Here is a 59,498-nt window from a genome sequence, read left to right as displayed (position 1 = left end):
CTCGTTCTGATAGACCACCGACATGTCTCGGAGTGTTAATCCTAAACAACTCAGGTGGACGAAGATCAATTTTTACATGTTGTAAATTTGTTTTTTAATGCTGTCATGGAATGGAAATTTTCTTCGATAAAGTAATTTTTATTTTCTAAAAATAATGCTGGATCAAGACTCTTTTTATAATCTGTGGCTTGTCATTGGTTTATTTTCTTTTGCTTTGCTAGATTGTGCAATATTAGGTACCTAATTTTATACAGGATGCGAAAATTCCGCGCCAACAACTAAATTATGCGCAAATAGCATAATTATACGCCGATTGGAACACTGCTGTAGCGCCAATGTGTGGTCAGCATCAACAGCAACACCAGTATTAGCGCCAATCCCTTTGATGTGTATCCAAAAACCGACAGTCCACGGAAAACTCCCAACGTTGGAGCAAGTCATAAAAACGTCGGCTCCAACACAGTTTTGTCGGTATACACATTGCACCAACGCTGTTGGGGCCAACGTTGGCCCCCATATGTGGAGCCGACGTAAGGAGGCAGTATTCGTCATAAGCTAAATTACCTGATTAGAGGAATCATTAGAGTATAATAAGCCAGCGCTTCTATATCTCATTAACTTGAAGAAAGCATTCGATGAAGTACGAATTAATGATGTAATCCATATTTTGTATAATAGAGAAATTCCCTTGGATTTACCAAAACATTTACCAAAACAGCAAGATGGAAGTAGGAATAGATAAACAACTTAAGAAATCTGTAGACATAAGCAACATAAAGATTCATTGAGCTCTATAGCACCGGCTTAACACAAAAGCTATTTTAAAGGGCGGGGACAAGGATACTGAGCATAATTACAGGACATACGCTGAGGGACTAAAAGAGGGGTGAAGATATCAGAGGTAAATGTGACATACAGAGCCCTAGTAGATACTAAACAGAAAAAATGGAATAATCACATATTAGAATGGATGGGGAAAAAATGGTCGAAGTAACAGAAGATACATCTCTTACCGGTGAAGTATCGGTGAACATCGTAAAAATGGAGTGACAACCATCCAAAGAGATATCAACTCGTCAATTAACAAGAAAAAGTGCTTCTAGATAGGATGAAGATGAAAAAAAAAATACCGGTAAATTGAAATTAACAAAGTTATTTATATTTATGTTAAAACAAGAAATCATAGAGGTACCGTAGTCTAAAGTGATAAGAAATATTACCTGAGCCTGCTAATCCTTCGAGAACTATTAAAGGATGGTTCTTTTTATAGTTTCTTCGTTGAAACTCCGCCTTCTTTTCCTTTCCTTTTTCATATAACCTTAAGAGTCCTTGTACACCTTCATGGTCACTGAACTGGAAACATAATGAAATATTAATAGATTTTTAAAAAAGGTGAGTAACATAAGTGAAATATACTGACGTAAAAAAAGATGTAGATGTATCTAGTAATTATCTGTGAAATACACTCTTCAACAATATATTGTAGTGAAAATTGCCGGGTTTTTACATTATAGGCCGCAGAAGTTTCAGAAGAAAATCCTGTTAAAATTATTGGATTATTTTGATTTTTTTTATTAGAAAGTGTAGATTTCATGAAAGATAAGAAATGGAAAATAAAATCAAATTCAACATAAACCCTTTTATTTTGTATCAAGTTTAGTATCAAGTCTGTATAGCTCTGCGTAGCACTCTTATTCCAAATAGAGATTTGAAATGCTTATTATTGTTTCATATCTGGCAAACAGGGCGGCTACTTCACTCTGCTATATTTATTCTTTCTTGGATGTGAAAGGGATGGTTTGTTAAAGAGATATCCTTGTTTTATTCTATTTGAAGAACTTCAAGGAATGGGATCTTTAATTAGATTAGGTTGGGTGAAACGATTTGTAATGACGGAGGTGACAAGGCGGAAGAGATTCCGGATATGACGGCAAACCATTTTGTTTTGGTTTAACTCCGGGATATTGTGCTGGAGAGCTCCTTCTGGGATGGTTCAGATGTTAATTAAATCAAAATTTGAGTTCAGTGTATTGGAAACGGACCGGGCTCCTCTGCACCGTCCAAGTAAGCCGAATAAATACTTCGGTTGGGCACAAGTAATTATAAGGTATAATTACTTCGGATTATTCTTTCGACTTGATATATTTCCATTAAGCGGTGGTTCTTTTGTTATGTGGATTTAAATAAACTACTCTTACTCAGTAGAAATGCATTTCAATTATAAATAGTATACCTTTAAATTGGTTGATAGACAATATAATAATTACTATTTATTTGCTCGTTGCTTGTATAAGAAATATTATCACTTACAGTTGTTATTGTTAACACGTGATCGGATGATTCACCATGCGGCAGTTGAACTTAAGAGCGATGTGTCTTCTCGGACAGTTGAACTTAAAAGAGAGCGAGATCTCTACAATCTTTCGCATAGTCAAATTTTGGTCTGTGCCAAAGGGGGGTCAGGGGTAGGACGCGGGAGCGCTGTTGCCAGTTTGGATCAAATCCGAACAGTGTATACTACAACGAAAAAGTCATTTTCCAAATTTTTGGACTTTTCTATTAAACGCGTGGAGAGTGGCTGTGGTTATAACCTATCCTATGTCATGTATCATTGTGCAATGAAAGTTGAAAACCACAACGAATCAATCACTTCCTGTCCTTTGTTTTATTGATAGTAGTACTATTAAGGAACATTTTCGAGGTCAGTGACACTTCACGTAGCTTGTTGCCGACAGAGGTTGGCAAAGTTGTATGGGAGAAAGAAAGTTTAAGCACCTGAAAAGTAGATGTCTTCTAGGTATCAGCAATAAAACATAAATCTCTTATTTATTGCCTCAAAAAATACACGATTCGATTTTTGGAATCAGCTCAGATACCTAACATAATTATAAGTTGTGTCAGAATACATTTCCATCATGCGTTTCAGCTTGTTTTTGTTCTTTTGTTTTTCTCTAGACATATAGGTTGTAATTTCCTTTATAATAAACCAATTCCAAGCTAGATTTACGACACTGTGATGCATTTAGCTGTCGACAAAACATTTGGGACAAAACTTCCTGGATGACACGCAATAATTGCTGGATTTGCATGGTTTCTGTTCTAGTGGACTAATTCTTAATAATCAGATAAAAAAAAACTATTAAGATTAAAAAGGAAAAGACGGTTAAGATTTGATTTCAGTATAGTGCGTCTGTGTATCCGCTTATACGTATTTCGGCCTAATAGGCCTCTTCAGAACGGCTTTCACAGTCGCTCTGAATGTGAAAATAAATCTATTCTGTCTTAGGAAGCAACTCTAACATGGCTTCGAATGGACGCAAATAGCGACATCTGATATAAAATCCGTAAACTAATTTTTGAAACCAAATTCAGATTTTTGCTTTAATCTGTGCCTTCTAAGAATTACAAATCAAAACAGACGTTGATAAAGATGTAAATAGAGACATAGGGAATCTAAAATTTGCATTCCACAACATATCTCCTCAACTAAGCAAAAATCCTTAGCGAATTCGTTTCTAGTACTCGTACAGAGTAAATCGGAATAAAAAGGAAAAGACAGTTAAGATTTGATTTCACGTATAGTGCGTTTGTGTATCCGCTTATACGTATTTCGGCCTAATAGGCCTCTTCAGAACGGCTTTCACAGTCGCTCTGAACGTGAAAATAAATCTATTCTGTCTTAGGAAGCAACTCTAACATAGCTTCGAATGGACGCAAATAGCTTCTTTATAAGCAAATTACTTCTTTATAACTGAACTGCTACCATCTCGAACCTCATGCCTGCATCTTTTTGTCAACAGAAAAAGAAATAAGAATAAAAAAACCAAAATATTTACGACAAGAGTGTACTTAACATCAGGGCGTACTTTTAAGTTAAATGATCTAACACTCCTGTAATTCATTTGATTTTTTCCTACAAATAAATATAAATTGAATTGCTTCAACACATAAAATTACTACTTACCTGAGGTAGACGCAATATAGTTAACATGGAATCTGCATCTGGATAGATGAGAGGAAAAGGTGTTTTAATGGAATCTAAAATATAAAATATAAGTCAACCTAACTTAAAAAACGAAAAATTGTTCTACTTAACTATCGTTGGCCCAAAGTAGCTTGAAAAATTAAGTATATATATATATATATATATATATATATATATATATATATATATATATATATATATATATATATATATATATATGAAAATTACTTAGTTCTCGGGAAGAACCGCGTTGAGAATTTATTACTCGACGTTTCGGCACCCATTTTGGAGCCATTATCAAGAGTGATACGGTTCGGTTCGAGTTCGGGGTCTCAATCTGCCTACTCCCCTCACTCGAGACGTACCAGTATCGTGTTCTGTATTACAAGAACTGTCTCTCGGCACTGAGGTCTCAATCTGCCTACTCCTCAGTGTAGAGTGACTCGACACAAGTACTAAAACAACTTCGTAGCAAGACCAATACAATATTTAACCGCATGCTAAGCTTATCATACTTTCCAAAAATATGGAAATTTGCTGAAGTCATTATGATCCTTAAGCCAGGAAAAGAGCCCAATGAAGTAACATCTTATCGACCCATCAGCCTACTTTCAACCGTAAGCAAAGTTTTTGAAAGATTGCTGCTACAAAGGATATAAGCAGATCATGAATTCCTAACATTACTTCCAAAACATCAGTTTGGTTTTCGTTAAAATCACTGTACTACCCAACAAATTCATCGAATAATAAATGAAATATCAAAAAGTCTTGAAGAAAAGAAATAGTGCAATGCTGTATTTCTAGACATTTCACAAGTGTTTGACAAAGTCTGGCACATAGGTCTGCTTTACAAAGTAAAAATAGCACGATCCAGTAACTATTTCCTCCTACTTAAATCCTACATATCAAATAGATATTTCTCTATAAAATTCAAAGACCAACAATCCAACCTCTGTCCTATCAACTCCGGAATCTCCCAGGGTATTGTTCTAGGGCCGCTGCTTTTCTCACTCTGCACAGCCGATATACCAGAGACTAATAATACTACAATCGCTTCCTTTGCTGACGACGTAGCAATACTAGCTGTAAATGAAGATACCATACAAGCCTCACAAAATCTGCAACATCATCTGAACATAATCAGTGATTGGTATACGAAATGGAGAACAAAAGTAAATAAAACAAAATCAACTCAAATAACATTTACCAACCATCACAAAATATGCCCACCTATAAGGATGGAAAATGTAAGAATACCAATAGTAACAGACGCTAGATACCTTGGCCTCCATCTTGACCAACGTTTCACTTGGAAGAAACATATCCAGACTAAAAGAAGACAGCTCGACTTAAAATTTCGACAAATGTATTGGCTTCTTGGACGTAAATCAAAACTTAACATCCAAAACAAAATTCTTCTATACAAAGCCATATTCAAATCTATCTGGCTCTACGGACTACACCTATGGGGCTGTGCAAAGCCAACGTCGCTGAATATTATCCAAAGATTCCAGTCTAAAGTGCTAAGATCGATAGTGGATGCACCATGGTACGTAAGTAATCAATCACTTCACTACGACTTAAAGATTCCTTTCATCAGATCAGAAATCCATTGAGTAAATGAGTCACAAAATGAACGTACCATTCACCATGACAATGAGCTAGTAAGGAAATTATTCAACAATGGTGCAGCCACAAGAAGATTAGATAGAATCTGGCCCCAAGACCTACTTCAAAACTAAACCAAAATAGAATAAGGTGAGACATCATTGGATGTCTTTCCTTCACGCGCAAAACCTGTAATACATTTACTTAATACTCTGTAATGATTTATATTGTAAGTAAACATATAATTATAAAAAAAAATAGTATGTCCTGGAAATTTGAATAAACATTTTAAATTATGCTTCAATGTAGATCTTTTATTACATTATATTTACATTTCAAGCAAAATTGGTTAAAATCTGTCAACAACGTTTACAACAAATTTTATTGAAATCCACAAGGAAACTAAGTTCCTGTAGCTGGCTGTATACCCTGTATCACAAAAAAATTATTTAGAAATACCTTTATAAAAGGTATATATTAAAAATGAATACATACCTAATTAAAATCAGTCCCTGGCCAAATTATTAGACGCACTATAAGATTTTATAAAAAATGTTAATTATGAGCTGATACTAAATAGGTTTTTTCTATATACCAGAAACAATGTATGTGATTTGGTTGTCCATTTAATTGTCTATATTTTATTACCAATACAACATCATTATTAATGAACACATATGTATTTATTGGCTCTTGAACGAAAACAGAAATAACGACAATTAAGTGTTAATATTTTGTTGAGCCACCTTTAGCCGCTATTAGAGCTTTAATTCTGCGCGGCATAGTATCAATGCAAGCCTGTACTGTCTCTTGCATTTGAGGATGATGATTCCACACGTAAATTATTCTTTCTAAGAGCTGCTTTTTGTTTGTAATAATGTCTTTAGCCACTTCTCTTTTCATCAACTCCCAAACGTTTTCTATGGGGTTCATATCGGGGCTATTACCCGGCCAATCCAACAAAGAGATATTTTGTTCTGCCAAAAAAGCTTTGACAGACCGTGCTGTATGGCAGGAAGCTCCATCTTGCATACAAATGAGTGGTTTCCCATTTGGAAACCAGTCTTGGAGCTGCGGAATCAACCGCCTTTGCAAGACATCCTTGTACTGGTCTTACCGCATCATTCCTTTTACCACGTACAGACGTCCAGTAACATTGCCGCTAATGACTGACCAAATCATCACTTTTGTAGGGTGCTTCACAGTCTGAACAACACAGTCAGGATGAAACTTTTCTCCATGACGATGACGCACAAACTGAGCTTTGTTTTGCAAAATTGCAAATGTGCTTTCATCACTGAAGCAGACCTGTCAACAATAGAAAAAAAATTATGTGCTGGTCTTTATGTTGGTTAAATAGTTAAATGCATTATTTGTGAAAGAAATATGAAATATTATGCAAGAAATTATGAACTTACCGACCTCCAGAAGTCCACACCTTTATCACGCAACTGTTTGGCCCAATTCAGACGCTTTGGTTTCATTGCAGGTGTTAACTTGGGCTTCCTAGCAGGACGGCAGGCCATAAAACCCAAATCTTTTAATTTTCTTCGCTCAGTACGTTCAGAAGCATTCACATTGACATCTTGGAGTTGCGATTGTATCAATTTTGTGGTAGCAAATCTATTTTCCAGGCAAATTTTCTTTAAAGATCTTTCTGACCTTGGCGTGAAAATAGGCTTTCTGCCGCATTTTTTCTTTTGGTTTGGGCTCAATTCTTTCCCTAATTCAATCTTCTTCTTTATGCGTCGTACACTAGCTTCAGAAACCTTTAACCTTCGTGGTATTTCGCGGTTTGAAAATATTTTAGTATTCACTAGGGCCTTTATCTCAGCTTTTTTAGGTGGTGAAAGATCGCGTTTTTTACCCATGATGAAAGCGTACAAACAGATTATTTAAACTCTGCAAACGAAATAAACAAATAACTGCGTAGTGCGTAATATAAAACTGTTTAATAAACAAACACAGCACATAAAGCCACAGAGATACGTTCGCAACTGAAGCACCAGTGAACGCGATGGGAGCAAGTTTAGACTTGTTTACGTTCCGGCAAGAATTGATTAAGACAGTGTTGCCATTTATGACAAATACGAAATATATAATATATTTCCTGAATAAAAATCCATTTCATGTATGTTTGTATGTGAAAGAACTGCATATAAACTCGAATAAAACATCACATTATTAAAAAACAGGAGTGCGTCTAATAATTTGGCCAGGGTTTATACCTTTTATAATGGAATTTTTAAATAATTTTTTTAAAATTTTATTAAGGTGTTTCCAATCTAAATTGATCACACTGTATATATAAAAAGCAAATACTTACCATTGTTTTGTGCTTCAACTTTGGGCGCAGGACATCCTCTATCTGTTACAAAACCTTTCGTCTGTACCAGCGTTAAACTTAACGCAACAAATATCACACTTACACTCATTTTTGAGGAACTTAACTGTTTCAGTTTTATTATCACCATAACACAACTAAAGGTTAAATCAGAAAATGAATGAACAAACATTGAATAAAATCTTGGATAAAGATTTAGTTTTGAAATCGTACATTATCAAAATTATTGTTAGGTTGTGTTTGATAAAGCTCTGTATGTTAAGACATAGTAAATTATTTTGTGATAAAATCAGCTTGTTGGAATTTATGTCATGGGTGACGATTTATCAGTCTATCGTTAATAAAACCATAAATATCTTCATTAGTTTAACAAAAACTGTTAATAATGGGTTTTTAATCAAGTGATACTCCATAGGCGGAGATGTTTTGTTTAAAATTCTTCGATAACGGTGATCACTTAGAATAAATTATTTGTAATTGAGTCGCCTAGTTGCAAAACTTGTTATGTGCATTTTTCAAAATTTTCAGAAACATAAAAAAACTGTAAAATATAATATTGAAATTAAAAGAAAACGAGAAATCAGATAATCTAAAGAAATAGAAAAAAATCCCAACAGACAAAACAAAGAGATGATGCTCAAAGTCTTCCAACAACATGGAAAACGGTATTAAAGAAAAAGTCAAAAATACATCAGGCCACAAAACCGACGAGTAGGACTCCTCCTACCTACACACGTGCTGGACCAATCACAAGAAGCCTTGTCAAGGACCGTTCAAGAGAAGCGCGCCTCGATCAGCTATATATAAGTAACATGTCGCCAAGATAACCAATCACGACAAAGATTGTTACTTTGGCCGGCCAACCACAGCGTTCGTTATTAACTGCGCTGTCATTGGCCTCTCGGCGGAAGTGGTGTATAAAAGAGCAGCACATCTTCCGAACGGGATCCAGTCGTCATACACTACTAGCCCCGTAAGACCTTGTTGGTTCGGTGCGCTACTAAGCTACCTTTGAGTTTTATTAATTAACCAATATCCTGCTATCGACGAAGACGTCCAAAATTGAAGAATAATACCTAATAATGGTTATCCAATTTAGAAGTTAAATCATCAAGTGTACGAGATCCGGCGTGTCGACTACAAAACGCTTCCTGACAGTAGAACACGACTTATTAAAATCGTGTCGAACTGACCACAGCGATATTTGGGCCTGTCACGGTAAAGAGCGAATAAAAGCCCCGACGGGGACTTGTAATTGCTTTTCCGATCAGGTTGATCTGCAATACCACTTCGTCTCCAAGACCTTATGTAAATCGTAACTATATGAATTACTGTTAACAAAAAGCGACTGGCAGCAGGAAGAGTCGACATTGCCGGTATTCTTGTACCTCTCTCGAGGAGAGGGAACGCGGCTACACGAAACGAGAAGGCCGACATCTTTGTGAAACTTGAGTTATACACCACGCAACAGAATTCTAATACATATTAATTCAGTGTAAGAATATTTTGTCTGTAAGAAAGCTCGAACTGTTAGAGAATTCTGATTGCCGGTGTCTCCTCAGCTACCACAAAGGCTCGGCGGAACTTCTTGCCCGTAGCGGCCGGTATCTCAATCAACTCCTTAAATACGAAGATGGACTCTCGAAATTTGAGATCCTCTTCGAGAGCGGCGGTTGTAGATCGTCCAGAAACCCCTGAAAACCAGGAGGACGCTACGGTCGTACGACAAACAGCATCGACCATGAGAGTCAGTCTACTTCAAATCAGCAGGAAGCGTTACTACCTGACTTGACAATGGCAGGTATGACTTTGCCGAAACTTCGTTAAAATAATGGTTTTTCTCAAAACAAAAATTATTATATATATATATATATATATATATATATATATATATATATATATATATATATATATATATATATATATATATATATATATATATATATATATATATATATATATATATATATATGTTTGTTTTGAGGTTTCCGCGGGAGCTATATGTGCTGTCACTATTTTTCCGGGTTTGACTCCGCGTTGTAAAATGCTGGTTTTCTTGAAAACCATTGTTTTGGCGACGTTTCGGCAAGGTCTCACTTGCCATTCTCAAGCCTGGTGGAACTACTTCTCGTCGTTACTCGACGTTACTGACCAGTACTAATCGAGTAACGACGAGAAGTAGTTCCACCAGGCTTGAGAATGGCAAGTGAGACCTTGCCGAAACGTCGCCAAAACAATGGTTTTCAAGAAAACCAGCATTTTACAACGCGGAGTCAAACCCGGAAAAATAGTGACAGCATATATATATATATATATATATATATATATATATATATATATATATATATATATATTATTTATGAAGGGTACAGGGGAAAAAGGAAGAATGTCAGAAATTTTCATTTTTTGGTTTAATAATTCATTAGATAGTTTATATTCTGTATTTTACTGTACGTAAATAACACTGGTTAAAATTGGGTTTTGTCATGAGATAACACGAATAATAAAATACCTATACAGAAGAAGGAAGGGGAACGTCAGGATGTTACCGGTTAAGAAGGGGGAATGTCAGTTGTGAATCAAGCAGAAACATGTTAAGATACTCATTGTTATCGTGTGTTGCTTTAAGGCGTAATATTTGAGGTTAGTTACTTCAAGTTACTGATACAAAATCATTTTACTATGTAAAATGATGAAGAAAAATAATGCAAGTGGTTCAGCAAATGTTAAGTTAAGTAAGAAAAGAAAATCATTTGGCTGCATGGCTGATGTAAGTATACAACTTAGATTACAAAGACATGTTCCAGGACCTGACTGTCACTGTAAAAGATTGCAATGTTTTCTCAAAAGGTTTCTGCAGGCTGTAGGAACAGTATTTTGAAGCAATTTAATGTGTTCTGTTGATGAACAAAACTCATATTTATGTGGTCTAATTACCATACAACAAATTCAAAACCGCCGTTCACGTCAAATGGAAGAGAACGCTAAATTTAAAGATGCCGTATATAGTTATAGAGTAAGGTCTATAAATGATGAGAATACAATAAAAGAAGTTCAGTTTTGCTTTAAAGCTTTTATGGCCATCCATGGTATAACCAAGAAAAAGATGGAGGTTTCTTCAAAAATCTTTAAAAGAATTTGGCATGTTTCCAAGATATCAAAGAGGAAAGCATTCTTCAAGACCTAGGAAACTGTTCGTTTGGAAGTTGTCTTTGATTGATCGGACAAGAGATGAAAGTTTTTGTTGGGGGGTAAATATTGTCTTTATTCCTTTTGATTTTAGAACTTTGTTGATTTTGTTAGTGACACCTTTGATGTAAGGAAGAAAAGCTTCCGTATGATGAGGGTCTGAGTCTTTGGGTTGAGATTGATGTCTGTGGATGCTACTATTGATGTGATTTCGCGATAATCATTTTGGATGAGGGCCTGTTTTAAACTAGAGAACTCAGCGGGTCTACTGTCATCATCGCAAAGGCGTATTGATCTGGAGACAAGCTTATTAATGACTGAATTAATTTGTGAAGGGGGATGATGAAAGTTGGCATGCAGTAACGATTGGTATGGGTAAATTTTCGATAAATAGAGTGATGCAAATTTTGCGATTGGTTTTTCTTTATGATAACGTCAAGAAACGGTAGGGATGAATAAGTTTCCACCTCCATCGTGAACTGGTTACTAGGATGTATACCATTCAGATGGGTTTGAAAAGACACCAGAGCATCCCTGCCATGGAGCCAAATGACGAATGTATCGTCAATATATCGTATCAGGAGAGTTTCAAGATCTAGTTTTTCTCTCCTTTCCCTATGTACTTTATTTATTCAGTGCATATATCACCTATACCTGCAGTTTTCCCATTTTTAATCTGTTCATACCATCGCTGAGTTCTTTATTAGCGATTTGTGTTTCCTTTCAGTTTCTGGGTTCAAACATCGGTCCTTGATTCTTTCATATTTCAGCAGTTCGGTGGCAGTGGTACTCATTTAAAAGAGGGGGTTGTAGCAGTTTATGGAAGATGAAAATTTTATGAGATTGTAGTTTTCGGCTTTAATGAGGAATTTACGGATTTTAGTCTAGCAATTATTTTCCGGTCTTAAAAGTTTTAGACCAGTAGTTTCCTCTGCATATGCCTCCAGACTATCTTTATGATTCATTCTTTACGAAGAAATAAACTACAAGTAGAAGTTTTCAACTTCTTACTTTGCTTTTAGTGTATTATTCGGACTCTTTTTGGTCTTTTCTTTTTAAAACCATTTTAGGGATTTTTTATTAACATAAAAACACGTTATTTTCTATTTTTTATTTAAACTATTCATATAAAAGCATAACATATTATTCTAAAATTAACACATAACTATAATAAAATTTGTTTAAATTTTATTAAAAAACTGAAAACTAATCTGTTAAAAACGGTTTAACAACGGCATAGAGTTCTTCACATTCTGTTTCAAATGAATTATTTCCATCGACAAAGATTACCTCCGGATTGGTCATATTTTTATAAGCAGAAATAACACTGAAACAAATTTACATATTAATATTAATATATAAACAAAATTAATAACAATTATTAAACTTTATTTGGTATTGGGAGAAAGAATAATAAATCACTATCACGAGGTTATTTCTTATGAGTAATTTCTTATATTCTTTTTTATGTCTAATTTACACTATAATTGTAGAACTAAACAATCAAGTAGCTGTTTAGGGATAAAAGCGCCGAAATTCAATATTTCTTAAAAAAAAATGATCAAAATATCTTGTGTCTAATCCTGCCTTAACTTGTTGCCAGATTTACAAAGGTAATTGTTTTTCTTCGAAGCCGTTAATGTGTTGGCTACTAGTACGACCTTCCTTGTTGTGGGACGAGGTGTTTCTTTTTTTTTTTCAAATTTTTTTTTCTATTCTAGACATATTCTAGTCTCTCGTATGGATTGAAAAGTAGGGACACGGGCAGGCGCGGATAAAGAAGGGCTTTAGAAGAAGAATAACTGGGCTTTAAATATTACTTTTTTTACAGTTTTACAATTGTCCCGACTTCAGAAAATAAACATCACTGCTATAAAGTATCATTTTGTGTAATTATTTAAAGTTACGCAGAATGCTTGATTTGAATTATTAATTTATGCAACAATATGTTTTCTACATTTTAAACAATGAACAGTATGTCAAAAAACAGAATCGGGACAGTCAAGACAATTTCAGCATATACGGTTAAATAAATTCCTGTGGCTATCTTACAGCAAGAAAGATCAAGGTGCTTACTTCCGTGTGTATGTTTTGTTCGGGTCTAAAGATGCCAAATCAAAATCGCGCGACACTTAGTTACGAAGCTCTTTCGGAAATTCAAGAAAGCTTGTGAAATATTGGGGGGCCATTTTGATAATAATTATGATAAAACAGCTCATTAAAATGTACTAACTTTAAAAAGTATCTGAAGGGAAGGCAGAAAACGTTATGGTTCAACAATGAAGTGGCAAAAACAGTGAACGAAAATAGAATGAAACTTGCTACGATTGTAAAAACAATAATTATTTTGTGTGGTCGACAAAACATTCCTTTAAGACAACACAGAGATGATGGTACTATTGATTTGGAAATGGAATCGTCTGAATCAATCAATAATTCAAACGAATGGAATGTGTTGGGGAACTTCAGGGGAGTACTTAAATATAGAGTTAATGCAAGTGATCAGATTCTGGAAAACCATCTTAAAAATGCTACCCGGAATTCAACGCAAAATGACCTCATATACTGTTGTGGCACTGTTATTGAGAAAAAAGTTGTTGAAGTGGTTAAACGAAGAAAATATTTTTCGATTTTTTTTTTAGATGAAACAGCTAACATCAGCCCCAATAAACAATTAACACTATGTGTGCGATTTGTATACAAAGAGAAGTACTGTTTAAAGAGGATTTTTTAAGATTAGTACTGATGCAGGATTTAAGTAGAAATATTTTAGATTGTCAAGCCTTGAATTCAGATCCTTAGAACTAGATATTTCAAATCTTTGTGGAAAAAGTTACGACGGCGGAGCTAATACGTCAGGAAAGTTACGTGTTGTGTAAGCGCGAATTTTGAAACAATAACCTCTAGTATTGTATATGCTCTGTACATCACATTGTTTGAGTCTGTCAATTTTAAAATTATGCTCTGTTTACAGTATTAGACAAACACGACACATTAGCTGAAGTAGCAAAATTTGTTAAGTAATCCAGCAAGAGGTCAAACCTTCTGAGAGAAAAAATTAAATACGTATGTCCCCAAAACAAGAAAACTAAACTTCAGACTTTGATTGAAACTTGGTGGATTGAGAGACAAGACGCATTCATTGCTACAGTTCTTGGATATTTATCCAGAAATTTTATCATTTCTTGAAGAAGCTGAATCTCTCAGTTCAAATGCACATCTCATGCTTAACTCCAGTTCAAAATTCGAGTTTATAATTTCGCTTCTGATTTTGGCAGAAATATTTGGAATAACCCAAATACATAGCCCAAATCTCAACTTATGTCAATGATAGAAGATGAATAAATATGTAATGAACACTATACAGATCAGTCTAGATAATAACACTTACAATTCTCTTTTTGATCAGGCTGTCACATTGGCTCATTCTGCAGACATAGAAGTGAATGTACCACGAGTTGCATCTAGACAAACCCATCGTAATAATATTCCTACCAATTCTCCTAAAGATTATTACGGTCTCAATGTATTTCTTATTTTTCTTGATCACCTTCTCAGCGACTTTTCTGGAAGATTTCCTTAGGATACATACAATCATGTATGTAATGAAACTCCAGTTCTTGATTCCTAATTTTTCATGCGATTCTGAAAGCAGTGCTCATCATAATACAAGCTGCTACCATTTACGAATTGGACCTACCAGGAACTATCCAAGACCTTAGAGGAGAGCTACACCTGTGGTTTGAATTTTGGAAGACCCAGCAGAAGAAACCGGTAACCGCAAATATAAATGAGTTACTCACGATATTGGGTGTCCTGTCAGTGACGACTTACACTACAGAACGATCATTCTCAACCTAAGACGTGTGACCTATCTCAAATCCAGGATGAATCAGGAGAGAATGAACGGTTTGATGTTACTCAACATTTTATAGCAACACTGACTTGAATCCAGAAAAAATCATGGCCCTTTTCGCAAAAAAATATCCTAGACGACTCCAACTACATTAAGTAGTCTATGTAATTAATTTTGAGGATTTAAATTTTAATTGCAGTTCAAATTATCCTTTATTTTGTCTTCGGTGATAATTATACAATTTACAATAATAACTACTTTAAACCGTACGTAAGCTATAAAATTTTGAGGACAACATTACCGCGGTATCTAGGGGGAAAAAGACTTATGGGCATATGAGAGCAATTGGATAAACAGGTTGCTAATTTAAGAACCTATTTTCAAACGCAGGCTGAGACATATACTTTCCATCGCGCAATTTGCGCAGTAGATGAAACCACCTATCTAAGCAAGAAAAAATGCGCACCTGGATGCAAAAATATGTTGACAATATAGCGTCGAACTATTGTTTGACATCAGGAAAGATGTTTCCCGAGACAGAAGGTTTCTTACATGCTATTCAGGATCAGAAGCATTCCAACTAAAAATTACCTGAAATATGTTGTCAAAAACCCAAGTCCAAAATCACAAATACCGATATGGATGTAAAGCCTAAGAAACCATCCACATCTTACCGGGAGCTGCCAGGCGTTTGTCGGTACTGATTTAAAAGAACGCCATGACTCGGTAGGAAAGATTATCCACCAAGAACTAGCTAACAAACTGTGACTTCTCCAAGTCGATCATTTCCCTTATTATCAATACGTTCCTGACATAATCCTTAAAAACGACAACTACAAACAGACCAACCAGTGGCACATAATAGACCGGATCTGATACTAACTAATAAACTTACTACGCAAACAACACTATAGATGTGGCAATACCTAACATTAATCTGCGTGTTAAATACAACGAAAAGATCGCCAAGTATTGAGATCTAGAAATATAAATAAGGAGACAATGGAGAATGGAAAGTATCCAGGGAATACCTATTATCCAATCTACTACTGGTGTTATTCCGAAAAACCTCATAGAAAACATACAACCGCTAGGTCTAAGTAAACACTTGTTAGTCCCACCGGAGCTCAATCCTTTTAATACCCTAAGTATCTGGAATGAGTGACTGCCTCTTAGATGGAGTGTAAGCCGTATGGCTAAATCTAGATAATGATAATAATAATATTTTCGGTAAGTCTAGCCCCCCCCCCTTACTATGAACTTCTTGATTCGCGTCTGGACACTGGTCTGTAGCTGCTAGTTTTTCTTTTCCTGGTTTTAGCAAGATTATTATTTCTAGGAACAAGGGAGACCCCGATCCTCAAAATATAAGGAATTTTTTAATTTATGCTTACGAAGAAAGTCGATACCTTCTAAATAGAATAAGGATGAATTCCGCTACATAAATTATGAGGTAAACCTGATCTAGTAAATTATCGACCCATTAGTACCTAGTCTTCACAGAGATTGGATAAAGAACTAGACCTGTATCAAACCAGAGAGCACTAGGATTTCGATCAAATTTTGGTACCAACGACCATCTGCAAACTATAAAACAACTCTTGAAAAATGGTACTACTAGAACTTAAAAGAACTAAATAGACCCTTAATTGGGATCATAAAGTGGTAAGTCTCGACGGGGAAAAACTGCATCATCTGAGTTATGCTGATGACAAAGTTTTGATAGATGACCTAGGCAAAATTAACACCACATTAGAGGAACAGGAAAAAGCCTGCAGAAAAATTGTTTTAAACATAAATATCTGCAAAACAAAATATAAGATGAACATCGTTCCCCAGTAGTAACAACTTAACAATTAAAAAACTTGGAAGTAAAACTTTTGATAAATACATATACCTTGGACACTAAAGTAAAATAGGTAAGGACATCCAAACAGGTGAGATATCAAGAAGAATAGCATATGGATGGGCAGCATACGGAGCTTGTAAAAACATATTTAAAGACTGTAACATACTGATTAATCTGAAGCGGAAAGGCTTCGATTAGTGTGTTCTGCCAGTCATGACCTACAGTGTCGAAACATTGTCGTTAAGAAAAAACAATGCCTCAAAACTAAGAATAACACAAAAGAGCGTTCAATGATACGAGTATCAATAAAAAACAAGATCGGAAATGAAGACCTACGAAACAAAACCAGAGTTACATATGTTGTGGAAAGAGCCTGCAGATTGAACTGGAGATGGGCTGGCGATATGGCAAGTATAAAGGATGGAAGGTGGACACGCAATTTAACCGAATTGAGACCAAGAACAGATAAACTAAAGTGAGAAAGACCACCTAAACGATGGAAAGATGATCTGCGAAATATGACGAAAATTGAATATAATACTATATAAAACTGTTCACTCTGGATACAAACAGGGGAGGTCCACGTTAAATTGTGGACTTAAATGTCTAATGATGATTATCTTTTTTATAAAGATTTTGTAATTTTGGAGGTTTTACAGCACGTGTCCTGGAGTTACAAGATCCAGTTTTTCGCTCCTTGTCCTATGTGCTCGATTTGTTCAGTGCGTAAAGCTTAAAGATCGGTAGTTTTCCAGGTTTGATGTTCATATGAAGCCTGCTTGTACGGGTGAGATATTTTAATAATTCGGGTGCATATTAGTTTAAAAATTGTTCTAATAGTTTATATAGCAGCAGCTAAGAAGTTTTATGAGATGTTCACTGTTTGGAAAAATATTTAGTGCTTACTTAAATATTTTATTTTCATCATCATCACGTAGCGCGACAACCCTGGGTGGGTCTTGGCTGACTGTACAACTTTTTCCCCATTTGTTCGGTCTTCCATCAACCTAGGGTCAAATGGAATGTTCATTTGGATTGTTCATTGGATGTTATCTCTTCATCGCATTCTGGGACGTCGGAGTGGTCTTTTGGCTGTGGGAATCTCCTCCCATACCAGTTTTACAAGTCTCTCGTTATGCACTGTGCACGTGGCCTGCTCATCTTAGTCGCTGTGATTTAATTTCTTGGGCAATATCGGCGTCATTGTAGAGTGCTTTTAATTCGATATTGGTTCTGATTTTATACTGGTTTGTGGTGATGTCATGGTGAGGTCCGAAAATGTTTCTAATTATTTTTCGTTCAAAGCGTCTGAGCTTTTCTTCGTTTGCTTTGGTCATGGTCCACGTTTCGCATCCGTATGTTATTACAGGTCTGACGATGGATTTATAAATTTTTATCTTTGAACTTCTTGTAAGATTTTTTAATTTTATGAGCTTATCCAGTGCGAATAGACAGCGGTTTGCAGATTGGATTCTGTCTTTTATTTCTTCAGTAACATCGTTGTCAGCTGTGATTACGGCCCCCAGATACTTAAAACGTTGTACTCTTTCGAAATTGAAGGCGTTGACCGTCACATTTTGTCCTATTCTGTCTCTTCGTGTCGTTCTATTTATACACACATATTTCGTCTTCTCTTCCTTAATCTTCAGCCCTACTTCACTTGTTGCTCCTTCCACCTTGTTGAAGATGTCTTTCGTGGATAGGATGGAGTCTCCAACGAGATCTATGTCACTTGCATATGCGAGTAATAGCTTGAGACCTTGAACTGATAGCAATTCTGTTTTTATTTCGGCCGACCTTATGGCTTTCTCTAATACAAAGTTAAAAAGTAGTGGAGATAACGCATCACCCTGTTTGAGTCCACTGTTGATTTCAGAGCTGTCAGACAGTTTATTATTCACACGTACTTTAGATATTCCACCATCCATACAGACTTTGGTCATCCGAATTTCTTCGGTATTGAGAACTCCGCCATATCATTCCATACATTTCCTATGGTAAGGAAATATTTTATTTTGGTTGAGTTTATCGAAAGTGCAAGCTGATTCTAGCCGCAAATATCAAACATTTAACAAAAATTTTGGTTTAGCAGTGTTGGCATGTTTTTATAATGCATATGCTGTATGCTTCAAATATAAAGAGATAAAGCTTTAGAAAAGTACATTTTGATTATATTATGTTATGAATTCTGCAATTTTTGATTTATATAAACCAAGAATGAGTAAATATTTGTTTCTTTAGAGATTAATTGCAGTTAATTATTAGAAATTTTTTTTGGCAATTGCCCTTTTATAGATCAGGGGATAGATTTGGCAATCGTTAAATCAGCAGTTGCCAGATTGCAACAGATGCTTGCAATTAATCTCGAAAGAGATAAATATTTACCCGTTATTGTTTCATATAAATTAAAAATTGCAGAATTTATAAAATAGTACATCAGTAAATCAAAATGTACTTTCTAAAAGTTATCTGTCTTTATATTTGAAGCATACAACATATGCATTATAATAACATCCCAACACTGCCAAACCCAAATATTTTATTTCATGGTTGACATTCGCGGCTATATTCAGCTTGTACTTTCGGTAAACTCAACCTTTATTTTTTAGTATTATGCCATCTTGTAGAGAAATTGCCAATTCATATGTTCCAAATTAAATAATGCTTTTACACGTTCTCAGATTTCCTTTATCATCTAAACAATATGAAAACCGCACAAGTCCGTATTTGTTGTTAAAAAAGCCATACTTCATTAGTGTGTTTTATTTTCTTATCAATCAAAACTTAGTTTATTGTTCATTTTGTTAAATTGTGCTTAAATGTAAGTTTATTCCATGCAAGGAGACCGTTAAATTTTGTGTTAGTATAATGAATCTGATGCAATAGCTCCTTTTACAAATATATGTAGTTGTGCATTTTTCAACAAAGCATATGTGGTTATTTAAATTAATTCTTTGTGCTGATAATTGTGTTGAGGTGTGCCTATTGATTGTTCTTATATTGACAACTATATACATTTCTTTTTTCTACTGCTTTAATTAATTAACCAGCTATTTTTATGTTTTCTATAGATACAGTCACGTTCGGCTTTATTATGAGGTCTACTGGGAACTTCAGTACAATTATGTCGCTTGTCAAAAACCACTAATTTGTATGACATATGTTATGACCATCTTCAAGATTAATTCTCGCAGAATCAATACTAAGAAATAAAATACAAGCAGAAATCTTCAACTACCTGCTTTGATTTTAATGTTTCTTTGGACTTTCCTTCTTTTTTTCATTTTAAAACCATTTTTAGGGACTTTAAATTAACATAAAAAACGTTGTTTTTATTTTTATTTATTTTTTAAACTATACAATTTATTAATATAAAAGGGTAAGGTGTTTACCTAACTTACCTTACTTAAATTAATATACAAATGTAATAAACTTTGTTCCAGTTTTAATAAAGAACTATTAACGAAACTAATCTATTAAAAACGGTTTAACAATGGCACAAAGTTCCTCACACTCTTTTTTAAATGACCTATTTCCATTGATAAAGATTACTTCGGGATCAGACATATTTTTATATGCAGAAATAACACTGTAACAAAAAATTAATAATATAGTATATATCTAAACTGTATTTCGAATTAAGAGAGTAATCTACTGTCACGTAGCTACTCGTATTCCTTGGGAGTATTTTGGCGTACAGTTTATTATATTGATTTTTTACGACTGAATAACATTGTTATAAAAAAACTCATTTGTATCCACATAGTGAACCTTCACTATATGATTTGTACCCACAAAACCCACTTTTAATAAAATTAAAATAGTGTAAATGTTGTATAACAGTCTCTCCTGTCGCGTAAATCGACTCGTTCCACCTGTTCACTATGACTGCGAACCACGAACCGCTCTTTAGTTTTGTGGCGCTACTTTTGTGACGTTCGCTTCAGTGAACTTTCTATTTTAGTATAGAACGTAATACAACGCAAGTATAGAAGCTTCGCTTCACTATATGATTTGTACCCACAAATCATATAGTGAAGCGAAACTTCTATACTTGCGTTGTATTACGTTCTATAGTAAAATAGAAAGTTCACTGAAGCGAACGTCACAATAGTAGCGCCACAAAACGAAAGAGCGGTTCGTGGTTCGCAGTCATAGTGAACAGTTGGAACGATTCGATTTACGCGACAGGAGAGACTGTCATAAAACATTTACACTGTTTTAATTTTATTAAAATCTATAGCAAGGATATTAACTAATAACGGATTTAAGTAATTCTTAAATATTATTTTTTTTGTTTATTGTATATATACCACTTTTTTTTATTATTACAATTTAATTTAAGATCTGCTTTATTTGAAACTATAACCAGAAGTTTTGAATGTTCACACATGAGACAGAAGCTGTCCTCTGACAATCCTCCTTTGATATTTAAAAACTATGATGTTTAAGTTATAAAATGAATTGGTCACATGGTAACGTAGGACTCTGACACTGGGGTTGCTAGTCCTTGGACGAAGTGTCTGTGAGGACTTGTTGATAGCAACTCAGGCTTACAAAACCCTCCTCAGAGCTATGGTCAAGTTTTAAAAAGCACCACTACTCAAATGAGATCCCATTTGGTTGAAAAATCCACAATTTTCCCGTTTCTTTATAAAAGTTCTTTAAAAAGACACATAAAAGACAGAACATTTTACTTATCAACGGACAAACCAACATACTGGTCAACTGTCTAAAATACACAGCTGGATCTGCTAAACTTCTTTGTATTAAAAGGAATAGCAGCAAACTGTACTAGACATAGAAGCAAATTGGGATCTGACATTAACTGACCACACACCAATTACAACAAATCTACCAGTAACACAAAAAAAAACACACACACACACACAAACAACCCTCCAAAGCATAATCAGACAGCTAATAACTGAGAAACGGAGAGCAAGCGTTAGATGGCAAGGAAGTCGAAATTTGAATGACAAAGCCAAATACAACAGGCTAGCAAGACAGTTATGATCAGCCCTGATGCATGCAATTCTACATTTGAACACTGTATTAGTAGCAAGGTTCTGAAACTACTTTCTTCTGACATGGTTAAGTTAATTATTATGTTGGGATTGTGAGGAAAATCTCATTTTTAATTAACTGATATTTGACGTTTCGATTTCCGTCGGTTTTGTACAAAAAACCATTTTTGAGATAGATTCCGGAGTGGAAATCGAAACGTCAATTGGACGGTGTTAAGCAGAAAGCTACCAACCCTCAATATATCAGATATTGGGTTAGAGGCATATTTGGAAAACAAAATACGCGTTCTATATTCTGTAAAACCTACCACTCCTAGATTAATATATTAAGCGTCTATATTCTTTGATATAACCTATAAAACTATAAAAATGCTAAGCCACATATTAAATTTATCTGATAATTTAATTTGTAGAAACCTACAAACCCACTTGGTATTATACTTTTAATTTACAGAAACCTTCCAACCCACTTGGTAGTATTTTAATAAAGCGCCACTGGCATCCAAGTGGGTAGGTAGCTTTCTACAAATATTGGCCTCTGCAGTTATAAAAACCTGAACTAATAATTTTATGTGTTGTTTTGTTTTTATTTAGTAAGTTTAATCGCCGGTGTGTTTAATGTGTTTAGTTTTAGTAGTAGTGGTCTAGATAGTTTAAAAAGAACTTTGAATACAGTGAAAAAGTAGTTGAAAGTACACTTTTGATTTAGCATAATGTACAGGAATCGAAGTTTTAGAATATTAAAGGCTGCTCTTGCAATGCAGGAAAATTCAGGCAAGTATCTTGTATTACTATAATTTTTAGTTTTTCCTCTAAATTTTGGTACAAAAGCTTACTGACCGATTGTAACTAAACAAACCATACTAAATAAATTAGCTAGTCTAATTGTTTACTTACGTCTTACTTAAGTCTAAATATTTGTGGTTTTGTTTTTGGGTCCTGGGTCCACTACGATTGGTATTATCTATTATAACATGCGACAGAACTTTCGAATTGATAAAACATATTTTTTTAGATAAAATATTTTATGAATGTGATGAGGAAACAGAAGTAGGACCAAATCCGCCAAATGTTGCCGTTCAAATCAACACATCTGAGAACACACTACCTTTAAGTTATCATGATGATTCAAAAACTCTCATACCTTTTTCAGTTTCTACGCTTATTAAATGCGACGTAATTTTCAGAGGAAACATGCGTAGAAGAGAGTAAGGCTACTCTTGCAAAAAAGACAAATCCAGACAAGCATCTTTTATTATTGTTTTTTTAGTTTAACTTCAGTAGATAAATATGATAAATTACCCGTTTATTCTAAATAAAATTTATTAGTATACCTTAGTAATACCTTTTATCTTTTTAGACTATATTTATGGACAGGGATCAGGAAGCAACAGATTCGCCAATGGTTGCTGTTCAAATTGCCACAACTGAAGGAACAGTCTCTGAAAATAATGTTCTAATAACTCTTACATCTGTTGGTGTTTCTACATTTGATATATGCGACAATATTTCTGAGTAAAATTTTATAGAAAATAGTGATGACTCATTGGCAGATCCTTATTATAAAGTTGAACAGGAAGATTCTTTATCAGAAATAGAAATAGACCAACCTGAAGATATCAGTGACAAAAATATTCTCGTCCACGTTGTTGCAGATAACTATCCCTAAGTCGATGCTATTCAAGAAATTAATCCAGCTTTTAATGAAAGGCCAAAAAAGGGAGAAACCTAAAAAATCCCAATCAAACTAGAAAAGAAAAAAAGATAAAGATGTACACCAATAAACCATATTTTAACTATAAAAGTCCAACCTAAGGAGTTCGCTGATTTTCATTGTAACTGTATATCAAAATGTGCAGAAAATATTTCTGTTGAAAGTCGAAAATCTACATTTGAGAGGTTTTGGTTGCTAAATTCATATAATGCTAAAACTAATTTTATTGCTGTTAGTGTATCCAAGATAGCAAAAAAAGGAATATGGTAGAAATATCGAAAAAAGGAAATACACTCGAATTTATAAAATAAGGGACACAAAAGTGTGTAGAGAAATGTTTATAAATACTCTAAAGGTAACTACATTTCGAGTAAACACTGCTTTAAGAAAATTTCAGGGAGGCAAAAACAAATTATCAGATGAAAGAATTCAAGCAGTTATTAGTCAACTTAATAAAATACCTAAATACATTTCACACTACCGTCGGGAACAAACGCAGGCGAAATATTTACCACCTGGTACCACTTTACAACAAATGTATGACACGACCAAATTCAAGTATAAACACTATATAAACAACTGTTCTCTACATCAAACAAAACAACACTTTTTGTAAAATTTCTAGTAAATTGTGACCACCTTTATATGTACACTCGCGATCATAAAATCCGGGTCATCTTGAAAATTTTAAGTTTCTTAAATATTTTTGCCTCTGGTGCAGTAATAACCTTTTTTTTTGGCTAATGTATTTTTTATTTGTCATTAATGTTTGTTTTGAAAGAAAAAAAAATGGTTTTTTATTGCTTTTATTGAAAAAAACAGAAAACAAATCAAATTGTTGATAAAACAGACATACGAAAAAAATGGAAAATACAGAACGTGGTAAAAAATCAGTGAAATTTTAATGACCAATATCGTGTATTGCCTCCCCTTGCTCTAATAACCTCTTGCAGACGACGGGGCATACTCTCAATTTTTCTCCGGATTACATGTTGTGATATGTTATTCCACTTTCTCACTAACAGATCCTTAAGCTCCTGTGCGTTGTTAGGAGGATGTGTATGGGTTTGAATACGTTTTTTCAAATCGTCCTATAGATGTTCGATGGGATTCAGGTCCGGAGATCTAGCTGGCCAGGGTACCCTCGTAATTCCAACTTCGTCCAAGTATTACATACTGATCCTGGCAACGTGCTGTCCCACGTTGTCCTGCATAAAAACGGCGTTTTCTCCAAGCCCTGCCATTTTGGGCATAACATGTTCTTCCGGAATCTCCGTAATGTACCTTCGTGCAGTTAGGGACCCATTTTCGATGAAGGGTAATTCTGTGTGGAAGTCGGAAGATATACCTCCCCAAGCCATGACCGAGCCTCCACCAAATGGCATTCTTGGAGCAATGCAAGCTTGTGAAAATCGTTCGCCGGTTCTCCTCCAAACTCTTACACGTCCATCGGATCCAGTTAGGCAGAAACGGGATTCATCTGAGAATAACACTTTACTACAATCGTAATTCCCCAATGCGCGTATTGTCGAGCAAAAGCTAGTCGTGCAACTCGAGGCACCCGGCGAAGTGGCGGTCCTCTAGCCATTACCCGAGAAGATAGTCAAGAAGAACGAAGTCTTCTTCTGACTGTTACAACACTAAAATTGCGATTTCGTACTTCCTCTAGACGATTTTGATGCATAACCGCAGTTGAGGTCCGGTTTCGTAAAGCCTGAAACACAAGGAAACGGTCATCTAGTGCCTTGGTCGTTCTTTTTCGTCCAGAGCCAGGTCGCCTGTTTAGCAAACTTGCCTCCTGAAAGCGTTGAAGCAATCGTTGAACCGTAGAAAGGCTTACGCCAACAGTTCTTGCGACTTGCCGTTGAGTGCGACCGTCATCCACAAGTGCAACAATTTGTGCCGTTTCAACAACAGTCAAAGGCATTTTTGTCAAAAAATAAACACTAATAATGGCACTAATAAACACTAATGGTGGCAATAATAAACGTTTGTCCGTTGCATTTGAACAGAAAGTCGAAGGACAAACGAGACATTTAAAACAAGCTTAGTTACAGGTAGCGTTCATTTTGGGAAGTGTGCACTTTACCGCGAAATCGGCACTATTGGAATTCTTTGTTACAAAGGAAACCGCAACAATTCTCAGAAACATGCATTAGTTTGTATTTGTGTTATTATTATTTACGATAAAGCTCGTTAAAAATGAAATATCAGTGATTTTCAAGGTGACCCGGATTTTATGATCGCGAGTGTATATTTGTTAATTTCTTAGTTTTTCTAGATTGTGAATTTGTATTGATATTTTTTTCTAAAAATTATGAAATTGAAAAGAAGTAAAATTTGATCAATAAGATAAATAAGCCATTTTGTTCTAACCTAACTTGTGTCCAATTCTTATATACTAAGATCTTACCTACAAATGTACCTTATGAGTCCTGTCCGTAACTTTTACCGGTACTTCTTCCCTCCGGTTTTCCTTGGACTACTAGTCTCTTCATGTTGTCGGCACATGTTATAAGTCCAAGAAAGTTAATATTTTTAAAAATATGAAACTGTAGAGACTTTGTAGTCTTCTGAGTCTTCTTACCTGATAGGAACTTTCAAGAAGCTAGATAAGGTCGACGTCCCCATATTGGAGCAGCCACTGTTCATAACAACTGGCAGATTTGGATATAGTCTTGTCAACAGTTTTTACATATAGGTCATCAGCAACATAAATGTTACTTTTACTGGCGCAGCCTTAAAGATGACTAGTATACAACTAAACGGGTTTCAATAGTAAATATGCTTGTGCACTCTGGACCAAAATAAAACTTTTTCCCCAGACCTTCTGACAAACGGGGCATTTTGTAACAACTGGCAACAGCGCTTTCCATAAGAGACAATGTGTTAGAGTGAGAAAGAAAATCAATTTTTAATAAATTCTGGGGACATTTGAACAAAAAATTAAGGTTCATTCTGGTGATTTTTGAGCGTTTTGTAGTGAGGGTAGAACGGCTGGTTCGATCTTAACGTATGAGGCGTCATGTGAGAGGGTGTAGAAAAATTATACATGGCGGCATACCAAAGGGACTTTAGACAGATATATCTGATCTGCTACTATCGGGCCAATTGTAACGTCTGAGGTATCATATGACAAGATTTAGCGATTTATCCTATAAACACCAGCTTATATCACCTAAAAGTCCGCGACCAAAACCTTTTAAACAGTAAGGGTGGAATCAGACTGCTCGACCAGACCGACCGTCCACGATCAACCAACATTACGAGTTTATGAAAATGTATGCGCAGAGTCAGACTGGTGGACCGTCCATCACTTACAGCGACCGACCGCGATCGTCCAGTTTTGAAATTCGGACTTGTTGGAATTTTTGATCGTTGGTCGATGAATATGGAACATTTCGCATTCATTTATACTGTCTGAGCAATGACACTGACCATTGATATTTCAAAATTTGTAATTAACCTATAAAATTTGGGCTTGTTCGTGCGATAATAATTTTGAAATTTAATAGAATCATTTAATAGAATGGGATAAAACAAAGAATTCTCCTTGTTGGTGTGTTTTTAAAAAAATGTGACGCACCCAAACTGTCCTACGCCTACGAAGACGTCTCCACATAAATAAGTGATAAACAATTTATCAGTGGAATTATCGCTGCTAATTCTATCCACAATTCAATTTTCTACAAAAAGCCCGGTAAAATAATATTACAAAAATGTGGTTATGTTGCTAGAGCATCCTGACGTTTTGACGGTCGGTCGATGGAATACAAACGAGTAATGTGAGATTAAAAATAAAAATACAAAAGTTGGTTGTTCGCCGTCGGACGGTTGGTCGTGGCCGGTCGGGCAGTAAAGCCTACCTAAGTAAAGCCATGACCTATCGTCTGACAAATCTTCTTTTCGTCTCTTAGCGTTTCGTCTTCTTCTTTTCGTCGGCTTATGCGATATGTCAGCTTCTTCTTAATGTAAGTTAAATATAATTATTATTGATAGGGTTAAGCTACATTATTATATGTTACTTAGCATATGCCATATGACACCTCGCACATCACGATTGGCCCGATAGTAGCAAAGATACCTGTCTAAAGCCCCTTCGGCATGCCGCCATGTTCAATTTTTCTTTGTCATCGTATTATATTCGTTAAACCCTCTCACATGACACAAAACCCTCAAAAAATTACCAGAATGAAACTTGAATTTTTTTTCAAATTTCTTCAGAATCTATGGAAAATTGATTTTCTCTCACTCTGGCTCTTATAAAAAGCGCTGTTGCCAATTGTTGCAAATTGCCCCATTTGTCAGACGATCTGGGGAAAAGTATTATTGTGGTCCAGAAAGCACATAGTCTATTTACTTTCAAATATATGCTAATAGGAAGTAATTTGTTATGTGTAGACAACTTGTGAGTTTCTTCTTAGAAGCTAATACACCTTCACATCGTATAATTTGAAGAAACATTTCAAATTATACAGAAATCTATCAGATCAGGAATCTTTTTTGGATCTGTTGGTTAATATAATAGTTTTCCAGTTAACAGTGTTTCATACTTGAGATTTTGCATGCTGCTAATAGTTCCTTGTATTTAGCTGCTATAAGAGTAGTCTGATGTTGGAACGGGCTTGTTGGTACTTTCAGACCATTCGTGAGGGATCACCTACATTCTAATATAAATAGACTTTCAGTTAGTTTAAGTTAGCTGATTCACTCGACGGATCTAAATATATTCGTCTTCAGGGGACGCAAATGTTCAATTTATATCTAATACAAGGTCAGGGTCGCGGACGTATTGTTTTGCTAAGGCTTTATTATGTAAATGTGTATTTGTGTAGTAAGTGGGTTACTAAACAATTTACACAAACGATCACTTATAAAAGAGAGTTATATAAGATTCCTTGTTTTATTGTAATCTCTTCCAATTATTCTTCTATACCTATAGGTCTTTGATTTTAACAGATGTGGCACATATTTCTATTATTTGATAAGCCTATCTTAATACGACCCTATTTAACATATGTTTCGTATAGAGAGGTTCGAAGAACATACCTCTCGAGGTTTATCCGACAGCTACTAGTTTTTGTTTCAAACTTCTTACAAAGATTTTTACAATACGATCCATCAAATACAAATAGTATGATATAACTTTCCAATATTTTTTAATCCGAACCTGGATTTTTTATAATTATAAATAAATTAATCGATTGGACACCTTTAAGTATATTCGCGTGCCAAAATTAAATATATATATATATATATATATATATATATATATATATATATATATATATATATATATATATTTGGGCAAATTAGATAAAACACCCAGTATCTTTGTACTTCCAGTACACTCCAGTATGAAGTAAGACCCATTAAGTATGGGGTTTTTGAGATCGCCTAAGTGATCCTTTTTTACAGTTAACGCATGTTACTTTCCCAACGAAACACCCTTTATATATATATACATATCCTTTACATGTATAAATTACTCATTGATAAAATGTTGCTTGTAGTTTTTGTTGGTGTCCTAATAACCCTTTGCCATTTAACTCTAAGATTCGAAATTGATTATCTATTTTTAACTTTGGGAATCCCTCTTTGAGCAAGATATTCTAAATTTGAAATACGATCATCCATTTTATTTAATCTATGCATGCTAGTCTGTAGACTAGCATCAGTATTCGATCTTTGTATTATTGATATTGGGCGCAGGAATACATTTTGTGTATTCTAGGAAGATTCGGAATCTTCGTCCTGCGGGCAGCGGCACTTGGATTACTTCCTGACGCAGTTGTCAAAGAATATGGATGTTTTATGACATACCTTACAAATTTGAAAAGGCAGAAAATGACAAATGCTTGTACTTCAACATGGGAAACACTCTCTCACACTCTGTATTGGTATGTGATAAATGATAGGTGAGACAAAATGGTTTAGGAGTCTACCATGAACAGTCACGTGTTAAATTTGAACCCTAAAAACTCTAACATAATATCTATGTTCCAAAATCTAGAGGAAAACCTAGACTAAGAGATCTCGATAACGTAGAAGATGATCTCAAATTAGTTCGCGTTAGAGGATGGAGAAGAAAGGCATTTGATAGGGACAAATGGAAGGACATCCTAAAGCAGGCCAAGGCCCACGAAGGGCTGTAGGGACCACCAGGGTGGTTCGGTCGGTAATTTGGGGAGTGTTATTTTAACAGATAGGTATCTGGCGCTGGTGCAGATGGAGGCCGAACAACTTCTGCAGTCTCGAGTATCATCATGGTCGTGTAGGGGAAATTTTGCATAACTGAGGCTAAGAACGAAACTGGATGGTGGTTTTGCCTACCTTATAGGACAAAGGTATGTTTCGAACATTTTCACATTCCCTTCATAAAAACGAAAAAAAAAATGAAACATCAGTCTGAACTTAACGAAAAAAACTGTGCAATATACAAATAACATAAAAACGATAAACCTTGTAGCTACTCTACTACTTACTTGTTTCGAAATTCTGGAGAAGACTTCAATAAATTCTCTTGGGCAGTAAATTCTTTTCTTCGAGACAATCTTTGTAATCTGACAGATTCGTCGACATCAAGGAAAATAGCAACATCTGGTTTAAATAAATCTTCTGGCCAACAATATACTTGGTCTCCTTTTGGAGGTAATTCTTGTAAGTCCTCGTTGTCGTTAACTGCTTGGGCTATACCGAAAGCCGTGGTAGAGTGCCAGTATCTGAAATAAAGTACAAAGTTCCAGTTACAAGGCAAGAAACAAGCACAATGGTGAGTCACAGATAATCTTGGGTGCCAGTTCCATTGCGTCGCTATGGATATTACTCAGAATTATTATAACGGTCAGCACTGTGAGGACGCTCAAATAGTTTTACTGTGGCATACTAGGAACACATAGGAACATAGCCTGCTTATGTTCTTTTGTTAGGCGCGATAATGTCGTAAATAGCTTGTAACGAAGTTGAGAATAAGGCGTTGTAGAAACGATTATTGGCATTCATTATCAAGGTTTTCTACGGAATTAGCAGTTTTTTGGTGAATTTGAAATTAAATGAAGTAAGTATATGTAGTTTATTCATTTTAAAATCTTGTTGCTGGATTACTTATAAGGATAAAAAATATTACACTATTTATTTTACATAACCTCAAATGTTTTTGCTTACATTTAATTAATAAAAATGGTGCTAGTAAAGTTACTTTTTTTAAGTGGAATTTGTCTTTCAGATCATGGATAATTTACCAAATACAAGTAAAACGCAGCGTATGCCAAATAAAAATAAAAATGTTGACAGATGCTGAGTTCCTCCAATTGTTAAAGGAGGATTCTGATGAATTTTTGGTATCTGGTTCAGAATACAACCCGAATGACGAAGAATAATCTGATAAAGATGAATGTAACAGTGATTCAAGCTTATTGGATGAAAATGCACAACAATCGGTCGAATCTAAAGACCAGCAAAATAATGACGATAAATGGTACGACGTTGCCTGTACTCATTTACGCCTCGATATAAAGTTTCCTGGTAATGAATCATATGTCTATGATGATAGTTATCCTCAAAATAGAACCAAACTAACTCCTTTTCATGTATACAGGAAACTGATCGATGATAAAATTTTACAACTTATTGTAGAGGAGACTAACAGATATGCTGCGCAAGTAAAAAATGCACAACGTTATAACAGACCACCCAGAATTCATGCATGGAAACCTACCAATAAATAAGAAATTTTAAAATTTTTGGGTTGTGTTATGTATATGGGAACTGTCACGCTTCCCAAAATTGATGATTATTGGAGTAAGTCACCATTGTATAATGTTACTTTTATTTCTTCTGTAATGACCAGAAACAAATTTCAGCTTCCTCTGAGATTCTTACATTTTGCTGACAACACGGCTGCTTTACCAAACGGTCGTTGCCATAAAATTAGAAAATTATTTGAAATGACACAATTACGTTTTGCCCAACAACGTAATCCTGGCTCAATACTAGTTGTTGATAAAAGTATGATTCCCTTTTGAGGAAGACTACTTTTCAAACAATATATACCTTCAAAGCGTCGCCGCTATAGCTTGAAACTGTTTACATTATGTAATCCTGCAGGTTATATTCTAAAAACGATTATGTATACCGGCAAAATGGCTAATAAAGGGCAGCATTTATCGGGAAAAATTGTACTAGATTTTATCTACAAAAAGGAAGAGTTGTAATAACTGATAATTACTACACGTCTGTGCCTTTAGCAAAACAATTATTAGATGCTATTAGTGACTTATTGGGGACACTACTTAAAAACAGAAAATATATGCCAGAAGATATACTTTCCGTGAAATTAAAAAAAGGAGAGATAATTATTGGAAAGGACCATCGTGATAGCATTGTAATAGTCAAATGGCACGATAAACGTGTTGTCCTCTTCTTGACTACCAGACATGGAATCGACATGAAAGAGACAGGTAAATATAAGAAAGGTGGTGTAGCTATAACTCAACCTGAAGCAATTATAGACTACCACGAAGGAAAAGATGGTGTTGACGTCTCAGATCAACTCACAAGCTATTCCTCACCTCTGAGAAAAACTGTTCGCTGGTACCATTAAGCTGCAATTAAAGTTTTATTGAATACGGCTGTCATCAATAGTTTAATAATATATAATTCCTTCAACACACCAAAGAGCAAGTTATCTCATTTCGGAAAATGCTAATATTTCAATTACAGTCTGATACCTGAACCTATTACTAGTGTAGTAAAAGAAACCAAAACTTGTTTCTACATTTTGTAATGTTCGCCAAAAATTTTACTGTGTGACTTTCACTAAAAAGCATTAAGTTGTTCACAATCACCGGTGATACTAGTGGTACATACGTGTGTAATATGTTACTGCAGTGCCATTACTGCCATTAGGATCACCCGTGATCTGGCATTTTTTTTAATTTGTAAGAATGTAAACTAACTATGTATTATTAACCATTTGTATGAATAAATAATGTTTTGTAAGCATTTTTCACTTTGGCACCTAGGGAACTTATCTAACACTCTTCTGGTGGCAGCAATGTGTTAACTGTTGGCTTTTTATTCGAATTTATGGCTTTCAGGTTCCATTCGAAATGACTGATGAATATCTGACATTGGATATTTTGCTAGTTTTCCTTAAAATTATGTTTCTAGATACGACTGCGATATCATCTTATGTGATAAGTACTTACGATCACCGCCCGATGGTACCACTATCGCAAGAGAAATTTACATATTACATACATGCGTACATTGGATCAAGTTTATCTAGCTAAAATGAGACTATATGGGCATCGGACCGCCCTCGTATACTCAGATAAAGATTGACTTATTGAAAACAGGATTGCAGATTGGTTAAATTAGGCATTATTATAGCAAAGCTATTATGTATTATTCATCAGGTACCTATACAGGGTGGTCCCTAAGTAATTGTACAAACAAAAACCGTAGATTCTGCACTTTAAAATATTACGATTTAAGCCAACTTGCATTAATAAAATATTATTAAGAAAGATACAGATAACTTTTTTGCTCTTTCTGTTAGCTCTATTTGTGTTAAAAAATATTAAAGATACATTATTTTTACAAAGAAAAGGTATACTTGTTAGTAACCTGAAAATTTAACCGTTTTCGAGATAATCGCATTTTATAAGGCAGCTGTATAAAAATTCTTAGTTTGATATTTGTGCAGTAAAGCACTGAATACCTGTAGAAACGCATAATTCATAGTTTATTCTTATTAAAACAACTCAAAGATGATAATGTAACATCACAAAATGCTTTGTTATGGATGCTAAATGTCTTATTGGAGAAAAGATTCTTCATCTTCTTCTTTAGGCGCCGTGTCCGTATTCAGACGTTGGCCGTCATCATGTTTACAATTTCCCTTTTCTATTGCTTCTTAAGTTTCTATAATGGCGTTGTATTACTTTTTTTTTATTGTAAAATGCTGAAAACCCAAAATATGTGGTTTATGCAAGATGGTACACCACCACATTCTAGAGAGAAGGCAGTTAGAACATACTTAAATATAACTTTTCTAAACGTTGGATTGGTCGTGGTAGCCATATTCCTTGGCAATGTGGTGAGATATTGATATAATTATTTATTTCATAAAAAATCCGAAAAGAATACTTATTATTCATTACGTAAATTGTTTATCCATTTTTATTAGGACAAATTGAAACTAGAGCACAGGTATTCAATAATACTTATTATTATGTGTCCTGTTACATAATACTTTTGCTACAAATCTAACCTAACTCAGCATTTTTACAAAAACATCATCGTTGGCCTAATAACCGATATTGTTATATAGTAAACACACAGGCAATTTAGTTCAGCAAAATATTAGTTCGTTAGTAGATCATAATAGTCCATTTGTTTGAGATGTAATTATAGTTACTCGTAAGCTGTAACGTAATCATATAAATAAGTAATATCATCGATAGGTTATTCCGTGTGTATATAAGTAACCAATGAACGAGATACATCACAGTTTAATACATTATTTAACCTCTGCGACAAATAAGATGTAGTTCCGTAATATACCATAAGATTTGGATATGTACCCAAAAGAATATATTCATCCATTATACATTATAGCCACCACGTAGCCAAGAATTTAATCCGCTTGATATTGGTATAAAAAGCACATTAAAACAACGTGTCTATAAGAATCCCATAAACATTCGCAACCAACTAGGGGAAGAAATAAATACTGGAGTAGTTTCTTTAGAGTTTCTTTAGAAACAATGATGCTATTTAATATGAGACGATTTTTGTGGAATATATTGACAAATGAATTAAAGCAAATGGTGGACATATCGAACACTTACTTTGACAAAAAGTAATGTTATTGAGTTTAACTATTTCTTAATTTGGTTTGTAAACAAAATGTTTTGATCATGACTCTAATTTAACATAAAAAGTAAAATGTTTGATGTAAAATCCTATTATTCTGTTATTTTGTCAAATACTATTATTAATTATCTTGCTGATATATTTATTTTATTCAATATTTCGTTAACTATTAACTTTAGTTAAATGTATTTTATACCAAAATTCAGAAGTATTAATGTTTTTGTCTATTTTTTCTTCGTTGCCTGGAGTAATTGCCTTAAATCAGAATTATGCAGCTGATTGGTAAAATGCGATTATCTCGAAAACTGTTGAGTTTTGAAGTTATTAAGAGGTATACCCTTTTTTTGTTAAAATAATGTATCTTTAATACTCTTTATCCCAAATACAGGTAACTTAAAGAGCAAAAAAGTTAAGTGCAAATTTATACGACATATGTGGCGCCCTCTATCAGTTACATTAAAGTGTGCATCAAATTATAATTTTTCATATTTAAAAGTACCCAGCTGTAAATTTTTATACATAAATGTTTACAAACATAAAAGCTATAGCGAAAAATAAAATTTTTAATTTGCACTTTAACACCCTGTATCTTTCTTAACATCAACATTTTATTAAAGCAATTTGGCTTAAATCGTAATATTTTAAAGTGTAGAATCTACTATTTCTTTTTGTACAATTACTTAAGGACCACCCTGTATATTAAGTAAATAATAATATGTAAGTATATATAGTAAAATGAGTAGTTTAGAGTTTAAAAAAAACATATACTAAGTGTTAAATTTTGCGTTTCTTTTTTTTTTAATTTGAACTTTAAAATTATTAAATTACCTGTCCATTACGATTGGTTTATCTTTTAGAGCCACTTGAACCTCCAAAGCAGCAATATAATTACCCAGAGAGTAATAAGCCGAAAATAAAACTCTGTTTTCATCAGTGAGACTTCGAAGATGCCTGATACTTTCAGGAGGGGTTTGCCATTTTATTCCATTTATTTTTTTAGCAAACCGAAAACCGACGGTGGATTTGCCTAAAAAATATACATTTTGATATAGATTGAGATATGTAAAGTAAATAAGTTAATTATTTTAACAGTTATCATTAAACATGTTAAAATATCTTCAGGCTGCTTTCAAGCCGACCCAGCGCTCTTTACCAATCTATTCCAACGGCCACAGCAACATATTTTGCCGCGAGAGGGCGTTTCGTCATCGACAGAGAATCAAGATCCTGATGAAAACAATGCATATTGTTAACCACATGTAGTGTTTTATCTATTTTGACAATAAAACTACAATACAAGTTATAAATTCATTACGATATATTATTACAACATATTACAATATATTTGATATAGTTTTAGATACAATTTCCTGAATTTATTTTTCGCTGGTGATTCTTTTATTAAAATATTTGATCAATGTCCTACTAACATAATTTTTCAAACCCATTTGTTCAATCTAATAGTTTAAACTTAGTGATTGTTACTTACGTACTACTTAGTGATAGATGATAATATAAGCTTTTATAAATTATTTAAAACTGAATTGGAAAATAGGTATAACATGGAACATTTTCACAACTGTGAAGGTGCACAGCATATCTACTGTTTCTTAATCATAATTCCAAGGTACCTATCTAATTATTTTTTCAAAAGTTAAAGTGATTATTTTATTTGTGACTCCTTGTGTGTAATAGTACAGACCTGCATGCCGAAAAGTGGTAGTAGGCAAATAGGGCGAGAAATTTATGACATCTATCAGTGTCAAAACTAAACAAAAGCATGAGCTTGTTATGCATTTATATTAGATACAGCAGACAGTGCAGTCATATTCAGTATTAACAGTGGTAAAAAGGCAAAGTGACACCACCTCATTATATTAACCATTAACTTAACTCATTATAATAAAATAGTATTCACGATTCTCAAAGACTTAAATTCGATAAGAAAAAAGAAAACAAAAACCACAGGTCTTCCCAAATCGTAAATCAGTGAAATTGCTGCCAATGAAATACACAAAAATTCTCAAAATTGCGACATAGAATGTAAGAAGCTAGTAAAAACCTGCAAAATTAAGATACATTGAGCAGAAATATGCAGATTATGTCGATATAAGCGACTCAAAATGAGTTAACTCTGGATAATGTAAGAATTATATTGTTGCAAGTGATAATAACCCATGGAAACTAAATTTAATAAAGATTTAGGCCCAACTCCTGATATAACAAGATATAAAAACTTTTAAACTCAACTTTGCTGTCACGATCTGGAGACTGAATCTTATCCTACTGGTGTCAGCACAAAATTTGCATCCATGGTAGAATACCAGATATAGACGCAGGATAATGCTAAATGATCTAGAATGTTAGCACGACACTCTAAAAATCTTTGAGAAGAGAATGAACCTATAATATAGTAATAGGACTTATATTCAAACACTGAAAGAACAAAAACTTCATACATATAAACAAAATCATAAACTATCACAAAATAAATGTATTAGCCATGATTGTCAGCCAGAAGACAATTCATCGTGAAATACAGAAGAAAAGCAATAACAACTTATTAATATTTTATGAAATTTATCTTAAGTACCTACTTATAACTGAAAAATCTAGTTGTGTACCTACTAAGAAGTTTTTATAACTTACGTCTTGAATCCAAATTTTAAACCTACCTGAACCATCCAAACCCTCTAATACTATGAAAGGATGTCTCCTACTGTCTCCTGATGCATCAGATTTCTTTTTATTTTCTTTGGCACCTTCATAAATCTGTAATAGCTCTGTAACTCCATGTACTGCTAAATTCTACAAAGAGATGATAAAGTTAAATAATAAATTCTACTAAATATTTTCTTCCTAGTTTTAAGACCACAACGATAATTTTTTATCACTTTCAGCTTACTTTTATATTAAAGGATGTATAGCATCTTTGAATCAAAAACACCTCAAAGATTGTTTCTACCATCAGTCCGAACCATGATTATTTTGATATTTGATTACAGGTTACACACTGAATAGTTGGAGATTGAGCTAAATACAAAGATATTTCTGTTTTTCCTGTTTTTAAATAGTTTTTCTATATTTAAAAGCTCTAGCCCTCTCTTTAACTAAGCATAAATACTTCATTGGACTTAATTATATAGGTACATAATTATGTAGGTTTGTACATAATACCATATTAAATAAAAATGAATGTACCATAATAAATATTATTTTCTAGTATATAGGAAACAATTCTTCAACAAATGTTTGAAAGTAACTAACCTAAAAATGAAGGTCTCAAATCTTAAGATATAATTTACTTACTTCAGGTTTCTTCAAAATGTTCAGAATTGAATCCAAGCTGTGGTATATAGAAGGAAATGGGTTAGTCATGGTTAGATTTAATTTTCAAACTTTGTTGATAACAGCTACAAACAAATACTGAATCTGTCTGAAATCTGAAACAATGAACGCAAAATTGTTTGGGTAGATCACTCAATCAGTGTATAATTTGTTTTAGTTATGGGAATCACCCATATCCACAGCCCACATCAACACTAAATTATCCACGAATTAAAATACGACCAGTGTATAACCACACCAATGGGAATAGTACTGATGTTATTATTTAAAATGCACTATCGAAGGTCAAGGTATCAAACATTTTGTCCGCTAGAACAATTTTATGTAATTTAATGACTCATAGTAATCATAGTTCATTATCTACAATTTATAAAATTATATTTTTTTAATATTTGTTTGACTTATAACTACTGTATAAGTATGGTTTAAATTAAACAACATTTTATCGCTTAGCTATAGCCGGTCGTCTTAATAACCAATGATTAATCGTAGTTACTTTAAATTTTAATTTTTGATTGGCTGTATTAAAGTAATGCTGTTTCCACTTTATAATGGATTTACAATTTACCATTGCAAGTTAAAGATGGCGCTGAGAAAGAACTCAAGTAGCCATATTTGATCCGACGGTGATTTCTAATTTGAATAATTTTATAACATTGATGCTTTATTATACGTTATTGAATGATGCACGTGTTCACAATAGACAACCATATTTTATTAACATATGATAATTTACGTCTATGATGGGTGGCGGTATTTTATAATTATTTTATTCGCGTTCTAAAACGACCGTGCTGCCAACTGCTGTCAAAATAGATAACTAATAAAATAGGGGTAAATGTCAAAAATTTGAATAAATTAAAGTTTAAAACTGATATAAATTTCATCAGATTTTAAAAATAATGAGCGATATGAAGAAAAGTAATAGATATTGTTCAGTGCCATAATGTTCTGTTCGATGTACGAAACATATACATCTCCACTACTTTCAAAAGGATGAGAAATTACGAAAAAACTGGCAAGTAGCTCTTCGTATTGCGAAACCTGTGACAAAATTCATAAATGTATGCAGCCGACACTAAGAAATCGGATTACTTTTTTCCAGGTAAATCATATTTGATAGGAAATTTATGTAGATAATATTGTCTCAGCCTGGTTCTTTCTTAATCATTGAAATAACGTTTTACTTATTTTTTAGATGTGAGCAGGACTGGTAAACGATTTTTAAAAAAGGTTCCATTCCATCTGAGAATCTACCTATTCGATCTTTGGACAAAGTGTTGTCCTCTTCACAAATATCATCTCGAAAAGAAAGATCAAAACGAGCAAAACAAAGGCATCTATCTAGCACAGTATCTATTTCAAAAGATGTAATGTATGACTCAGACCAACAACGTCAACAATTACGGAAGATGAGATCACAATTAACACAGGTACAATGATTAGTGCAGTTTTAACAGCCATTCGAAATAGTCCAGAGTTACAGTGGGATCACCCACCGAAAATCATCACGGAAGAGAAGGCTATCCAAGTGACAGGCAAAAAAGTTACTTTGTATGATTTAATACAAAAAAAATGGAGATTTAAATGCATTTACTGGAATACCTACTCTAAATTTGCTGGAAAAAATTTGCGAAGCTGCTAGTTTGTTAGAAAACAAAAAATTCGAAACCATTATTAGCTAAAACAACGTATTGTTCTAGTGTTTGCTAAGTTAAAAACTGACCTCACTTTTCTTTGCCTTTCTGTTAAATTGGTGTCTCGGCAACTTTCTGAAGTATTAAAACCTGCAATCCCCTGGTCAGGAAAAGAAGAGATTTAAAATAGAATACCTGTTACTTTTAAGAAATTTCCTAAAACAAGAATTATTTTGGACTGCACAGAATTACTTTTACAAAAAAGCAAGTGTCGTGTAATGACTTATTCTCACTACAAAGGGGACCACACATTAAAAGTTATGATTGGAATAGCACCATCTGGTTTAATTACATTTATAAGTTCTGTTTATGGTGGCCGTATCTCAGACAAAGAAATTTTGTCTGAGATACGTCTCCAGTTTGGTTTAGCGTAGCTAAACACATTTCAACAGAATTACTGTAGCTTACTTCAACATTATTTGTATAAAATATAGCTAAATCATACTCTAGCACTATGTCAGTAGGCCATGACTCAGCAAAGACTGGTAGAACTTTATTGTTGCTAATAATACTTTGACGTAGAGATATCTGAAGGATTTCTTCCTCATAGAACTTTGTGTCTTAATGAATAGGAACTACACTTTTTAAAGTCAGACTTAATTCTGAATCTTCTGCTTCGGAGAGTAATATCTTCAATATCTTAGTATCTGCTGGTTTTGCTAGACGCGTATCTAATTCTCTTCTTACAGTGTTTTTTCATGTGGCAAAACTGGTTAATTGACACGATACTTTCATACACATTGTTTTTTAATTTTCCCCACTGTTGCTTGATGTCTGCAGTGCTTAATTGTTCCAATTTTGCCATCGTATGCTTGTAAGTAATAAAAGGAATTATAAACAAGTACGTACGTGGAAGAAATCCTTGGTGAGTATCAAATCGGTTTTAGGCCAGGTAGGTCAACAATTGACCAGATTTTTGTGCTACGTCAAATCTTAGAAAAAACCAATGAATTTAATATTGACACGTTCCATCTCTTTGTGGACTTTAAGTCAGCGTATGATAGCGTCCTAAGAGGTAAATTATACGAAGCCATGAATGAACTTAACATTCCCCATAAATTAATAAGGCTCGTAAAAACAACTATGAGTAAAGTGATCTGCAGAGTGCAAATACAAGGCGATATGTCACAAGCGTTTGAAACATATGCAGGGTTACGGCAGGGAGACGCGCTGGCGTGCCTTCTCTTTAATATAGCGTTAGAAAAGACTATAAGAGATGCCGAGTTACACAATAGGGGAACAATCTTTAATAAATCAACGCAGATTATGGCTTACGCTGACGATCTGGATTTGATCGCACGTACTACACGAAGACTTAAAGAGATGACTTCCACCTTCTTGACAGCCGCACAAAATATGGGCCTTAAAATAAACGAGGAAAAAACCAAAATGTTAGCATCTATTCCAAATAACAGAGATAGAGCTAGAAACGCCGAAGAAAACTTCAGTATAGACCAATATAATTTTGAGGTAGTAAATAAGTTTACATATTTGGGTTCTCTCATAACAAACGATAATGACACATCTGAAGAAATAAAACGGAGGGTACTGCTAGCAAACAAATGTTATTTTGGACTAAGCAAGCAGCAAAAAAACAGAAATTTAAGCCAGAAAACCAAAATAATAATATATAGAACACTCATCCTACCAGTGCTGACATATGGGTCAGAAACATGGACCATCTCCAAAACAGACGCAAATCTTCTGCTCGTCTTCGAAAGGAAGATACTAAGAAGAATAATGGGCGCATTCTGTGAGAATGGTATTTGGAGAAGGCGATATAATTTCGAATTGTACGAGAAGTATAAAAAAATAGTATTGCGTATTAGTGGCGAAATAGACTGGGGAAGGTAAAGGCTCAACTAGAGCTGTAGCACCACTGATGATGATGATGATGATGATAAACATGTAGTTATGGCAAAATGGTTCTTTTACTTTTATCAAATCACTATGTAATCACTTACTGAAAAATATATAGTAATGTGCCAATTATATGTTTGCATTTGCCTGAATTTCCAGCGTTACATGTACAATTACAAATAACATTTTTAATAATATCAATCACTTCAATTTTCACTTGTATTTGGTGTTGTACTCCCCTCAAATTGCTCGTTTGAAGGCACAATGCTTGTATCACTGCGGTTTTCCCACTAAATGATATTATTCCACAAGTAATAATATGGTTGGAATCTAAAATTGCTTGCCCTTCAACTAGGGGTCTTTTAAAATTCCCTCTCAAATTTAAAATATCATTTCCTATTTTTCGTCCGCCATCTTTCAAAATAAGTGCTGCCACCTACAGTCATTTGAGAACGGTAATAATCAACTTTTATATTTATTATTTTTCATTTTATAATCAACTTATCGCATACTAAGGCAATGAACTTTTCGCACGTCGAAAAATTTGAACACTTTTGTGCGTCTTTCTAGAAATCTTCGTTGTTGTGTTCTTCTTCTTCTTCGGCTTTTCCCATTATGAGTTTGCCGTTTTTGTCCTCCACAGCACTCTATTTTCCAAGTCATCCTTCTCTGAGGTCTCTATCTATCATAGCATTTCCTATGTATGTTTTCCATCTTGTAGCAGTTCTTCCTCTCCGTCTTCTTCCCGGCGGGTCCCAGTTCCAACTGTTTTGTAATTGATAATTCTACTTCCATTCTGTTCCATATTTTCTCTATTCTTACTTTATTCGCTCTGGTAATTTGTAAGCATCTCCTCATAAAGTCCAGTTTAGCTATTTTTATTTTGTTTCGTATTGATGTCATTGGCCATACTTCCGCTCCATATAGGGTAATATTAATCACTATGTTCTGAAAGATCCTTTTTTTTGTTTTCTTTTGTTAGAGTGTTGTTCCATATCACTCCATTGAGTGATTTCGTTTTCCCCGTGCTATTTTCATTTCTATATCTTTCGTACAAGTACTTGTATGAAAGATATAATCTCGGCTTATGATTGACCCTAAATACTTAAGACTTACAACTCTTTAATAGTCTCTTCTTCCAAACTTAAGTTTAAATCTGCAACCTCGGATCCAATACATAATATCATATACATATTTATCTTGAGTCCCCGTAGTTCATATATATATATATATATATATATATATATATATATATATATATATATATATATATATATATATATATATATATATATATATATATATATATATATATATATATATATATAATAACGGATTTATTACGGCTGTCGCCGCTTCTCCGCCCCCAATTTCCATCTTTTTCTGTCATATGCAGTTGCCTCTTGCCGCCATTGTTTCATCAATATCGTTGCGCCAACTTCTCCGTGGTCGTCCTCTCTTTCTTCTTTCAGGAGGGATCCATTCCAGTACTCTCCTAGGCCATCTGTACTCTGGCATTCTTTTAACATGTCCGAACCAGATTAATTGTTTTCTTTCTATGTCATCATTGATATTTCTCTCCATTTTCATTTCGTTTCTTATTTGTTCGTTTCTAACTCTCTCCAGTTTCGATCTACCGCAGCTTCGTCTCAGATAATCCATTTCTGTCGTCATAAGTTTGTTTTTATTAGCTTTGGTGACGTCCCATACTTCCGAACCGTAAAGTGTAATACTTTGAACTATACTACCGTAAATGTGTTTTTTGGTTTCTCGTCGAATTGTTTTTTGCCAGAGAAGAGAGTTTAAGGCACGGGTTGCTGCTCTGCCCTTGTTTATTCTTTCCCTGATTTCATCTGCGCTATTTCCCTTCTTGTTGAAAATGACCCCCAAATATTTGCAGGATTGCACGCCTTTGATTTTGTCGTCTTCCAAGACTAGGTCACATATTTCATCTGTTCCCACTGAGAGATATTCACATTTTGTCATATTCATGTTTAGACCTGCCACCTCATATTCTTCTTGCAGTTTTCTTACCATATAGCTAAGATCGTAGCTGTCTTCGGCAATTACTACCTGGTCATCCGCAAAGAAAAGTGTATATAGCTTGTTTTCTTCCACCGTTATTCCCATGTTTCTACATTTTTTTACCCATTTCACTAAGGATCTGTCCAAATAGATTTTAAATAAGGTGGGTGACAGACAGCAGCCTTGTCGTAGTCCTTTTGTTGTTTGAAAAGGATAGGTGATTTCTTGTCCCATTTTAATTCTCGCAAAGTTTTGTTCGTAATATTTTTGAGTGGCGTTAATAAGAATTGGGTTCATTTTCAAGTTACCCATTTCTATCCATAGTTGGGAGATCGGTACACTGTCATATGCTTTTTCCAAATCTATTAAAGCTATATGAGTTTCTCTATTTCTCTGCACTCGTTTTTCCATTGCAATTTTTAATGTGAAGATATTATCCATAGTGGAGCGTCCGGCCCTAAATCCCGCTTGTTCTTCGGGTTGTTTGTCTTTGATATCATTTTCTATCAGGTTTCGTAGTACTTTTGAGTATAGTCGGCCTATAGTAGCAATCACTGCGATCCCTCTATAGTTTTTAGGATCCATCTTTGTGCCTTTCTTGTGTATTGGAGAGATATACGATTGTCTCCATTCTTCTGGAACTTCTTCTCCGTTTAAGCATCTTTCGAATAATTTTCGGATCATCTCAAACAGTTTTGATGATCCATATCTAATCAACTCTGGATGTATTCCGCCTGGGCCTGGAGATTTTTTTAATTTCATTCCCTTAACTGCTTCATTCACTTGTTCTATTGATATTTCGATTCTTCCTTCTACTTCCACTTGTTCATTTGTCTGTTTAAACCTTTCTCTTCTCTCTGTTAATAAGTTCTCAAAATGCTCTACCCATGTGTTCTCTGGTATTCTATTTATTATGACTTGGTTTTTTGTCGTTGTTCTCATCGTTTTTATAGTTCTCCAGGCTTCAGAGCTCTTTGTCCCTCCTATATGGTTGTCTAGGTAATGGCATTTTTGTTCCCATGTACTATTTTTCTTTTTAACCACTTCTCGTTTGACTTCTTTATTCAAGTTTTTATATTGTTGTTTTGTACGTTCGTCTCCCTGTTGTAATAACTGTAGATATACTTCCTTCTTTCTTTTTATCTTTTCTTCCACTTCTTTATCCCACCAATATGGTTTATCTACTCTTCGTACCTGTGGCCCTAAGGCTTCTAGCGCTGCGTCTTTCATGCAGTTTTTTATATGTTCGTATTCATCCGTCGTTGATCTGTGTGATTCCTGTAGTTTTTGTGTTAGTCTCCAGGAGTAAAGTAACTGTGTGCTCTCGTTATCTAGATTATCTAAGGTGTACGTAGTTCTCTCTATTTTTTCTCTGTGTTCTTTGTTGATGTCTGTGTGATTCCTGTCTACGAATGGTGTATATATTTTTCCTATTATCAGGCAGTGGTCCGAGCCGCACTCTGCTCCTCTATTCACCTTTACGTCCTGTACTCTTAACTTAGTTTGTTGTCTTGTTATGAAATAATCTATTATCGATTTTAGACCTCTTGTGTGCTGATACCATGTGTATTTATGTATGTTCTTGTGGGCGAAAAAACCATTCAAAATCTTTAACTTGTAACAGCCACACCGCTCCATGGCTGAATACCACCGAAGTTACCATAACAGTGTCCACCGAGAGTGAACGGTGACAAGAGACACAGATAGATATATATGTTTTGTTGTTGTAAGATGTAGGTTAAATTGTAACACATGGTTTTCCTTTTAATAAAATCGTGTAAATCAATATTCACAGTCATTACCTAACTATTTTAACTAATACCCACATCACAACTGGCACCCAACTTGGGCAAAATAGTTTAAAGTGTAGTTCGTATTTCATTGTTTCATTGTGAACAGAAAAAAAGTGTTTTTGCTCCCGCCATTGTAAGGTGATTAGTGGACATTTTCACTTAGTTTAGTGCTTCACAACAATAAATCTACTGTGTATGTGACTGCTGTGGAAACTCCGCACAGACCATCCAAAAACATCCTGTGGGAATATCAATCTTCCACTACAGACCATTCAAAACATCCTGTGGGAATATCAATCTTCCACTAGGCCATTCAGAAACATCCTGTGGGAATATCAAGCTTCCATTCAAGGGTATTTACAAGAAATAAGCAACAGAAACTGTAAGCCTTTAATTTTTATTACTATTTTTGTGTTAAACTTGCAATCACGGCAACAAACGATAAACACAGTTATTCGCTTAGGTCGACGACGGTTTTTAGTTCAAGCGAATCAACATCAGCAGAAATGTCTTCGGTAAATTTAACAAGCGAACAGTTTCAAGCCTTATTAAATACAATAGCAAGGCCTATTTCGGTCTCAGGTAGTTTAGCAAAATGCGTTTCTCGCTTCGATGGATCAAAGGGGGCTGATGTAAAAGCTTTTATAGATGCGGTCGAGATCTATAAAGAGTGCACCCACGTATCTGACGCGAACGCATTAAAGGGTATACCCATGCTGCTAGACGGTTTCGCCGCTACGTGGTTTCAAGGTGTTAAAAATACGGTAAACACGTGGGCCAGCGCCATTAATTTATTACGATCGACTTTTGGACCTCAAAAACCAGCCTACAGAGTGTATCGGGAACTGTTTTCGACGGAACAAGATGCTAAAACTCCGTGTGACATTTTTGTATGCAAAGCGCGCGCGATAATAGCTCAGTTACCGGCAGATACATTAACCGAAGCCACTCAATTAGATATGGTATACGGTTTGTTGCATAGGAGAATACGTGAAAAAGTAGCACGTGATAAGATCAATACATTTAGCGAACTCTTAAAAGAAGCGAGGCAAACTGAAGAATCGTATGAAAATCCGGAAATAACCATTAAAAACGAAAACGAATCAAAACGGGTACGGTGTAGCTTTTGCAAAAATCCAGGTCACGTGAAGGATGAATGTCGAAAATTGGCCGCAGCCAGAACCAGGGAAGCAGATTCTCGAAAATCTTCGGTTGAGCCCAAACCTAATCCTCCTCTAGTAACTTCTCATACTAGCCCTAAACCAACCTTTCCTACTTCGAATCAGATTTCGTGTTATGGATGTAAGACCCCTGGATTCATTAAGAGTAATTGTCCAAAATGCAAATCATCCAGTAAATCCTCAGCAGTATCTGAATTTATGCTTGCTGAAACAGTTAATGTCGACCAACAGTTTGCTACAAACCTATCAACTAAACCCATTGTTCAGGTCACTATTGAAGGTCATGTAGGTCATTGTTATCTTGATTCGGTAGCACAGTGCAGTATTGCTGGCTCTCAGCTAAGAGATATCCTCTTAAAGGATGAGGTACCCTTTTCCACAAAAAGTGTAGGCATGACCCTAGCGGATGGTAGGACTACTTCTACTACTGTTTTGGTCTTTGATTTAGTTGTTATCTTACAAAACCGCTCTCATAGCATTTCCTTAATTTCTGTGCCCACACACACAAATAGTCGTACCTTACTGGGGGCAGACTTCTTAAGAAAAGCTAACATCATTCTAGACATTCCTAATGACTCATGGTTTTATGGTGATGTCCCTAATATCCCCTACTCATTTGCTCCAGATCCAGCTCAGGTCAGCTCTCCTTGCCAGGTCAATAGCGTTACTCTTGCTCATTTAGAACTACGAGTAGATGAAGGAATTTCTCTATCCTTAGAAGAAAGATCCAATCTTAACAACATTGTTAAGGAAAATTCTGATTTATTCGTATATAATATAGACCCTACTCCATATGCTGAACACTCCATTGTATTGGTTGATGATGTACCAATATCTGTTCCACCTTACCGTATGTCAGAGCCCAAAAGGCAATTACTGCGTCAGGAACTAGATAAACTTTTGGCTCAAGGCATAATCGAAGAGTGTGAGTCCCCATATGCTTCACCTGTGGTACTTGTGCCTAAGAGAGATGGAGGTATCAGATTAACAGTAGACTATCGACGCTTAAACGCAATAACACGTGCAGATAAGTACCCTCTGCCACGTATTGAAGATATTTTGCATGCAGCAAAGGAAACCCGATTTATGACTACCCTCGACTTAAAATATGGTTATCATCAAATCTCTGTACGAACAGCTGATCGTGACAAAACAGCCTTCGTGTGTCCATTTGGCACCTTTCGTTACACACGCATGCCCTTTGGTATGTGTAACAGTCCCGCTAGTTTCCAAAGGATGATTGATAAATTTCGTGCTGGTCTTCAAAATCTGAATATCCTAGCTTATTTAGATGATCTGATAATATTATCCCCATCCTTCTCTGATCACATAGACGATTTGAAACAAGTATTCAACCGGATGCGCCTATTTAAATTATGTCTAAATAGAGCAAAATGTTCATTCGCCTGTGAGGAAGTCCTATATCTCGGACACATCCTTTCACCTTTGGGTATCCGGCCAAGTGAAAATAAAGTATCTGCCATATTAAACATGACACCACCCCTAAATGTTACTCAACTGCTAAAATTCCTGCAAACATGCTCATGGTTCCGTAGATTCATCGAAAATTTCTCCCATGTTGCTAAACCTTTGTCGAATTTAACCAAGAAAAATGTGAAATGGACCTGGGGAGCAGAACAACAAGAGGCCTTTGAATGTCTGAAACAATTATTGTGTTCCGCCCCAATCCTACGACAAGCTGACCGCAATTTACCTTATATACTTCGTACAGATGCTAGCAATTATGCTTTGGGGGCAAGTCTTCTCCAGGGGGAGAAAGAGAACGAACGACCTGTAGAGTATGCTTCGAGACTTCTGACTCCTGCTGAACAAAACTATAGCACTACAGAACGAGAAGCTCTCGCTGTGGTTTGGGCAGTGAAGAAATTTCGAGGATACTTAGAAGGCGCTACTACAATAGTGCAAAGTGATCACCAGGCCTTAAAATGGCTAATGACCTTAAAGTCCCCTACTGGACGGTTAGCTCGATGGGCTTTAGAGCTCATGCCATATGACCTAAAAATAGAATATATCACAGGAAGAAAAAATGTAATCGCAGATACTCTATCAAGGCCTCCCATGACAGAAGTTCCCATCATAGCTGAAGTTCATCTAGTAAGAGTAGATTTTCCAACTCTTAGTGTTGCTGATGTTCGAGAAGAGCAGCTTAATGATCCAGATGTTGCCAAGATTATTAGATGTTTAGAAGATCCCTCTTCTGACACAAGTGTAGATTTCAAGAGGTGGGCAGAAAGAGGATATATCATGAACAATGGGATATTATACCGTTATACTCCTGAAGTAGATGAAGAAGAGCCCCAATTGGTAGCGGCTAGTACACGTATTCCTCACATACTGCATGAGTACCATGATTCCGTTACTGCTGGTCATTATGGAGTGGAGAAGACATATCAAAGAATAATAAAACGCTACTATTGGCCTGGAATGAAGAAAATTATCTCTGACCATGTAAGTAAATGTCTTGAGTGCCAACGCTATAAAGTCTCTAACCTCAAACCCGCTGGTCTCCTACAAACCCCTGTTCAGTCCCAGAGGTTTGAAGTGCTATCTATTGATTTATTTGGGCCTTTGCCCCTCTCTCCTCAAGGTTATACATGGATTCTGGTAGTGGAAGACACTGCTAGTCGTTGGGTAGAATTATTTCCGTTAGAATCTGCTACTGCCGCTGCCTGCGCCAAGTGTTTCATAGACAACATAATCTTACGATACGGAATCCCTCGTCGAGTCGTCAGTGACAACGGTACTCAGTTCGTGAGTGCGGTAATGCAACAAGTGGCGCATTGCTTTGGGTACCAACAGAACCTTATACCTGTATACCACCCGGAAGCTAACCCCGTCGAACGAAAAAATAGAGACATTAAAACTCAGTTAGCTATTCTAACAAATAATGACCATTCGTCTTGGTCTGAAAAGTTACCCGCTATACGGTTCGCGATGAACACTGTGAAGTGCGACTCAACCGGTTTCACTCCTGCGTACCTCACGTTCGGTCGCGAGTTACGAACTCCTGATGATGCAAATCGTGATTTTCGAAGCATCATAGCCAAGGACAACTTCGTGCCACAAATCACGCCCTATCTAATAACTTTGAGTAAAGCTCTTAGTGAAGCCCGCGAAACACATGAACAATCCCAAGATAGACGTAAGAAGTATAAAGACTGCCACCGCCGCTCGGTTTCGTTCGAAGTAGGTGATATTGTGCTAGTCGATTCGCATACACTAAGTGACGCGTCTAAGTCCATAACTTCGAAGTTCGCGCCGCGTCGTGACGGACCCTACAAGGTGACCAAAATGCTGTCCCCTACAACCTATGAAGTTTCACACATCGACACTCCGGATGTTCCTGCTGGAAAATATCATGTCTCAGCCTTGACGCCTTTCCATGCCAATCCAGAAGATCCGTGCCCTGCTCCAGTTCAACCTCTCCGTAGAAGAGGTCGTCCAGTGAAATCCTCAGAAGCCGACCCTCCTGCTCCACTGGTCTCCTGCCCAGAGTCTTTGACCCTTGGGTTAGACGATAGCGAAATGGGCCCCCCTGTTGGAGATGACCTTGCTCAAATTGAAGCTGAACCTGAACCTGACCCTATTGTCAGACGTAGACAACCCCGACCAAAACGTTGTCATTGCTGTCCTGTAGAGCTCTATTCCTGCTTAGACTCTGTTGCCCCACCCGCGAGTCGCCAGGGTGGTGCAAAGGGGGAGGATGTAACAGCCACACCGCTCCATGGCTGAATACCACCGAAGTTACCATAACAGTGTCCACCGAGAGTGAACGGTGACAAGAGACACAGATAGATATATATGTTTTGTTGTTGTAAGATGTAGGTTAAATTGTAACACATGGTTTTCCTTTTAATAAAATCGTGTAAATCAATATTCACAGTCATTACCTAACTATTTTAACTAATACCCACATCACAAACTCATATTGTTGGCATATATTTATGAGTCTTTCTCCGTTGTTGTTAACTGTTTCTTCTCCATGCATGCCTACCACTTTACTTTGAACTTGTTTTCCTACTCTGGCATTCAGGTCTCCTCCGCATATAATCTCATGGCTGTTAGGAATTTCGTTCAGGATTTTTCTAAAGTCTTCTTCAAAAGCTTCCTTTTCTTGCACCGAGTAGTCATCATTTACGGCATATACCCCCAGAATTGTTATTTGTGTTCCTCTTAGGAGAACCGTCACTTTAATAAAACGTCCGTAGTTCATATTCCTCCTTTTATTTCCTTATCACTTAGCGGAGTTCCAACAGAAGTGAAAATTTCTTAAATTGCGTTGAAATTATACGTATGATGGCAATGAAATTCCAATTATGGGTAAAACGAAGAATAAATTAAGTTCATTTAACTGCACAACATCGTTAAAGTCGTTTTTCACTTCAATAGTATATGACACACGCAACGCGTATATACTATATAAATATAGTAGATCTTTTTAAAGGGAAAAATAATTAAAATCGCGACAGTCACCGCTACGGTACAGCGAAATATATAATGTAAGTACATTATATACATTGTACATTTAAAAATGCACAACATTTCAATTAATTAATTTTATGTAATTAATATTCACAAAAAATTATTAATTTATGTATCTCAAATTAATACTTATAATTTCAACTCACGCGCGTGTTTTTACTATACCCTGTATATATTTTTTGGCCTACATTATGTCTACTATACGTCTTACGTTTCATGTGATGTATCATATGCTAGGATTCGGCTGGTTGTCATAGGTCTCCTTTAAGTCAATAAATAAAAATTTGTCTTATACTAAATCTATTATCATTCATAGTGCCATCGGATATCTCGTATTTAACTATATGTTCATTAATAAAGAAGATGCTGTGTAGTGCCCTTTTGGTAGTCGCCTTATTTGCTTCTTCTATCTTAGTATATTCGTTATATCCTCTGTATTTGTTATGTCGCATGTTAGAATTTGATCAGTTGTTTATTTTGTACTCAGCCAGAGGCCTTTTTCAAGTTAATAAATCAAAATTTGTCTTATAGTAAATCTATTTTCATCCGTAGTGACATCTGATATCTCGTATGTAACTATACATTCATTAATAACGAAGAAGCTGCGTAGTGTCCTTTTGTTAGTCACTTTGTTTTTTTCTATTAATGTAATCGATATCCCTTCCCTTTCATTAACGCATAACACGCTCCAACCGGACCAATAAATCTAGACCTCATATACTGCAACAAACTTAAGTTTGGGAATATGACTCGTAACTCGACGATGCGCAGTGAATCGTGTTTACTATTGTTATGGAAACGACGAGCGTGCTGCTTGTCAGTATCGTAGTTTGAGAAGTACGTATCGCAAAGTATTTCACTTGTTGATTTAATCTTGTTGGATAGTTTATTAATTTTTTTTAGATTACTGCTTAGTATATTGGTAGTAATAATTAGTGTATTATTAAGTCATTTAGATTAGTGGGTTTAGTTCAGTTATTAATAATAATTATTTAACAATATCCTAAAAAGATATGAACAAAATTAAACCATTATACTTTTGAACAGATACTCTCAAATTATCTAGAACAAATTACAGGTGGCGAAAACTCGAAGACAATAGCAGCATCCTAATGGTAAGTTATGATATTCATTTAAAACAAATAGAATATTTAAAGTAGCTAATTTAATCTCTATCTGAGGATATAACCATAGAAATTAAAGAAACCGATTTCTAAGGGCAAAGGCTGATTATTGTTCATGTTGGAAAAAGACTGGATTTGTACTTAACGCTGTGTTAATTTTTACATCAGGTGCATGCTTATAATTAAACAATCAATTTTAATAACAATAACGGTACTGTAAGCCATAATTACTAATAAAGTTTCATAATAAATTAAATTCTGTTGACGAGGCAAAGGTCGTTCGGCAAAAAGTTTTTGGTAAAGGAACATTTAGTAAAAATAATAATAATATACAATGATTCTTTTAATTTGCCAAAAAATCCTTTAAATTAATTTGTACGATAATTTTATGATATTTATGTTTTTGGGATCCAAGACTGGCGACTATGATGATGATATAATTCACCTTAATTTTATAAAGTGGGTCAGAAGTCAGCTCTTCCCTAACTTACCCAAAAATTCGGTCCTGGTATATAGTTGATAATGCATCCTATCATAATGTGCTAATGGAAGAAATGTGACGTCTGCTAGCCGAAGGGATATTATGGTAAAGTGGTTATAGAAAAAAAGTATTCCTTTTCCACAGCCGAAGCGAAATTATATAAAATTATACAAGCCCATAAACCACGTTTTCCATTTGTTTATGTATTAGATTATGAGCTTTAACAACATGAACATAAAGTACTTCGCTTGATTCCCTATCTTCCGGAGTTAGACCTTATCGAAAAAATATGGGCTTTGGTAAATGGTAGAGTGGCTACATATAATACAACGTGTAATATAAATAATGTTGAAAATATAACAAAAACAAAATTTTTAGACATGTTAATAGAAGAGTGGGTTACTATATGTAAACACGTACAAAAATATGAAAACACTCAAATCGAAAACGAACATTTGTTAGACGCTACGCTGGACCATTTACAATTTGTTGTTAATACTGGTTTATATGAAGAAAACATTTTTTAGGATGACAGTGATTCAAATCCAGAAATAGAGATCTTAGAATCATGCGGGGAATTATAACTAAAGCATTCTTTTTAGATAAATAAATATATTATTGAATTAGTTAAAATAAACTATTTACTTATTTTTTTTTGTAAAGTTGAAACCCTTTCTTCGTGGTAATGTTAACAAATTGTAAATATTGAGGAATTTTTAATTTATTAAAGTGCTCCTAATATTTTACTCATTATTTTATCGAGTGGAACTGACTATAAACTTATGAAAAATTATTTTAAATCTACCTGTTTCCGCCCGCCATTGGTAGAAACAGTCCGCTCACCGGCGCTAAACACTACGTCACATTCCCAAACTTAAATTTGTTGCACTCTACGTCATGATCCGTTCTCGAGCTGTGCGACCAATTTACGTAGCGGTGGCGGTCGCAAAAATCTGTCGCGTATTTAATTGTTATTCCCCATCCAAAAAGTGAACAACATCGCTAAAGAAGTTTTCACTTCAAAAATTCATTAACAAGCTATTACAAGGTAATAAAAAGGTAGGTAGGTATTCTTAGCATAAAAAAGATAAAATAAAATTATGTTATATTTACAATTTTCTTTCATTAGTAACAGCCACACTAAAGTATTGACTTTTTGACACACTTAAAACTTTCAAGAGTTTTGTAAGATTTAATGATTTTGATTTTACATGTTTTGTATGCTGATAACTTCATTTCTGTTTCTGAATTATAGATTAAGATTAAAAGGAAATATTAAATCTATGCAAAAAATAACATTTTAAATCAACAGTTAAAATTAAAATATATCTTCTTAGTTCTTTTGACAAAATACATTGATTCAACACAATAATCCCTACAGTGAATTAATTTTTAAGAATAATTTACAGAAGTCCATCTCTAATAGGGATAAATAACATTAACAATGGTGGAATGTGGATTAAAACAAAATGTAATATTAACACATATATTACTGAACCAAATGAGATATATCATCCATAATAGGAGACTGTTGCTGTTGTTGCTGCTGCTGCTGTTGATGCTGAATCTGTTGCTGTAGAGCAAAATTCTGTTTGGAAAGAAGCAGCGTTGAGCCAGGCGATTGTGTCTGGAAGTTTGCTTGCGCTGATGGATTTGATACTACCACTAATTTTTGTTGCGTTGCCAACTTGGGCTGGGCTTGATTCAGGTTGGAAACGAATTTGACAACAGTGTTCTGGGATGTCGATATGCTCTGGCTTTGTTGGATTTGATGTGAAGTGCTCATTGGTGTTTGTGGTCTTTGAGATACAAACACGAATTTTTGATTGGATTGTGGTATTTGTGCTCTTGGAGTGGGATTCATGACAATTGTTCTTCCAGCAGGGTTCTGCTAAAAATTAAAAATACCATAATTTGTTTTCAGAAGATTATTAATTGCTGATAGATTAAATCTTTTACAAAACTTACCTGCTGGATTATACCGCTGGATGTATTGACAGTTTTTGTTATTGGAGAACTACAAGTAATTGGATTATTAACATTTGATACAGAAGTGGGCAAAATATTTGGCTGCGTTCTTGCTTTAACAACAGCTGCATGCAGTGACAACCCTAAGTATCCATATTCTTGTCTATATTCATCTGGATTATCTGGTGGGTTCCTTATGCTCTTCAATACAGGAGCAAGAACTTTAATAAGTAACTGTTTTATATGTCCAGAGGCTATTTTTTCCATATTCGATGTTGGATTGCCATCTAGGTATCCTTCAATTCTATTTCCTACAAATAAATAACATTAAAATATGAATATGTATCTGAAGCTATTTTTCTTGTAGCATTTTTATGTTTTTTTTACTTTTTTTAATGGGAAATAACCACAATATTATTTGAAAATACATTTGTTTCTTGATTTCTACTTCAGTAACCTGTCCTTTGAGATCAATATATTCATTTTTGAGAAAATCATTGCATTTTCAATTAATATTATGGTTATTTACCTTTAAAACATCTAATACATAATAGTAAAACGTGATTCTTTTCACTATTTGTGCAAATTGTGAATGAAATAAGATAAACTTACCAATATTCTTAACTTTTGGTAAGATAAAGATCCTAGTAACTTCAGCTCCCAGTTCTGACAATCCCTGTAGTGCACCATACAATGAAGAAAGAGGGACTTTATCCTGCTGCAATGCATTTGTAAACATTCTCGTGACACGTGTCTGTATATTATTTGTACTAGTATTGAAATTTTTGCAAATTTGAGCCATCAGTCTTGATGCAAAATCTCTGAGAGCCCAGTGATTGTCTAGTTCCGGCCTCATGCATAACTGCTTTGATACTATACATGTTGTTACTGAAGGAATCAATTCGTGTAGCTAAAAAATGATGATTTTGATATGTAATAAAATGTTTGTTTAAATGGATGATCAAAATACAAATAAAAGAAGCAATTAAACAGAAAAAGATGTCTAATGCCACAATTGGTGAAGATGTATAAAATTTAGAATAATATATAAATAACAATTTAAATAAATGGTTTTAACTAAGTAAACAAACTATAAATAATAGAGTCAAAAAATTCTTATTTTAATGTTTTAAATAATAAATTCATAATACTTACATATTTCTCTAAATATAGTGACTGATTGTCTAACAATGCTTTAACCATCCTCATCAAATATATCAAAAGAGCCAAATTGTTCTGAACAACATTAACTCTAACACCTTCTATAATGAAGGTACACATTCTGGGCAACATTTCATGTAGACCAGGATCTGATGCTAAACTCTGTAGGGCTTCTGCTCGCCTCGCTTCATCAGACCCTACACAAGCCTCCGTTATTTCTTTATAGTACAACTGTTGCTCAACAGAGAGTTCATGGGTTGCCAACTGTTTAATTTGGACTGTCTCTACATTTTTAAGTTTCTGTTTTCCTGTTGTTGGCTTTCCAGATGTTTCTTTTATTGGTTTTTTGTTTACTGGATCCACTGATTCCAACTGAAAAATATATCACAATAAGAAATCGATAAAAATAACATTGTGACTATATTTTATAAAGTTTAAAGATTTCTGACTGTAAAAATTCATTATTTATTCTCTTTTGTATGGATATTTTTATTAAATATTATAACGGATTTTTTGTATTAGCTAAATAGATCTCAAATATATCTATAATGGTTTGATAATTGTTGATATGGCAGAGTTATGAAATGTGTTCTTTTAAAAGTACACAAAATGTACAAAAGTCTGATATGCATTGTCTGTTATTCAATCAATGTTCTAATTCTAAAGAATGTTTTCAATGTTTTTTATATAACATTACATGACCATAAATACATACACTATGTTGTGCACAGTTTTGCTTACTATTACCAACACAGTAATAATTAGTATTACTAGAGATGTCATTCATAATCTTAAATTCTAAATGAGAAATTAAAAAGATAATATGACTTTATGGCCTACAATAAAAATAGAAAAAAACATAAACTTAGCAATCTAAATTTTATCATTTACCAAGTCTCGGGTTTAATTCTTAAATCTAATTAAAAAAAAAATAGCAGTATTATCACCCTCTCATCTATAAATATATTTCATATTTATAGCAACACATTAATCTTAAAAATATCATAATCAAATATCTTAATATATACTCAAAAATTGCTCATTTCAAGCTAATACTTTAATCAGAAAATATATTTGAACATTCTTGGCTATTCATAACTCTGTTTAATGCTTCAAGTGTCAACAGGATAATCTTCAATGAATATAGTGCTTGAATAAAGTGTACAAACTACTAATTCATGCCAAACTTGCTTTAAACTCAATTAAAAATACTGCAAATATTCACTTCATTACTTTTTGTACAACTTTTGCAACTGGAGGTGGATTTTCAGGTATAGTAGGCTGTACTCCATCAATAAACATCCAGTGAGATCTTAAAGTAGTTTCTAGAGGAGCCTTCGGACACATATTTTGGAGCAAATCATTCAAATCAACTTCTTTTTCTTCAATGAAATGCAACTCTCTTCCCCCACCAGAAGCGAATCGAAAAGGTAAATGTTCTGTCGATTGAAATCCATATTGTGGCTAAAAAAAATAAAAATTGTAAAACGCTAAATTCCAGAAAATGTGTTAATATATGTGGTACCTCAATATTTTTAACTTTCAGAGCAGAATCTACATCAGTTTGTAATAATTTCGTTCTTTTGGCGTTGTTCATAAATTTGGCAGCGTCTTGTATAATGTGCTTGATTCTAAACGATATATCTTCAGCTAGTTCCTTTGCAGCATCATCAGCTAAATAACCAATTCCTATACTTTCTGCAATAACTTTCATAGACTCTGTTGAAAAATTGGTACCGTACAAATCGTGATCACCTATCTTGGACATTTTTCACTTCTACTGAATTTTAATTAATATCTTACAAAATTTCTCATATTTTTTTTACAACAGTATAACTTTTTTTTATTTATTTACATAAACGATAAACACACCACACCACACTAATATCTGACATATTTCTTCTTCTTTTCAATGAATGTTGACACTTGACAACGTCTTCATAGAGTTCAAGAGAATTGACAGCCATTTATGACAGCACTTTTAGAAGTCTGTTTTACAGGTTACAGCTAGCAATTATACCTGCAAGACGCAAGAAATACAGTCTGATAAATGAACATTCTAAGGTAATAAGAATAACAATAATCGAAACTAATTTTAACTTTAATTTTCGAGTTTTTATACAGATTGGTTTGAAATGTTTTCAGATTTCAAAACCAATTTCCAAGTCTAATCTTATTTTATTATATCAGTTTATTTTCTGGTTATTAGTTTAAATGTTTCGCTAATACTGATATAATCGATAAATAACTTTCATTCATGGCTTTCAAACATGAAATAATTAAACATGTATACAGTGAACAAGTCCTCGAACGTGTAACTAAAGAACGTATGACGTATATGTATGTGTACAAAAATAGTTGGTACACTTGAGATGTGTCGTTAATGTCGTTAATAATTTTGACAGTTAATAAAAAATAGAAAATAAACCAGTAAACAAATAACACCATTTAATTTGTTTATTAATTTTTTTGAAATGGAAGAATACGATAAAATTTTTAATAATGATCCGATTTATATGAAAAGCCTTCTGGGAAAACAAGTTAGAATAAAAACTGTAGATAGTAGAACTCATTCTGGCATAGTTTATGTGATTGATCCTGTTTTCAAAACGGTTGTTTTACATACAAATTGGAAAAGTAATAAAGACCACGACACGCTTATGATTATGCATCATGCTATTGAATCTATGGAAGCATTACCTGAACCAGTTAATGAGAGTTATTTAGAACAAACGTCAGAACATAATTCAAAAGAGAGAAAATATGCAGTAAAAAAGTGGTTGAAAAAAATGATGATAAATGTGAAAGAAAGTGGTGATTATTTAAAAGTAGACGATCATTTAGTAATTGTGCCTCCTTATGGCCCAGAAAATTGTATATGTAATAATACCATTGTTTTAGAAAAAGTACAGAACATTTTAGAAACCATGCCTCAAGATTTTTATTGATGAGTGGTGCATGTGATGTAAAACTAAGAAGTAATTCTTTAAGTTTTACTTATAGTAACATTATTTTGTTACTTAGTTTGTAAGTTTAAAAATGGTTAATATAAAATATGAATTAAGTGTTATAGTTTTTGTCTATAATTAAAGAAAAACAGTTTAATATTAATTATGAAGAAGGAAAATGACAGAAAACTTGGTGTTATTTAATGCAAGAAGGTAAAGTATGCAATAAAATATGATAATAGGCCAAGGAGATTAATATGGGGTTATATTGAAACATTCTTACCTCACTATAGAAGCAGACAAAATTGAAAAGTCTTAATATAATGTAATGTTTTCCCAGAAATTCATCTCCAGTCTCTCATTTCTGATGTTTTATGTACTCTTTTTGTTTTTGCTACATCTACTCTCATTTTTGCTATTGAAATTCTAACAAGTCTATTTAGCAAATTGTTGTCAAGACATTGTTGTGGTTCTTCAAAAGCATTTATAATTAGTTCAATTTATTTTCTGCCTACTTAACTCTCAACCAGTAAAATATCAAACCTTTTTTAATAACAGAAATTATCCAAGAAAAATACCAAGTACATCTTTACCTGTTGGGGTGATTTCAATTTTCAGTGGAAGAGGACTCTTCAATGACTATAGGAAAATTCCACTATTTGGAAGAGTGATTTCATCGTTAAAATGCTGAATGTCATTAAATTTAAATGTACTCAGCGGCCCCCGAAAACTACCCGTTTAATTTGCGTTTTCTCATCAGAAATCATAGAATGTATAATTAGTACATTTATTTGTGCTTCTCTATAGCAGACGTAACCACAAAATGCCGTACAGTGTAGCCGATTCTTCTTCAAGTAGCAGTTATGTTCATACAAACCTGAATTCTTCAACGCAGCAATTATTACCGACATAAAAATTCCAAAAAATGAGTTTTTCAATAGTAAAAATTGAGCACA

General features: G+C 34.4%; 4 protein-coding genes across 6 annotated transcripts in view; 1 reads left to right on the top strand and 3 right to left on the bottom strand.

Annotated features, from left to right (window-relative positions):
* The window catches only part of LOC140446706 (UMP-CMP kinase 2, mitochondrial-like), an 18,450-nt gene extending 10,176 nt beyond the window's left edge, over nucleotides 1–8,274 (bottom strand). Inside the window, exons 1-3 of the mRNA XM_072539304.1 lie at nucleotides 7,920–8,274; nucleotides 3,965–4,038; nucleotides 1,221–1,353 (exon numbers count right to left, since the gene is read on the bottom strand). Of these exons, the coding sequence (XP_072395405.1) occupies nucleotides 1,221–1,353; nucleotides 3,965–4,038; nucleotides 7,920–8,109 (397 nt within the window). The 5' untranslated portion in view covers nucleotides 8,110–8,274. The remainder of the gene's footprint in view (nucleotides 1–1,220; nucleotides 1,354–3,964; nucleotides 4,039–7,919) is intronic.
* Nucleotides 8,275–12,222: 3,948 nt separating this feature from the next.
* Nucleotides 12,223–38,229, bottom strand: LOC140445289 (UMP-CMP kinase 2, mitochondrial-like). 2 transcript variants are annotated; one of them, XM_072537220.1, is made up of 5 exons: nucleotides 37,763–38,229; nucleotides 37,129–37,261; nucleotides 35,282–35,480; nucleotides 30,058–30,294; nucleotides 12,223–12,453 (listed from the first exon to the last, which is right to left on the bottom strand). In XM_072537220.1, the coding sequence occupies exons 1-5, from the start codon at nucleotides 37,829–37,831 to the stop codon at nucleotides 12,333–12,335; spliced, it is 759 nt and encodes a 252-aa protein (XP_072393321.1). In that variant the 5' UTR covers nucleotides 37,832–38,229; the 3' UTR covers nucleotides 12,223–12,332. The 2 variants fall into 2 exon arrangements, with proteins under 2 accessions (XP_072393321.1, XP_072393320.1); XM_072537219.1 differs by lacking the exon at nucleotides 12,223–12,453 and adding an exon at nucleotides 20,158–20,420 and having other exon boundaries at nucleotides 37,763–38,228.
* A 15,708-nt stretch (nucleotides 38,230–53,937) lies between these two features.
* Nucleotides 53,938–57,513, bottom strand: Taf6 (TBP-associated factor 6). 2 transcript variants are annotated; one of them, XM_072537217.1, is made up of 6 exons: nucleotides 57,120–57,513; nucleotides 56,828–57,058; nucleotides 55,589–55,966; nucleotides 55,046–55,343; nucleotides 54,434–54,744; nucleotides 53,938–54,353 (listed from the first exon to the last, which is right to left on the bottom strand). In XM_072537217.1, the coding sequence occupies exons 1-6, from the start codon at nucleotides 57,360–57,362 to the stop codon at nucleotides 53,955–53,957; spliced, it is 1,860 nt and encodes a 619-aa protein (XP_072393318.1). In that variant the 5' UTR covers nucleotides 57,363–57,513; the 3' UTR covers nucleotides 53,938–53,954. The 2 variants fall into 2 exon arrangements, with proteins under 2 accessions (XP_072393318.1, XP_072393317.1); XM_072537216.1 differs by having other exon boundaries at nucleotides 53,938–54,356; nucleotides 57,120–57,512.
* A 472-nt stretch (nucleotides 57,514–57,985) lies between these two features.
* On the top strand, nucleotides 57,986–58,659 carry LOC140446698 (gem-associated protein 6-like). The gene has a single exon (XM_072539295.1). It carries the CDS (start codon nucleotides 58,069–58,071, stop codon nucleotides 58,540–58,542), a length of 474 nt encoding a protein of 157 aa, XP_072395396.1. The 5' UTR covers nucleotides 57,986–58,068; the 3' UTR covers nucleotides 58,543–58,659.
* Nucleotides 58,660–59,498: the final 839 nt, after the last annotated feature.

Source organism: Diabrotica undecimpunctata, chromosome 7, assembly GCF_040954645.1.
Source record: "Diabrotica undecimpunctata isolate CICGRU chromosome 7, icDiaUnde3, whole genome shotgun sequence".
Taxonomy (NCBI): domain Eukaryota; kingdom Metazoa; phylum Arthropoda; class Insecta; order Coleoptera; family Chrysomelidae; genus Diabrotica; species Diabrotica undecimpunctata.
Note: the sequence above shows the minus strand (reverse complement) of the source record. Positions and strands in the feature narration are given on the sequence as shown.

Bases quoted from the DNA above. Each gene is read 5' to 3' on its own strand.
- LOC140446698 (XM_072539295.1), top strand. From the start codon at position 58,069: ATGGAAGAATACGATAAAATTTTTAATAATGATCCGATTTATATGAAA.
- Taf6 (XM_072537216.1), bottom strand. From the start codon at position 57,362: ATGTCCAAGATAGGTGATCACGATTTGTACGGTACCAATTTTTCAACA. The intron at 54,745-55,045 runs GTAAGTTTATCT...ATTTATTTGTAG, and splicing joins ACCAAAAGTTAAGAATATTG to GAAATAGAATTGAAGGATAC. The intron at 54,357-54,433 runs GTAAGTTTTGTA...TTTAATTTTTAG, and splicing joins CCAGCGGTATAATCCAGCAG to CAGAACCCTGCTGGAAGAAC.
- LOC140445289 (XM_072537220.1), bottom strand. From the start codon at position 37,831: ATGACTAACCCATTTCCTTCTATATACCACAGCTTGGATTCAATTCTG. The intron at 30,295-35,281 runs GTAATTTAATAA...ACTTTATTTCAG, and splicing joins AAACCAATCGTAATGGACAG to ATACTGGCACTCTACCACGG. The intron at 12,454-30,057 runs GTAAGTAGTAGA...AATTTGTTTCAG, and splicing joins TCTCCAGAATTTCGAAACAA to TGTTATTTCTGCTTATAAAA.